Genomic DNA, 72,089 nt, shown 5'->3' on the forward strand with positions numbered 1-72,089 from the left:
TACTTTGCTGCGAAGAAGCTTAATATTGTTAGCTTTCAGAGAAATGCATCAATCCATATCAGGAGATGCAAATCAAAACTACAATGAAATTCCATTCCACCCTTGTTTAAATGGCTGTTTTCAAAACAACAACAAATAACTAAAGCTGGTAAGAATGTAAGAAAAGGGGGAAAAAAAGGAATATTTATACACTGTTGATGGGAAAAGAGTGTGGGCATTCCTAAAAAAAACTTTAACAGAAACAACAATAAAAACTAAAACTAAAATTAGAACTACCATATGATTCAGTTATACTACTTCTAGGTATATATCAGGAGTAATTGAAGTTCACGGAAAAAAGTGAAGCCTCATACCCATGTTTACATTGGCAGTTTTCATAATAGCTAAGATATGGAATCAGTCCACGTGCTAATCAGATTAATGCATACAGAAAATATGGCAATTATGCACAATAGAGTACTATTCTGTCACATATAAGAGTAAAATCCTATCATTTTCAAGAAAACAAAGGTAACTAGAAGGCATCATGTTAAGCGCAATAAATAAGAGAAGACAAGTGTCACATGTTTTCTCTCACATGTAGAAGCTTAAAACACAATGAAATAAAACAAAACCCCCGAAAATATAAAAAAGATAACTAGGGACTCAAACAGGAGGGGAAGGGACTGAGAAACTCTAGAAGAGTGGATGAATATAATCAATGCACGATGTATGTGTGTATGAAAATACCACAGTGAATCGCATTAATTTGTACAATTAATCTGTGTTAATAATTATAATAAAGTGTGTTTTAAAAGATAAGTTCATCAGTCTATTATCATTTCATATAAGAATAAATCATTATAATTACTAGTTGGAATTGTTTTTACTTTTTAGTCTGGGTTCAGACTAAAAATGTTTAATGTTTTTTAAATTTCAGATTTGATGTTCTCTTTCCCTGTATTTCCACAGGGATCTTAAAATTCTAACAAAACATCCACAACTTCAAAAATGGTTGGTTAGCCCATAACTTATGAGAAAATCATTATGAAGCTTAAGTGGGATTCCTCAATATTATTATGTAGAGAATAACGTTACTTGAGTCACTTAATTTTTTTTCAACTTAATTTTTATTAGGCACCGTTTACCTTTATGGGGTTTGATGAACTATCCTATTGATATAAAAATCATTTGTATTATTATTTAAATATGTAATAACAATGTTATGGTTTGGATCTATAATGTCCTCCTAGAAAGCTCAGGTTTTGGTCAATGCAACAATGTTCAGAAGTGAATTGACCCCTCCCTACCTTCTCTCTCTCCCTCCCTCTGTTTCCTGGTTGCCATAAGTTGAGCAGCTTTTCTCTGACTTCCCCTTTGTCTTTTGCCAGAGCAATAGAATTGGTAAACCATTGACTGAGACCATGAACTAAACCTCTAAAACTGTGAAGCCAAAATAAATTTTTTCTCCTATTAGTTGTTCTTGTCAGGTGTTCTGGCTACAGTAACAAAAAGCTGACTAACCTAAGCAATGATCAATGTGTTGTATGAATTTACAATGCAGTAGGTTATATTTTTGTTCAGGCAATAATCTTTTATAATGTATTTTCTTCTTAACTAATCCTCTCATACAGCAAAATGGAAAAAAAAAATGGAAATGAAACAAAACAAAATCTTTGTTTTTCATCATATTCTTTGTTGATTTATGTATTTTTTTCTCTTTAAGTGAGCATATGATCATATGTTTGGAATGCTGCTCAGACTTGCTTATAAAACATTCAGAATTTCTGAAATGATCAACTAAAAAAAATGCAACATGAAATGCTGGGAAAAGAAGTCATTGAGACATTCATACTGAGAATTGCAAAATTTGGCCACAAGATGGTGCACCTAATCTAGTTATCTGCAATTGAATAGTATACAAAATCTTCAATGTTGGTGGGGATGTTCAATCATTTTCTTATCTTGAATAAATTTTACTTTTTATTTACTATAACATTTAATTCAGCATAGTAGCCATTTATTGTTGTGTTTGTTCATCAATTTTGTTCTCACGTAGAAAAGTTTTGATTTATATGCACCCATGATTCAAAAGAAAAGAAAAGATATTTTTTGCCATTTCACTTCATACGGTTCTCTTATTTATCACCTTTGAAATTATACTTAAGATAATTGACAGATTTTTGTTTTTCCTTTGGGCGATATGTACAAGAATAAGAAAATGAACACACATATTTATTAGAAAAACACAACATTTTCATGTTCTTTAGCCTTTTCAAATTTGAACAATTCTCAAGTTGTTGCTGCAACTGAATAAAAACTGCAAGCACAGATATTAAAACCATCAAGCAATACTACTTCACCATGTTGCAAACTTTTTAAAAAAAAGTAGGATAGGTATTTGCAATAATTATTTGTTCTATCTAATTAAGAAACATCCAGCTCATAGGTTTTTACATGTTATATATGTACACATTTCAATGAGTAAATGTCATTCACAAGAATAGTGTGATTACACTTTTTCTGGCACAGTAAGCAATACTTTTCAATGAAATTAAGTCTATTGGCACACACAGTAAAATGTAGTCTTTTTGATTGGCTTATTAGAAGGCTCGTTGTTTGCAAAACCAAATTAATAAAGAAGCATAAATAAAACCCCACTTCTAGATGATAAAGTATATATATATATATATATATATATATATATATATATATATATATATATATATATAGTAGGTAGTTTTGATTTTCTGGGTTTTTAAAAATTTTGATATAACATTGAACTTTGTGTAGACAACAGTAAGAATTGTAACACTGTCTGAAAAAAAATTGGCAGTCTTTTGCTATGTGAATACGAAACTATGAAATTTCCAATCAAGCCAATTGGCTACCATCTATGACACTGGCATAAAAGTGAAGTGTAAATTTTTTTTTATACTGACATGGGAATAAATTCTCAGTAACTTCAGTATTTGATTATACTGAGACAAAAGGGATAATATTTGCATTGTGCTTGCATTTTAGTTACCACAAGGTAAGATTTTTAAAGTTCTTGAAAAAATTTGATGACATTACTACAACACTATTTGGGGATATCTGTTTCAAGATTTGAGAAGATTCACAATACACTGTTCAGATTATATTTAGTCTTTAGAAAAGATCTATTTCATCCAAACAGCAATAGTTGGTAGACGGTAGAGAAAACAAAAGTGTCATTATAATTTTCAATTTTCAGCTTGTTATGTAAGATTTAACCCAAACCACAGGGGGAAAACTACATAATTAGACAGTGAAGCATGAGGTCCAATTTCATTCTCAGCCAATGCTAATCATGCAAATGTAAAACAGAGTCAAATACCAGAGAAACACATAATTTATGACATGAGATTGAAAGTGATTCTGAATCCACAGACTTTTATTTTTCTTTTATCATGGCCCAACTTAGGTTTGAATAAACTTTCTTGGGAAGATTTATTGAGTTGACACAAACACAGAAATATACCAATAAACACATAAAAGTATCAATTCTGAAGTAAGTTAGAAAAGTGCTCAGTGGTGGCCTTCCCATTATAAAAGAAGATTTTGTGTTTACAAGCTTTGCAAGCAGGCGTGGAAACATTTGTTGGTCAGACAAAATGATGATAAAATATGGGCAAAAGTACTGTGCCATTTTTGAAGCTTAAAACATGTTAAGGTTTTTTTTGTCATTGTAGCTTTTCTTAAAGTGTGTTAGTGAGAAATGAGTTGTCCATCATAAAAATAATAACATCATCCTGACAAGAAGTTCAGAGCTCAGCTATGTTTATGCTTTATGCTTTTTTTGACTTTTTATTTTCATCTGTAAATGAAGGCATCGTATTTGTGAAAAATTAAGGTTACTGATTTTGTATCTCACTTTACAATGAGGTTGTGTCACATCAGTCATTACAAAAGTCCTAAAAATCTGTTATAGTTATGATGTCTTTTTGAAGGTCATTGGCACATTAAATGGACACAAAACTTGTCGCTCTCACCCACCTCTTAATGCATGCATGAAATCAAGTAGTGGTTGGAAGATACTTAATGGTTGTGGAGGTTGAGCAGCAGCTATAAAAGATAATTACTTTTCAGTATTCTCCAAATAGCAGTTAGCTACGAAAGAAGGTAGACCTTGATCCTGGTAACTTTCTTTTAAATATATCTGAATATTGCTCTATTATGTTAAAAAAAACATGAATTATTCTTTTCTTGCAGTTATGTAAAGAATGAATCCAGGCAGATCACGTGGTAAAGATACAAGCTGAAATCCTTCATCTAAAAGATCCATCAGTTCAAAGCAGTGTAGGTGTTGTAGGACTTGAACTTTAGTTTAAGATAGTAAAGAATAAAATGGGTAATGGAAGATGCCATTATTTTGAGCCTGTTGCTTTTTCTACCTCTAAATTGGAAACATTTTTCTATGACCCAAATTTATTTCACTTGGATTATATGGTTTGCCATTTATTGTAACCAAATTTAAAATTCATCAGGCTTCCAAAATAGTACTAAATTTTCAACTTTTTCGATGTTTTCTTTAAGTTCTATCAGCCAAATATATTCATACCTAAAATTCATCTATCTTCTCTATGGATCAATCTTTTTGTCTTCTGAGACATAGAAAGACATGCTAGTATGTCACTATTTTCATATTTTTAGAATAAGAAAAATAGGTGAGAATGCAACAGAGAAGGTGAATGGTTCTATTGTGTCATTACATTTATGCTAACTACTTAATGCAAGATAGGTACACTCAGCACCTGAACTAATATTCTCACTCTAAAAGTTCTACCTGATAATATGATAGAATAAAGAGGAACTTCTGATTCATGCATAAGCAATGAAAAACTTAAGTAACCAGAAATAATCAATACAGAAGACAGAAAAGCTGAAATATCTTATGAAGACTAAAATATTTAGACTCTTAAGAAATCATTTTAATTTCTTTATATATGCTAAAAAAATACAAGGTATGGACTCTAAAGTTTGCAAACATTTCATTTTTGAACTTCAGTGTATTTTCCCTTCTTACTTTCTGTCTTATCTCTGTTTCTTTTATTTTGACATTTCTTTTCAAGAGTTCTTGTAATTTAAAACCATGAAATTACATTGGATATGAAAAGGAAAATCCATATTCTGCTTTAGTCTAAAGTTACTTCACTAATTAGATAGAAGGAAAAAATTAACCAAAATTTCATTGAAATAATATCATTAAACTTACTGTTGGTATTAGAATAAATAAGTTGTGTTGTATTTTCTCAGAGCAATCTCTGTCCATCTCTCATTCACTTTAAACATTTCTGATGGCTTTCTGCCTTTTTAAAAAATTTTCTGCTTGCTGAATTTGAGATCAATATTTACTATTTTCTACTAGGTTAACTTTCTTTAAAGTTAACTGATTCAATTCAGGATTAGTTATTTCATAAAACAACTTTTAAAGAAAGTATTGATGCCCTTCATTGAATTTATTAAGTCTTCAGCTTATTAAAAAACTATAATTTGCCTCCACTCCCTTTAGTTCAGAGCTAATATTTCACTCCTTTGTAAAATTTTAAAAATAATATCCTGTTCTCTATCTTGTCATTACATTGTAAAACTGCAAAATTGCTTTTCAAAATGCAAAAGTCACTATATAAAAAATTGCTGCATTAACTACATTGCTTAGGATCTGCTGTTACCAAGATATTGTTTGTTTTGTCACTTCTTTTATTTTTATAATTTTAGTGGTCACAGTATGTCATTAAGTCAATCCCACGCCACCTTAGAAAGGATTCATTAAAAACAAAGACATATTACCATTGGAAGAAATTTTTCTAAAACATCTTTGTCCTATTCCCTCATTATATAGATAAAGGTAGTAAGGACCTAAAAAAAAAAAAAAAGAGTGACATTATCATTAACTGAATCAGAACTAAGATCCAGGACTTCTCATTTTGAGGAAAAAATTGACAAAGAAGGCAGATTCATAATTCCGAATCCTAACTTCACTTCTAAATACTATGCCCTCATTGCTAGAATAAGGATAGCACTACTGCCCACATACATTTGTGGTTTGAATCAAATGAGAGGAATAAATGAGAAATCTAAAACAAGATTTAGCATACAATGAGCTCTTTGCAAATCATTCTATGTTTAGCTTAAGAATTCACACGCAGGATGGACTCTATTATTCTCTACTTGGAAATACCTTTCAAGGTGAGTAACAGAAAAACTATTTTGAAGTCTGTCTTGAAAGAATTAAAAGTATGGACAAGTTTCCATAATTGTTGCTTATTTGGATATGATTTGATTTGTGCAATACCACCAATTCTTATTAAACTAAATTGAAAAAAAAATAATAACTTGAAATGAAAGTCATACATTGAAGAAATTCCCTTCTCATTGTCAAAAGTCATTATCCATCATAAAATTAAAATAATCAGATTGACATCTAGGCCCAATTTAATTCATTTTTTTTTGTGTACCTGAATGAGATGTGCAAACCCCTTGTTGGATTAATACTAAGCCTTTAAATATTTATTTCTAAAATGTACGGCACTTCATTTTATAAAACTACACTTAACTTTAAAGATTATTTTATTCACACACTTTTCCAGAGCCGCATGCATTTTTGAATAAGACAATAAACTTATTACCTATTTAAAGGACAAAGTCGTAGTCCCTTCAATGACTTTCTGAATATAAATTAGAAAACAATATTACTGCTGTAATATAGGTGCCACCAGGGCAAGAATTACAAATTGGGAGCAGGTGAGGAAACGGTTGTTGACTTTCATTAGCATTCCAGTAATGCTTCAGTCGATTTACCAAATGTGACCTATTGTTTCTAACTCCATCATTTTACAATCATTCTTGAGACTGTCAACTCTATGGCATTGTTTAGCAGCCTTGAAACATGGAACTTCTTGTAGCTGTATTGCAGAAAAAAACAAATTAAATGACCAAATAGTATTTTATGGGCTCAGGAATAAAATGTCAAGCAAAAACCTTTAGACATCTCCTTTTTCTCTTATTCCCATTTCAGAAAGTGAGGAAAATTAAAAAAAAGGGGGGGGGATATGTCTGAGGATGGTAGTAATGAGTATAGGATTTTAATTATAATCAAGATATTTATACACATATATAGTTGAGTTTTAATTTCTAAATTGTAGTCAGCCCTCATCGTATAATTCCTCCCATATTCTCTTTTGCTATGTCCTAATATCTTGTGTTTGGCACTATTCTAACTTTATATTAAGGGATTTCTATGTTAGATACAATAAATACTTACTTAAATAGAGTCTTCTGTATTTTTAAATTTATTTTTTTGAGCATAACCTTGTTTATGTGAAAATTCCAATTATATATATGTATGTATGTATATATATATATATATATATATATATATATATAAATTTATACCTGATATATTCATGCCATATATAAATTGATATATACTTTTAATTGATCCTAAGAGAGTAGTTTAACAATTAGAAGACTCAAATTTGGCAGCTATTAAATGCAACCTGAAACCCTAGAATTTCTTTAAGATTCTAAGGTTATTCTGTGATTATGGAGCTCATGAAGTAACACTTGATTACTCATTATGAAAAATCACTGTACATCATCAAATCTGAGTAGTAAGACTGAACACTGTCTGGTTTTATTCATTCTTTTTGTGTACCTCAATGAGACAAGGCAAACAAAAAAAATGGTATACCCATACAGTCTTCCTACAAACTCTTAAAAACTTGACTTTACAAAGGTCTTCTAAAGATGTTCAAAGTTATTTTGAATAAAATGCCATGTCAAAGAGTTGGGTAGGCTCTAATCAGTACCTAAGGAAGAGAACATGGAATTAAACTGTCATCTCCATACCAGTGTCTAACAAACCTTTACCTGTAGTATTATATTATGTTTCCTGTTATGACTATTCTACCATTATCTTTTGTTTCAAGACATGTGGAACAAAATGAGTGTTTGAACTTAAGGACTGCTGCAACCATTTTGATTCAAATACATATTTACAGCCAGGTGCAGTGGTGCATGCCTGTAATCTCAGCAGCTCAGGAGGTGGAGGCAAGAGGGTAGCTAGTTCAAAGGCAACTTCAGGAACTTAGCAAGGCGCTAGACAATTCCCCTGTCTCTAATAAAATAAAAATAGGGCTGGAATGCCCCAGAGTTCAATCCCCGATAACCCCCCCCCCCGCAAAAAAAAATACATATTTACTCTGCCAATAGTATACTCTTCAAAACAGTTTGCAAGGTGCAATAAAGCAAGACTGAAGTGTGTAATTACTTAGGTAATACAATATTAATGATAATTTGAAATTATGACTATTTGCTTTTTGATCCTCACAGAAGTTCAACTTGATATGTATTATTATTAATTTACTTTACAAATCATGTTTTTCAAATAAAACGTGGTTGGATTAAATGATTGAATGAAGGAAAAGTGAAAACTATAACTATATTAAATTCAGAATATACTATTACTTTCATTCATAAAATTATTTATACATCTGTGCCATAGTTATATTTTATGTGATATTAAATAAAGCATTATTAATTTCATTAATCCTAAGAAATTTTATTTCTTCAGAGAACTGAAATAACTTATTCCTTATAAAGTTCTTTATTTTTGCTCAGCCTCTCGAAAAACACTGTTAGGCTACTGCATAATTATCTGAAAATTTAAAACAAGAGGCATAAATATTTAGCTCTTTGTACTACTATTGTAGGGAATTCGTTAATTAAGTTTATTTTTCTTACTTTCAAAAAAGGATTATATTAAAACCAAGTGTTTAATAGCATTAAAACATTGATCCTTTCCAATAACAAAGCATAATAAGGAATGCAAATAATATAAACTTAAATTCATTAAAATAGCTGCCCACTTGCTAAAGTAATATTTATTTTGTATTCTCATTGGAAAAAAATTGTTTTCTTTTCAGGGTTATAAGCAACTTTTACTGTTGTTTGAGTGCTTCTAAAAGATTTTTGGAAGCTATTATAAAAATCACATCCTGAAAATTTTCAGTGGAAGCCAGGTGCAGTGGTGCACACCTTTATTACCAGTGTCTCAGGAGACTGTGGCAGGGGAATCACAAGTCCAAAGGCTCAGCAATTTAGTGAGTCCCTAAATAACTTAGCGAGATCCTGTCTCAAAATAAAAATAAATTAATTAATTAAAGGTGTTGGGAATATGGCTCAGTGGTTAAGGCTTCCCTGGGTTCAATTCCTAGTATATTAAAAAAATAGTGGAAGACTTGTAAGAAATGAGCTTTTGATTCTTTATAATTATTTTTAAAGTGTAGGTTATTCTCTGGCTACATTTTTGCATAAGAAAAAATTTTTGTAATGAGTGGCATATACTCAGTGGTATTAACAATTTTGGGGGCCTAAAGCTTTTGAAAATGTGATGAAAGTATAAATATTCTTAAACATAAAGATACAGATATCTTATAGTTTTAGGAAGTTTAAAGATGTATTGCAGATTATTCTTGGGTTTATTACGATCATAAATACCAGGCCACAGACCTTTTGATTTGATTTTCCACAAATGATCATTTTGGATCATAATCATCAAATCACAGACCTTTTGATTTGATTTTTCACAAATGATCATTCCTGGCATCCATAAATGACTATTCCAGGAAGTGGTTTTCAGTGAAACAGTGTCCATTGAGTAACTTTAAGCAGATATTACTTGAGCCCAGTGTTTAATGTCATAGATCATGAAGGTCATATTGTGATCACTGACCTATTAGGAAAGGCTTTGTTTGAATGTGCAATGTACCGTGTAAGGGGAGTGAGCAATAGAAAAGAGATTAGAAACTAAAAAGTATGTGTTGCAAATTGATGAAATGAATCTGGAAAGCAGAATGGAGATTTCTTAGAAACTTGGAAGGGAACCACCATTTGACCCAGCTATCCCCTCTCCTCGGTCTATACCCAAAGGACTTACAGTGATGCAATCACTTTAATGTTCATAGCTGCACAATTCACAATAGCTGAACTGTGGAACCAACCTAAATGCCCTTCAATAAATAAATGGTTAAAGAAACTGTGGTATATATACAGAATGGAATATTACTTGGCAATAAAAGAGAATAAAATTATCTCATTTGCAGGTAAATAGATGCTAAGTGAAGTAAGCCAATCCCAAAAAACCAAAGGCTGACTGTTCTCTCTGATAAATGGATGCTGATCCATAATGGGGGTGGGGTGTGGGTGGAGGAACTTTGATTGAACCAAGGGGAGGGAGGGAAAAGGAGGGGCATGGGGGTAGGAAAGATGGTAGGATGAGACAAACAACATTACCTTAGGTACATTTATGACTACATATGGTGCAACTCTACATTGTGTACAATCAGAGAAATGAAAAGTTACACTCCACTTTTGTACAATGAATGGAAAAGTTTTCTGCTGTCATGTATAACTGATTAGAACTAATAAAAATAAATTTAAAAAGACCAATACAACAAGTAAATGAAACAAAAGATAATAATAATTATTATTATTATTTTGGGGATGAAATTTGTTTTAAAATATATGAATAAATTTAAATATGAAAGAAAAAACACTAGATATACAGAGTAAAAAAATATAAAATAGACACTAGGCACATAATATGCATAAAAATCACCCCAAAGTAAATTCCCTAAAATACCCGTTTTTGTCTAGTTATCAGATTATAATTAAGACTGTCATTTAGTTAAATCAAACATATAAAAAACAAAACTAGAAGATGAAATTTGAAATACTGCCGCAGTCTCTGGCTGGGCACAAATCACGAGCCACCACACAGCTTGTAGATTCAAACAGCAATTCTTTATTCCCGAACTCACACCGGCAGTCTACAAAAACGTTCTGGGGAAATCCACATTCTCTGCCCAAATCCACACTCTGCCCAAATCCACTACTCTGCCAAAATCCACTCTCATGGGCTTCTGTCTCCCAAAATATACTGTCTGACCCTAAGAACTCAAGAGGAACTCAGCAGCAGGATACGCCCTATTCTAAAGGGGGAACACCCTAATCTCCTATTATGCTAAACTGCCCTATTCTAAAGGGGGAACACCCTAATCTCCTATTATGCTAAACCGCCCTATTCTAAAGGGGGAACACCCTAAACACGGATCCTGCCCTGGTCCTTGAGCAAGGTCACCTTTCAGAAGTCCTTCCACTAGACAGCATGGGAGTAAGCTGGCAAGGAATTTGTCATACCTACTTGGCTGATGGCTCCCAGCAAAATACCATGAAAGAATACTGGTAGTGTGATTGAAAGAAAATTAGCATCAGTATTTATCAAATATACAAAATCTTAAGAAAAAAAATCATAAAACTCCAATTATTAGATTCTGTGATTTGGAGATGCTACATATGATATTGAATAGAAGTGTTATATCACTAACAAAATTCCCCATAATAATTTGCTGATTTCAAAATTAACTCCCAAATATTATTTTCTATTTTATAAAATTGTAAAACAAATATACAATATATTTTCTCTGTGGCTACACAATTATTTAATGCTCATATTACCAAAAGAATATGCAGAATATTAGTTTTGGGGAATGCTTTGGAAATTTTTATATACATAGAATCTTTAAAGCATTCAGTGATTTCTAATAACTGTACTTTAGAACATAAGGGAATCAAGCTGAAGAAAATTGACAAGGTGGAAAAATAAATAAAAACAGAATATTAACTATTTATGAACCCAATATAGTCATCATAAATATAGGCCAGAACTGCTGCTGCGAAAACCATAATTATTTTTTCCCAATATTATTACAATATAATTTAAATCTCCACCTACTGTTTCTTCCAACAGTTCTATGGTACAGGAAAAACTATTATCAGCAGTGTTTGCTTTTTTCCTACAGAGTCTGCCACGTGGATAAGTAGAGTGAGTGGCCATCTAGTTAATATAGTTTGTTATAAGATGATTTGTGAGCTGAATCTTGAAATTCCCATTCACTTTCAGGTAAGGTAGGAATCCCTTAGGAAAGGCAAAAAAAGTATCAATGAACTCCCTTGGGATATTGAGAGTACCTGGAGCCTTTGTCCCATCAAGAATGGAGGTCATGAAACCTTGCTGCCACCTGTGGTGAAAGCTCATGGGATGTGCATTAAGCACAGCAAGAACAAGAAAGTTATTATTAAGAAATGTGCCTTTCATGATGTGAGAAGCTGAATTTTCAATCCTTTGACTTAAGCCTCCCAAATTCCTGGAATTATAAGCATGCACCACCATGACCAGCATCTATTTTGCTAACCTTATGGATGAATGGTAGATATCCTTTTCAAAAGCTGACATGTAATTCTATTATTCTCCCTGTCTATCTGTATATGATTTATCATCTACCTACTTGAAACTTCTGGGGTTCCATAAGAATATGTAGGTATTTAATCAAGTTCTCTTTTTATTATTGTTAGCCAAACCATTAAACTGGGCTATAAAATTTTACTGTGCACATTAACAACAGAACCAAAAATATTTTTCTTACTTATTTGAATATATATATTTTTTAATCCATACACTTGCCATACACATATATATTTTTTAATCCATACACTTGGTAGACAGAATATTAGATCCTCAAGAGAGAACACTCATTTGTGTTTTTGTCCTTGATAGTAAACCTCAGTAAATCCTTGAACAAATTTTGAAAACTTCTAGGGTTGCAGATTCATCATCTATCAATTGAGGATGTTCAACTCCAACTTCTTGAATTTAAATAGTGTTTGCCTTAGAATGAGTTTTATTTCATCTTAAGGAAAACTGTTATTTTCTTAGAATTAATCAATGGAAAGGTTAAAGATAAAATTGATTGTCTAAAGGCTATGAAATTATATGATATCTCTCTATATACATTATGTATGAATATATAAAACCCATAATTCAAGCATAATATCTGACTTTTCAAATAATATTTGCACAGAATACACAAGTAACACAAAATTCTTGAAACTAATATTATGTAGATTAAATCTGAAAAAATCAGCTTGGTGCAAGATAACAATTGACCTCAAATTTTGATTTATGAAGTCTTTTCATTTGAAAACTGTGCTTCATTTTTGCTAGACACTGCAGTAAAAAATTGTGTTTTGAGTAAGACAAAACATCAAAATACTACATTTATTGATCTCAAATTGTGACTACATTTTTAAAAAAGCAACTTTGATTAAATGGAAATGTTTCTCTTTCATCAGATATTTTTGAGAATGTGTGAGTTGGAATTGATATGGAGACTCCTTAGAAATATGTATAAATATGTGAATGTGAATTACATTTTTATGTGTACATCATTTACTAGCATTGCCTTTGTTCTTTTTGATTCAAATAGCCTTCTCTAAGGTTTCTGGCACTTTTGGGGGCATTTATAAATAAATGCTTTATTTCTTTTGTGGGAATATATATCAAGGCCTATATCCAATAACTTCTGAACACCCCGAGTAAGCCAATGTGTTTGCTCTCTGTTTCAGTTACCTGATATTTGAAAACTTGACAAATACATTTTTTAAATTCCCTGTTACTGGAAAAAAGGGAAAACAAATAAATTGGAGATTTGGATTATATTGGCTTTGACTGAATGTAGAAAGACATATGTTCAGACATGTGGAGGATTTATGGGAAAACAAAGTCCACTATGGAAAAGTAGTCATTTATCTCCTTCTTTCTTGACGTGTACTCAACTTTATTGTAAAAGGAAAGTATTCAGCTTACAGACTACAATGGGTTGGAAGCATCACTTTTATATATTATAATTTTAACTAACTAAAAAGATGGCATGATTAGATTTAATGTGTTAAAATGCAGATTTATAGTCTCTAATTAATGAGGTGCATATGTCAAGACTCATTTAAAAAATCACTTATGTAGCTAACAACTAGAATCTTAGATTTAATAGGAAAGCATGCATTTGACCTCTAAAACTTAACAAAGCAATAAAAATTTGACTGAAACTTTTATTTTTTTTTCAGGCCAATTATAATAATAAAATGCCTAAAAAGATGTGAAACAACAAAGGGTAATTACATTGTCTGATTCATCTCCTAATCTATAGCCTTTTCTACTTGGATAAATAAGAAACTTAAGATTTTTACTGTGGTGTAGATCTTTTCTAATGACAGTGGTTTTCAATTCTGGTTGCATACTAGAATTATTTAGGAGAAAGAAAAAAAAAGTGATGCCTAGAAACTTCTCAGTAATTGTTATAGACTTTCTGTGTGGAGATCAGGGACAGGTAAAATCCTTTTTTAATGATAGTAATGAGCAGCTGGACTAAAAAACTAATAATTTAGATAAAAAATGATGGGGAGAATTAATGGTGTTCAGAAAAACTGGGCTCAGGATTTCACAAACGAAGTCTAGATTTTGATGCGTCTCTATTATGTGACCTTGAGCAAATGACTTACCTGTAATCCTGAGATTCCTCATCCATGAAGTGAGGATAATACTCATTTCATACAGTTTTGTGGGTCTAGCTCGTGCAGTGTTTCTGAAAGGAGTTGATGGCCACCTGCATCAGTGTTAACCAAAGTAAATTAAAACTTTCCTGCCCAGATTTGGTAAGAGTCCTATAGTCTGGAATATATGCTTTCAATACATTGTACACACAATTTTTATATTTGTATTTCTGTCCAGTAAATTGATGAGCAGTTTCATTAAGGAATCAATCAAATGGTAATGATTTTGTACAGTAACTTGTGATAACAATTATTTTAATGGTTAAATAGTAAAAATCCTCTTTCTGATTAAATAATTAAAGAAACCCCTTGGGAAAATGTACTATACACACACACACACACACACACACACATCCCTGCGCGTGCACACACACACACACACACACACACACACACACACAAAGTATTCAGCACATGTAAACTATCATCTTATAAATACAACTTTAGAATTTACTGATGCTTTCCAACTTCTCCAAAGTAATAGATGAACTCTGAAAATTCAATGACTCAATAAAAAATGTTGTATACGTATTGCTAAACTAACAACTTTGTAGATTTGGGATTGGTGTTAAGAAAGATGATCATATAATTAATTAATTAAAGTTTACTTTTGGAGTCTTTAAAATACCAGGAATCTATGAATTGTTTTTTTTCCTAGAATAAATGAAATTAGATTATGGATGAAATAAATTGTGGTAGCAAGTATGTTCGATGCACAGGTTTGTAAAAATTAGAAAAAAAATAGTTTCACGTGAAGAAATTATAAATTATTTAAACTAATTTTCATTTTTTATATTACTTTAATACAGTTTTATCTTCCAGAATACTATACCATAGCCATATGGATTTTCAGATTTGCAGAATTAAAACCTATGCTCCTCACCAATATTTTACATTCACTGTTTAAAAGTCCTCTTACACTTCTTAAAAACCTGTGAATGCCTCATTGTTATATTCCATCTGTAACTATCACGTACTTATTGTTCATTTTAAGTCTGCCTGGAAATAATTACTTTCCTTGCAGATGCTCATTTTAATAAATTATCTTTCCTAAACATATTATGAAGAAAGCTAGTATGGTACTAATTAAATGTACTGTGATGTGACTATTCCAAATTCCCACTGTTTTTGTCATTCAGTTTGCTTTGAAACTAATGGAGAAATTTTAAGCATTTTAAAATTTTAAATAAAAATGATCAATGTTTTATATAATAATTTATATGGCAGTATCAATAAATTAACTAATCTGGAATGTTACCATAGTATATAGAGTTGGTTTCCTGACTTTATAAATATGTGCTTTTGTAACTCTTTGTGACTTCTCACACATGGGTGGTTAAAACACCAAATTAATCATATATTTGTGAAATTTAAATAAACTAAAGCAGTAGCTAAGGGACTGTTGTTTTTTTAGCTACTGCTTCATTTGTGACTTATAAAATTTAATATTAATATGTAAATTTCATTGTAATAATTGTTATTAATTGATGCAAATCAGAAGACTGGTGAAAATTTTGTATATTTGTAAGAAATTTTTATAATAACAAAACACTTTTAGAGTAAAAAAAATAAATGTTCCTAAAAATAAAATTGATATTATCAAAATAACAATTGCTATTTTTTCTTATAAAGCAAAATAGTATTTGTGGTAGCTATTTTTAGTATTATGTCAGATCAACACTACTTATTAAGCACCTGCTTATTTGGTGGTATGCTGATTGATAATGGAGAGTTTTATCAATATTAAAAGTTTGGTCAGTTGGGAAACTTGTTAGAAAAAAGAAAGTTACAATATTCACTGTTACTTCCCCCAAAATGATCAATTTAGGTTGTTTTAACTTGAAGGGAACCTATATTTTGTGTCAGACTAGTAACAAATACCTGAATCAGATTCATCAATGCTCTAATCAGTTCAAACAACTTAGTACAATTCATTGTGTGGCATTTAAAGTTTATCCATTTAGTGAGAAGGCAGTAAAATAGAGCTTCAGTTCTACTCTAGAATTTGACTTCTTTAAGAGTAAGCTTGGCATATTTGATCATGGTAGTAAAAACACTAGATTGACTCCTAAATTATTTTTTAACATTCTCACAGAATCGAATATTGATTTGCTTGAATGACAATTTGGAGGATTCTAAAGACTAAAAAGTTGAATCATAGTAATTTGTAATATTGACAAGAAAGGTAACTTGCTCTAGGCAAAATCATGAAGACAAGGTTTACTCTGCACACACGTTCACCTCTATATGTAACAAATCTCCTGTTACTTTTACATTCCCTATATGCTCAGCAAACTCTCCTTACACAAAATTTGAAAGGAGTACATCATCAACAGCCATAGTTAAAGGATCAATAAGTTGTTGGGAATATTTTGAGTAGATTTTTCTTGCCTACTTTGTTTAAGATTGGCTACTGTAAATCAACAGAAAGTTAAGAAGGTAGATGTATGTGTGTGTACATGTATCTACTTAGTCTGGCTTATGGACATGGTTGAACATATCCACTACTCTTACATTATAAATGCTTTCATATATATATCATTAAATCATGGAAATATTTTTGACAATTAATGATAAATTTACCAAAGGTTTCATCAAAAATATTGTTTCATTTAAATGACTTTTAAGGATATTAATGACAATTGACTATCAATATAATGGGTAAAGGTACTACATGAAAAAAAAAGTTTGTGTCAAATTACATGAGATTGGAAGTTTAGGAAATGTTAAATAATCAAAGCTAACACTGAGGAATTAAATAGTATGCTTAATTTATGAATAAGTCCACTGAGAAAGTATTCAAACAGCAAAATGGAAGCTCAGTTGTTCAGCTCATGGTTAACAAGCCTGAGATTCCAGGTCCGATCCCTAACACTAAAAAATTTCAAAAAATAAAAGGAAAGTTAAAAATGCCTTTATATGACAACCCCCCCCCCAAAAAAAAAACAGATTATTTAATGTAATTTTACACTAAGATTACAGATCTTTTCATTTAGGGAAAATGTTTTATTTATATTATCAGCACAGATTCTTTGCCCTTTTGATAATTTCTGAGTGAAGGGAATGACTTTTCAGGGGGTTTATTCCCTGATATGTTATTCCTTTACTTATAATATGATCATTTGTAGAAAAGCATTTATCATTCAAGAATATATGTGATATGAAATAAATTTATAAAATTCAATATCTTTCAGTAATATTTGGTGTTTAAGTGTAGGTTGTAGTTGTATATTATTGAGTTTACTTTCACCACTAATGAGGAACTCTTACCAACTACTGATACCTTCTCATATGGTCCAGTAATGAACAATAGCATAGAATTGTTAGATTACAGGTGTAACCTGTATTCAAAGCAGATTTACTGTAAAGGATGGACTATTATAAAGGACACAAGATAATTAACTTTTTGAAACCATATTTTCACTCATTGGTAAGATAAGTTAAACAGTGTCAAATAATAATATTCAAGTATTTAAGTATATTAGGTATAACAAAAAATGAATACATTTAAAAGTGATCAGAAACTATAGAAGTCTTTATAAAGACGGGAAAATAGTACTTATGTTAAAGAGTTAAGTTGATGTGGTGTATTTTATGGAGAGAGTATGCATTAAATGTTTTTTTAAATATTTGGAGACATTATAGAGAAAATAATAGATTATTCTTCAATGAGAAAATTGACTGAGATGAAGTTATGATAAAAGTATATTTTAAATGTCTGGTTTGTAATAGAGCTCAAAACATGATGATTGAAAATGGAATTGCCATATATCTCTGTGCAGTACGTTAGGTATCTTAATGACAGGTAGTAAAGTGAGTAAAATAGTAGAAGAGGAAAATTCTCTATATCTCTTCCAGCACTTTTATTATACCATAAATTAAATATTTTAAATATTTTTATAGTAGCTTCCAATAATGAGTGATCTCACATTCTATTGCTTCACTTATACCTTGATGTTTTTTTATGATTTTTATAATATCCAAATTATAGTTGCCTGTGAGTAAAATGGTTATAAGCCATACTGGCTATTGTACTTCAATTGGACATAACTTTTTCATGTTCATATATGACTATATTGCCAATGAAATCCCACATCATGTACAACCACAAGAATGGGATCCTAATGAGAAGAAGTTATATTAGTGTATGTATAATATGTCAAAATACACTCTACTGTCATGTATATCTAAAGAGAACAAATAAATAATAGTAGCATAAGATATTAAAATTATTAAATGTTTCTGGATATTCATCCTTCACTGTCATTTTTCAGTCATAAATAATCATGAAATAAAGTGATTCTTTCCTGCATACTACATTAATGAGTGTGTGCTTCATGGAAATTTTCATTTAATAGCAAAAATATTGAGAATCTTATTAGTACATCTTTGGCTTATATATTAAAAAATATGGCTACTAAGTGTATACTTTTCAATCCAATAAGAAATGAAAATCTGCACATTATATTCTTTATGTGGTGTAATTTTCTATGAGCAAGTAAAATGTGCATGTCATTTTCTTAGGTAATGTATTTAACTTATAGGTAAATCTTCTAAGAGAGTATTCAAGCTGCAAAATGTGAAGCTGAAGCAATAATTCAAATAAAAATTACTGTTTTCAAATATGTTTTCAGAATAGATATTCAGATCTAATTATCTAGAAAAAGGTCTCAAATCTATATTTCAATTTCAGTTTTATGAAAACATAAAAATTAAAAAATCTTGGAAGACTTTGGGATTAATGATGTGTTCTCTTCTGGTCCTAGGCAACCATGATGAACAGATTAGTGAAATAGAGGGGACTAGAATTCTGAGAAAATATGAGCTTATTATCTTAATATATTGATAATTTAGAAAGAGAATGCCTTATAACTCATGTTTTGACCTTTGATTTTAAGGAATACACATAAAATAAAAATAAACTTGAAATTCTGAAAGATAAATCCTCTTCTGAGTAAGAAGGGATTCTCTAATAAAAAATGATAATGAGTTTTTAAAGGTTTGACAATAATAAAGGACACAAGACAATTCTTTTAGCTTTTTGAAATATTATTTTTGCTTATTGATAAAGTAAGTAAATAATGTGGAATAATAATATATAAGTAATTATGTATATTAAGTATGGCAGAAAATGAATATATTTAAAAGTGAAATAAAGAAACTAAAAGGTTGCACAAAAGTTTGTAGTGGTTGATTTTCAAAAGATATCACGTGTGAAATACATGAGGACGCATAACCAAAAATGAGTTCAGAATGAGGATCTAAACCAAGAGTGTGATAGAAAAATTAAAGCCAAGAATAAACTAAGGGGTGGGTGCTGATAATAATTCTAAGAATGCACTTCTCTCTTATTTTCTGAGTGTGTGTGCGCATGTATGTATGTGTGTGTGTGTATATACATATATATTTGCATATATACACATAAATGCATATATAAAGTTTACAAATATATGCATAAATGGAAATATATGCCCAAATGCACATATTGCACATATATGTACATACAGAGGAGAACAATGATTTCAGTGTATATAAACAAAGATAATAGATTTTTTTTTTGTTTAGAGTAGATAAAAAATGTTAAAAGCAAACAAAAGCAAAAACAAAATCTTATTAAAGTGTGTTTTTTTACAGCCTTTTCCCTCCTGATGAGAATAATCCCAAAGTTGGCAAAGAAAAAATTTGAAGTGGGAGCTAAATATTGAAACCCAAGGCAGATCAAGAGATAAGCTGCCTGTTTTCAAGTTTGAACATCATTGCCCAGGAAATTTATTAGTTACTACAGTGATAACTTTTGCAATTATTAAAAAAGATGCCAAAAAACAAGAAGTTACACTTTCCTTAAAAAGTGAAATAGTTCTGAAAACTGCATCTCTGTGAACTTAATGATTCTGAGCAAAATTTCAGCAATTAGAGAACACTTTAGTTTTTGAACTAAATGTATTTAGATTTTCATCAAAAGTGATCATTAATATTTAAATGGAAAACTACTGATACATGTGATATTTTTATCATTTCTAAAGTAATAGATCAGAATGATATGAGTAGGATATCTATTGATTTAGGATGGTGTTCAATAATCTCTGGTTGTTTTTCAGAGCCATATCCTTTTACATACACATCACACAGATAAAAGGGAAATATATGCTTATTGTTTGTGCTCAATTTATGGTATCTAATTTCGAGCACCACACAGAGCCACAAGGTAAAATTGCTATCTTTTAAAATCTTATAAGGTTAATTTTTTCCTATTTTACAGAAGTAGGAACTGAGTTTCAAAGAGGTGAAATAGCCTTCCTCTTCATACCTGGAAGCTAGTAATTGCAGAACTGGCTTTTAAGCTCAGGCCTGTAGGAATGGTCAGCTGTATCTCTTATGAAGACCAAAGGCAATGCAGATCAAATTTGGGAAATCACAAAGTTGGGAAGCTCTGACAAGACACTGGATGATGAAATCCAGATCTGGAAAGTGTGGAATCATGGGTTAAAAGAAATATGACAAAATTCTCTTTAAATTAATATTGTCTTAAAAACTTCAATGTCAAAATGAACATGTTCTGAATGGTAAATAATTTTTAATCAGTAAATGATGTAATAAATACCATAAAGTTTGACTGTGGGCCATTACCAAGTATGGTGCTAAAAAACAATATTTTATCATATTAATGGATGTATTGGGAAGGTGACAGAAAGAATTACACTGTCTCATTGGTTAGAGGTAATTGAATATAGTATTTTCAGTATTAATCCTGGTGCCATATTCTAAAGGGAACTGGAAAATATTGAATGAAGTATGCCATGGGTATATAAAACAGTGCTCTCCCTCCCACAGCATATACAATAATTTGCAAATGTTGCTTCATTTATACACCATTATTATATGGTACAATTTTTCTATGACAAACCAGAAAAATCTCAAAGAATTTTGGCCCATAAGGAATTGAGTGTTCATGTTTCATAAGTGCAGCCATATGACATAAATGCATGTAGATGACACATTGGTTTCTGAACTACATTTTTATACATGAAAAATATCTACTTTATAAGTTACCCAAGACTATGATTTTTAACAACAATGTAGAAGTGTTTATATTAACAATTTTAGTGTATGGTTTTATATTCACACTGGTTACTGCTGTTAAAATGTATATTTTTCTAAAAATGCATATTTTTCAAATCTTACTACTGTGCTATTTACCAAATGTTTTACTCTAATGTACATAAATGTTGGAAAGTTTCCCTTCAGGAGAATTTTAAGTGTACATAAGCTTTTGGATCATCAGCTTATCTTCTATAATCTGAGATATTATTTAATGTATATGTATTTTTTTTGTGCTTGAAATCTGCCGGTATCTTATTTTCATGACTCAGCTATTTAGATCTCATCCCAATTCTTTTCAATTGATATTTTGTAATAAAGAAAATAAAGTACATAAATGCAAATATAATATACACTTATACATTTACGTATATAAAACATCTATGTATATATTTTGTATGTATATGTATGTATGTATATGTGTATATATATATAAAAACTGTAAAGAGAGAGATCACATAATATGTTATAACAGATTATTAGGTCTAAACCTAATAATTGTATTTTGGACTCTAAGCCTCTGAGACAAAGTGCCTACAGTCTTATTCAGAGTTTTTAAAAATAGGAAATGCAACATTGGATCATGTAAATAATGTTTTGTCAGAAATGTCAAAAATAAACATTTTTCAAAATTTTTCCTGTTGAAAGAGGGTGGATATCTTTAATGAAGAAGTGATTCTTGTCAACCTCAGTCTTTTCTTCAGGTTATTTCACACACATCAATTTTCAAAGAAAATATAGACAGCTTCAGGTGATGGGACAAGTTATCCAATTTCAGTTTTAGTAATGAAAGTATCTTAGGATGCAATGTGACTTCTTTGGCTCACATTTGCTTTTATAATTCTCTGGTAAACATCTGACTTCCCTACAACCCTCAGAAGTCCTTCCTGAAGTATTTTCCAAAACTTGATATATGCCAATAGCTGGTGTTTGGAAACAAACTCTCAAAAGATTATGTGAAAGTTAGAGTTCATTTCATGAAGTCTGTCTAGGGTTTCATAGTTTATGTAACACAGTTGTGCAAATTTATCACTGAAGTTCAGGAAAAAGTGTTATTTGAAAATTCTGAGAAACATGTAAAATAGTATACGGTTAGTGAGTCAACAAAAGAGAATGAAAAAAAAATCAGGAAAAGAGAATCTTAAGTGTCTGGCAAGTAATCTCCAAATCAAGGTAAAGATAAGTTTAAATAGTTGTGCTAGTATTTTCCTATGAGTTTCAGATTCAGATGTGCCATAACATATTAATATTTACTGTCTTCTTAAAGGATAATGATTTCTCTACCTAACATTATAGTAACTTGGTACAAAGAAAATACACACAGCTAAGATGTGAAGAAAGGAACAAAATTTCTTAATTTTTCAAATGAGTTTCTAATTTAATTGATTTGGATAGAATGAAAAAAAAAATTAAAAATTCTAATCTTTTTTGAAATATATCATACCAGTAAATCCAAGGACTGTATTTCAGGATAGATGGAAGAACAGAAAGATTTTCCCATTTCTTCTTACTATCAGAAGTCTAGTTTTCATATGTACACATGTATACACACATATATAGGCTATACAAACTGGATTTGAATTTTTCCACAAACACATGTGAAGTACCCTGTATTTCTCTTCATAATGAATCTTTCATCTTTATTGTTTATCTAGAAATACGAAGGATGAGACAAGCTCAGGATATTCTGAGAACATTAGGTTTTCAGGATATACTAGGATGTGGGTGTCGTAAGTTGTTTGAAGGAAATGGCAGACACAACTGTCCAGTCCCTACTAGTAAAAATTGAGACATTTGTTTACTATTTGAGTGCAAATACCACAAAATCATCCATTAGGACCCTTCAAGATTATTCCACAGCATAATAGTATGCTTTATTGAACAATTAAACCAGCTGTTTCCAGAAGGCATAGCTTATTATCTGAGAACTACATAGCAGAGAAGAGAAAGCATAACTTGTGAGAAACAATCTCCATACAAGAAACAGAGCATTGTCTGATTATCAGAAGAGCAGATCTCTCATTCTGGCTTTGTTAAGAAATAGCTAACTGAGTATAGAAATATCAGCTAATTTCTGTGGTTCTCACTTTTATCCTTATAAGATAACCATTTAAACTCCCCAAAAATTATATGATACATTACAATAATTTCAGTCACACAAATTTTAATACAAAACATATAAAATCAATTTCAAATATTTTCTGTATATACTGAAAATATATTTTTGAATGAACTATTGGCCTTCTTTCTCTCTTTTTTTTCTATTAAATGCAGGGGCCCAATGTTATCTGAAAATATTGGGTTTAACTGTTCTTTTTAAAATTTTTTGTAAAAGGGAAACTAGAAAAAGACTTTATCCCACAGAAAATTTATTTATAATAAATGTTCAAATAAATGTTTAAACAATGATAAAGGTTCCCTTTCATATAAATAATTAGGGGAAAGATATTTTAAAGTTTTTTTTTTCCCATAGCCCTACTTACAAATAAAAAATAATGTTGTAAAGACACCCCTTCTATGTGAACGTATTCACTGAAGATGCACAGAAGTAAATGAAAACCTAAATTCATAAGAAAAATAAAACAGATTATAATTATAGCCAACTGCATATTCATAGAGATACTTAATAAAAATCTATCTGATACAAGAAATAATCACTTCTTGAATAAGTACATATAGTTGGCAACTATTTTTCAAGAATTATCATCCAACAAACAAAAGTTCTTATTTTATATCTTTCATATGACTCGTTAGACAATTGCAATTGTGAAACTAAGAACATCTAAAAGTATAAATGAAAGTAGAGTCTACCATGGGATGATATTTAACTTCAAAAGTAAAAATAAACACAAATATGTAGAGTAAAATTGTATTGACAATGTGTAAATCAGAACTGATGGACATTTATTTTAACATACACATCCATTGCTTTCCTCCCAAAAGATAAAAGTAACAAAAGAGGAAATTAGCAAAAAAAGAAACAGAAAGAACTATTTCAGCAAGTGAACATACTGATTTAATTGGCTAAGAAGTCCAAATGCTAATGCTTCTAATAATCAGCCACTCCTTTTGTGTTTTGGTAACACATATCCTCATACAGTGTATATCAAATGGAATTTTTTGATTCACATCTGACATTTCAAAGTTTCCATTTTTGAATTCCCCTAGTCTTAAGTAAGAATCACAACGTTTTATTTGTTTGGTAAGTATAACTTTTTCCCCAACATCAAGGACTCCATGATGCAAAATGTCATTTTGCCAATCTTCTGTCCCAGTATTCACTTTAATTTTTTTGATTATAGTTGGATTTTCAAAAACAATAAGAAAGATATCTCCTGTTGAAGGTGGTTTTCCCCAAAAGTACTCATCAACAATACTGTAAGCTTTGCTTGCTTCATAATTTTCAAACACATTCATGTTGGTGTACAGACTTGCAGGGGGGTTATCAGGAATGTCAAATGAGTCCTATTCAAAATCATCATCCTTCAGCTTATTCTCAGTTCCTTTATATGAGGAATAATAACCCATGTGCTAAAAGAGAGATGGTTTAAACCGGATCACATTTTTCTGAGCCAACAGACCTCTAAAATGAGTCAACAGCCAATCACAAGGCATTTCTTGATAAAACATTAATAAAAAATGTGCCAAGCATGGGAGATCATGAGAATGATAAAGTTTACCAATGTAGCCAAGCTTAGAGAACTCAAGAGTTACCCAGTAAGTTCCTTCTAAGGATGCAATGACTTTCTTGATGGCAGTTAAGAAATTTTTGGAACATCGGACATCATCTTCAAGCATTACATAATAATATGAAGTATTGGCACAAAAAATTAAGCAAAAAAGCATAATCTACATTTTGCTTGGAACGAAATTTGACTCTATCTTCTGGATCATTGTAATTTCTTTTAAGACCATCCAAGATTGGGTAATATTCTTCAGGAGCATGTATAACCATTAATCTTCCTGCAATGATATGATGGGCAAACTTTTGTGTAATATCCTGGACCATGACATCACGCCAGGATGAATTAAAGTCCGCCAGATGAACTACTACTGAAATTTCCTTCACCTCTTCATAGCTGGATTGCTCAAAAATTGACTTGATTGTCTCAAGTAAATAGTTGCCTTTTTTTCGTTTCCCTGATGAAAGTCCAATGGTAAGATACCCTAAACAAAAGAATTCAGAAGGAAGACAATGTGAAAAGGGTTCTGAATAACAGAAAAAAAGGAGAAAATATTTGCCTATAGTATTTCTTTGAAATTTTCCACTGAAAATAAATGCATCTTAAGAATAATGATATATGGGCCCTACAGTTTTGATCACTTGTTTATGAAATTCAGAAGAAAGGTTTAAAGTGTTCTAAAGCTTACTGTTCTCATATGTGCCCATTAGAGAAGAGAGAAATGTTTACCTAATATACAAATTATATTTTCAAAAATCTACAAAAAGGAAAGAGAATTCACAATTGAGACTCATAAAGTAGTCTCAAGTAGAAAAGAAAAATAAGAGCAACACATTATTTTAATTGTCTTTAAATTTTTCACAGGGCATGTCACATATTTTCACTTTGATCATTTTCCTACACTAGAAGAATTCATAAGTAAACTTCACAATGTTATTTTGAAATTTACATAGAAGGTTAATTAGAAAATAGGCAATATCGTTGATATATTTGAAAAACTTATCAACGTTCAACTGTATGGCACGTGGTTCCAGGACGTGAACATTATTGTTTTCTTAATTTTGAGACACAAATTATAAAAATTTTGATTAAATAAAGTTATTCAGACATTTAAAATCTAGAAGTAGAGACAGGATATTTTTAGGGATTAAAAAAAAAAAAAACTCCAAGAAAAGACAGTTCACCACTAAGAAGTGTTACATGTCTTTCTATTGAAACATTTTCACTTTTTAAAGAATTCATTCTCACATAACTCAGTGAATAAAATTTTTGAACTACCATTTAGAAAATGAGGAAATGTTAATATGCACCAAAATTATTGATTTCACATAGACACCTACATGATATAATTTGTATAATATTAAAAAAAAACTCTTCCAGGTTAGACCTTTCATATTAGTCTATTATATAAGTTGAGACTTACACATTTTGTGTAATTACGTGGGCTTAAAACTCTGACTTCTACTGAAACACATATATGTCACATGATACCATTATTAAACTTTAAGTCACCACATTTCATTAAGATCCAATACTAGCCAACACTTATGAAAGCTTTTGTACATCAGAGGCAAGAGTCTATGCACTTTTAACTTCATTATGCATCTTCAGTGTTTACAGCAGTCTTTTGGGACAGGATAGTTATTGCCATCATTCTGCTTTACATAAAGGAAAGCAGGACCTGTGTGATGAGGCAGCTCATTCAAACTGTACTTACACTTAGTAAGTGTTGTGATGTCAGGATTCAACTGCCCCTCTCTTACGCTCTGTTATATTGCCTTTTTAGTACAAAGCAGGTGGTATTTGTGCAAACAGTCATTAGTAAATTAAACCGGAAAAGGGGAGTTGGTAAAGCTTAGACAGAGGTGGTGTGACACCTGGGGATAAAAGAATCATGGCAGTCTTGGGCAGTTAAATGAAAGCCGAAGAAGACTAGACATTTGAACTGGAGAATTGAAAAGAAAAGAGATCTAAATTAAACCTAAATTAACTTACCAATTTCTTCAAGTTGATTATCTCAAACTCCCTTGCATAAAAAAGTTCTTAAAAGGGAAACAAAACTTTTTGTGGTCTCCATATAATCTCTTAAAATGTCATGATGTCTCTGTGTTTCATTGATTTTAAATTTGTATTTTTTCATACCAAAACATTTAAATAGTAAGTTGATGGTGTCTCATAATTAAAATTGATAATGCTGGGGCTAGAGTTGTGGCTCAGCAGTAGAGTGCTCACTGAGCATGTGCAAAGTGCTGGGTTTGATCTTCAACACCACATAAAAGTAAATAAATAAAATAAAGGTATTGTGTCTGACTACAACTAACTAACTAACTAAATATATATACATATATATGTATATATATATATATATATATATATATATATATATATATATATATATATGTAATTGATAATGCTTATGTTTACAGGGTCCATTAATCAGATACATTAATGGGACACCATCAGATAAGGTACTTTTTATAAATGATGATGTCTTGGAATCTATGAAATATAGTATACAATTTCTTAATTTCAAATATTTTTTCTCATGTTACAGAGGGATGAAAAGTTTACTCTAAGAATTCATGTCTACATAAAACCTGAGAATGTGACCTTATTGGGAAAAATATATGTGCAGAAATTATTAGTTATAAATCTTAAGATGAAATAAATCTCACATTTAGGGGTATGCCCTGAATTCAGTAAATCGTATCATTATAAGAAGAGGAGAGGATACAGAGAGAATAAAGGAAGGAGGTCAATGATAATGGAGGCAGGAATTATCATTGCCACAAGTAATATAATGCCAGCAGCCACCACAAGATGGAAGAACCTAAGAAGGATTTGAGAAATAATTCAAAATGTCACACACAGAATTCATTAGCACTGGGAAACATGATGCAAGAGATGATAGTCAGGTCGTTCAGACCCAGAGTGGCAAACTTTTGACTCCATAAAAACAATAAATAGCCACAGTGAAAACCTTTTCTTTCTTTTTTTTTTTTTTAATAATTTCTGAGCTGCACTGTTTATTTTGCTGCTTGAAACCTAAGTGACAGTATGCCACTATAATTATGGGGTTTTATCTAAACCTTTACTACACTGCAGGTACAGAAATATACGGACACATTTTTGGAGAATTGACATTTTGCAAAATGCAGCAAACATTTTCATTTATACATGAGAAAAGGAAGTGTTCAAAAGGGTATGCATTTCAAGTTATTGCAGGTTATTTGTGAGAGAATTTCTGCAGGTAAAACATGTTTAAATTTAACCAACAGTAGCGTGTCAGTGTATTTAAAATCATGACAAAAATCTTCTCTCTGGTCATGTTGCCCATGACAAATTACTATGATGTTGTATGTTTAGGGCAAGATGTCAATACAGCATAAATCCCATGGTATTTTGGTTTTCTTCTGGAGATTAAAGCTGTTTTTCTTGGGATAAATGCAGCAGCAAAACACAAACCAGTTGATCAAAAAAGCACTTCTGCCATAACTCCAATAATTTTCAGGACACATCAACCGACAGTAGTTTTGCCATTCCCAGTTCTTTTAAGGATTACATCTCTGCACTGTTGCCTTAAGTACGTCTGTAAAAGCTTGTTCTCTGTTAAGCCAGTTTACTGACTACAGCCTGGTTGAGAGAATTTAGTTGGTTGGTCCATTTATCTAGTGCAGTATATCGTGCTCCACCCCTCTTCTGATGATCCAGTTCAAGAAGTTGGTTGACTTGATCAATTCGGCCATGAATAGTGTTATCCAATATGCACTGCACCAGCAAGCTTTCCACATCAGCTACATCTATGTTTAACTCCTTAGAAATAAAAGGAATATGTATTCTTGAGTAAGGCTTAATTAATTTTATGAGCACTTGTGTTCTGATGTTTCGTAAAAGCTCTTCAATATGTTCTCTTATGAAAGGATCATCCATGATGTTGCTGTGATTTGTTTTCAGAATCTTTTCAAATTCAGTGATGTCATTATTCTGATAGGCACTTACTAAATTCGTCATTGCTAGAATTTCTGGATCATTTTTGTAAGGCTTGGCCTCCTGTGAGTCAAATGGATTTATACCCGATTTCATTAGCATGTTTGCTAAGACCAAATATTTTAAGCAAGTAGTTCGTCTGGGACTTCCTGATTCATCATAATTCTTGAAGGCTTCAAAAAAATCAGTGTGTGCCTTTTCAAATTCACCTTCTCTCAAGTGCATTTTACCACCACATTCTCTGATAACTCCCATGATCAGTGGATGAGGGATGGCAGACTTGATGTGAAGTGACTGTTCATAGAGTGCTTTAAGTTTTTTGTTATTTTTCTGTGCTGTGTACATTTGAATTTCCAAAGCATAAATTTCTAATAAGTGTGTACCTTTTTTCAGGTCATCTTCTCCATCATCAGTCTGGCATGACTGATGTAACTGACGTAAAATCTTTTGAAGCTTTCCATATTCCTCTCGTTCTAAATATAATTTCCCAAGCTTTGTGTTTGTTTTAAACCACAGTCTATCATTCTTAGCATCTTTCAAAGCTTCCAGTGTTGTTTCATAGAATTCCTGCAGTAAATCCATCTGTTTAGAAGTGGATATATAATCAAGAATAGAATTAATGGATTTTTCAAAATAATTTCTTGTGACTGCACTCCGAATATAGGTCAATAGTTGTTTATATCTATTCATCATTTCTGGAAAGTTTGTCAACTTGAAGTTAATCTTAATCATTTGTTTCAGTGCTTTAAATCCCCACTCTCCCTTTTCACCTTCAAGTTCCAAAACCTTTTGGAAGCTGCTTAATGCTGCTTTGGGGTCATCTTCTTTTAACGCTTTGGAATTATAGTATTGATTTTCCAAATCCACATTTGGCTCAGAGTTACTATCTTCAGAGTATTCCCCTACTCCAGCTTTCTCTTTCAAGAACTGAAAAAGTAGTTCAACTTTTTTTTTTCAGCTATCCTTGCTCTGAATTCTTCACTGTACCCCTACTTTTGACCAAAACTGACCCCGGACAAAAGTATTTAAGCTGTTTCCAGGAAGGTAGCAAGCAGCGTTTCGCGTTCGGGGCTGGGCCAGTATCGCCCCCGCCAGTTTTCAGATCTTCTCCGGGTTTTTCGCACCCGCTCAGGTCAGTGTGAAGAAGGGCTCGGAATGCTGGGCCCCAAAGCGGAAAGGTAGGGCCTAGACCGCTGCGCTGTCCCCGAGGCGGCTCGCACGGTGGAGGAGGTAGGAGGCATCGAGAACCGAGAACCGGACGCCGGGCCGGGGCGTCGGTGTAAACCAAGAAGGCGTTTGGACTAGTAGCGTAAAGGCTTGGGACCCCCTACTCGGCCTCCTTTACCCTCCCCTCCCCCATGCTGGAGCCCTTTTCTTTCTTATATGGAATGTATAACATCAGTGACTAATTAACAATCGAAATGTTGTGTTGTTATTGTCAACCATTGTAACAATAACCATCAATGGGGGCTATAACCTCCTCCTTCGTTCTTTTTCATCATTAATATCCCACACCCTTCTCATGCCACTTTAAGTGAACACTTATTTTAGATGGCTATAATTTGTCCGCCTCCCCTGGTGATCATCCTCATATTGATCGTCCTCAAAAATTTCTTTGTTTTTATACACATGAACCTCAGCTGGTAGGTTCATGTAGGTTGATAAGCCATGTAGGTTGGTAGATTTTTCCTTAGAGTGGGCAGAGGGACTGTGGGTCTTCCAGTAAACTGATTTCAACTTCCAGCCTCCAGAACCATGAAATAACAATTTTTTTTTTTTTAGCTACTCAGTTCGTGGTTTAAAAGGCAATTCAAACTGGTGGCAAGTCATAAAACTAAACTATGAAAATTTGAAAATAGAACAACACAGAAATAGTTAAGTTTTAAAGTTAACTTTAAAAATTTAAAGTAAGTCATCTTTTCCTTGTGTCATATACCATCCTGTATCAGACTGCCAAAAAGTTCACATTAAAATTAGACACAATTTTTTCATTATTAGTGGAATTTGGTCAGTGACAAAATTGCAAGTTGTGATACACTGAAGTTCTTATCAAAATATATATTGAATTAATAAATCTCAAACATCTATTGCTATACAAATGAGACATTATTTTTCACAAAGTATTTCATGTATCCTTTAATTTAAAAGTCTAAGGATACTTACATTTTCTTTGTAAAGGTGTGGCAGCTAGGTAGCGATAGGTGACATTTATGGCCCCTGAGAAATTAGATAAATCCTTGAAAGTATGAACATAGCGCTCTGAGTTTAGTTGATGTGTGGATGTTTCCCTTATGAGCTGGTTGTCACTCTCCTAAATGTCAAGGAAGAGGCAAGAAAAATAAATAATACAGAGGGTCATGTATTAAATTTTCTTCTTACACCATGAAGATATGGGTACTATCAACAACATAGAACATTAGATAAATCTCAATCACTGGACTCAGAGGCTGAAGACCACCATCACTCTACTGATTTCCTACTACAGCCTTTGTTTCAGTTTCTCTCTCCTCTATTCCATTCTTTATATTACAGTTCATTTGCTTCTCTATAGTGTACACAAAAATAATGGTATTCTCTTGATAAGCAAGTATCTACATGAAAATTCCCAGTGCCGGGTTGGGGTTGGAGCTCAGTGGTAGAGCACTTGCCTTGCATGTGTGAGGCCCTGGGTTCAGTCCCCAGTACCACATAAGAATTAAAAAATAAAAATAAAGATATTGTATCCATCTACAACTAAAAAATATTTTTAAAAAAGGAAAGAAAATTCCAAGTACCTTTATGTTAGAATTCAAAATTTTTATAATAATCCCCAATCTAAAAATTCAATGGTAATCTATTTTAGTTTCATCTGAGGCCAGTTACCACAGAGTTTCCATATTTGAGCCATAATAAATCGATTTTTTCTTGTCTCCTATATCATCCTGTAAAATATTCTTTCTTAAACAATCTCAAATTAAAGACCACATATAATGCCTATGATTGTAAAACTTTAGGAATAATTAGGAAGATGCAAACATAGACACAACCAATGGATTTTGCATAATTTATTAAGTAAGGAGTTTTAATAAGTTACTTATATGGCCGCTGTAATTAAAAGATGTTGAGAACAGCCCACTGAAGTCCTCATGATATAGTAGTGTGTTTTAATTTTTTTAAATTTTTTCAATTGTCTTTAAGTAACCTCAATAAGAACACATTTTTACCAAGTCAAGAATTTGTGTTCAAACCTTATACTAGTCTTATGATAGTTTTGCTTGTGTGTATGGGAGGGCACATGTGTTTGTTTTTTTTTGTGTGTGTGGTATTCTGTAAGTATACTTTTTCAATATTTAAGATCATTTTTACACATGATAGTGGACTAAATTTTATTAAATCTTCAGAAAGTCTTATGAAAGTGTATGAAAATATTGACTTTCAGTTTAAAATATGTCTTGTTATCCATTAATTGCCTCCATTTCTTTGGTATGAGTTCAATGGCAAATATTGATTATTTAACTCATAGTTGATCAGTCTTTATTGATTAAACATTATTAGCAAAACAATGACTTGTTTGGCTTGGGTATATGGTTTATTAATATATGTTTTGGGGCAACCTAATTAAGGAGAATTTTTTATGGTAAGGTGTGTCATTTTATGGGTCTATTTCTAATATTCAGTACAGGATGTAAGGCCAATTATGTGTAAGTCATCAAGCAGAGAAAGTCGATGCATTAAATAACTTCAGTCTTGATATTACCTGTCTGTGGTCAATAAAACTTTAATTAAACCTCTGTTCTAAAAGATTGGACAAGATTCAAATACAAGTTTTACCTTGATGAGAACATTCAATACTTTGTCTCAAACTGAAATGTGAAAAAGATGATTAGCTCACATTTTAAGTCTGGCCAGACTGGACTTTTCTTGGAATAAAAATAAAAGAGAATAAAGTATGACTAGGGAGTTAAAAGGTCTTTTTATATGGACCTTATTAAATCAATATTAATTCTAAATATATTCTCTGCATATCCAATTATGTTGTGAATCTACATTTGGCCTTTAATACTGCATTTTTATATCTTATATTGCCTTGATAATTTGGATAAAGAAAACACTTGATCTTTAAAAGATTTATAATGGATTTGCCATCTACAAAAGCTTTAGACTTCCAAAATACCTGAAATTAAACCTTACGTGCTAAATATATCAATTCAACATCCATTGATCTATGATCATTTTAAGTTATTTACACATAAATATTTTCACATATCCATAAGCAAACCTATGAAAATCCTTAGACGAAAATAAACAAAATTAAAAGTGGCCAAGAAGTATCTATGGACTCAGTTTAGTATGAACTGCTTTAATAGCAATGTAACAGTGTATATAATCAATAGAGTGTAGAAGAAATTTCTATAAAAATCACAGTAGTCACAGTACCGAATTCACATCATCATTTTGTTCTTATGAGATGTTACATTCTAAAGAAACTGCAGGATTTAATATCTCTTTAAGAATTCTGTCCTGAAAGTGTAAAAATCTCAGCCTTTTCTCTGATAAGATGGAATACATTCATTTTGATTGAAGGACATAACAGAATATAAAATGCAATGGAACTGATATGAAAGTACTTAATTAAATTCTCAAGTACAACCTTCTTTACACTTTTCAGCATAAATAAATAATGCACCTTTCACCTGAGTCAGCCTTGTTGGTTGCTTCCAGAGGCATCTAACTGAACAGCCAGGCTGTCCCTGGATACCTTCTTTCTGTAGTTACTATGCTATAGTGTGTTTCTCAGTAATAAGACAAAGTTTTATGACAATCATTTTCTGGATGGTTATGAAATTCAATGGACTAGCTACAGACTAAATATATACCCTAGTGGCTACTTTGAAGATGCTCACAGCCAAGAGGCTAAGTTGATTGGGCATGCAGCTTCTCTTCTACTTAGCTTCTACTTGTCTCTTCCACTGAGCTCAGCTTCCTTTCCCACTGAAAGTCATATGTCTCTAATACATAAGCTAATATACTAAACTGTTAATATTCCTACTATTTCAGTCCACAGCTGGATTTTCTAGCAAAAAGAGCAGAGTATAATGTGCTGAGTAACTCCAGCAACCTTACTACTTCTAACTCTTCATTTGATTCCTCTGAATTGCAAGAATTATTTTCCAGCAATAAAAGGAGACCATAATAATAATAATAATAATAAAAAGATCTCCTAAAATTTATGGTTAGGAAATGGTATAATTACAGAATCATGAGGTCAAGGCTAGCATTTTAAAAATGAAACTCAGATGAAAAAGTCAAAAGAAAGAAGTATTAAAAAAGAACCACAGTATAATTTTGAAAGTAGTCAGATTTCCATAGATATTATACATTTTCAGAAGACTATCTTAAATGAAATTTAATATTAGTGATTGGATGTTTCAAATATTTATTAAGCGAGCTCAAAATGAAATTTACTTAGAAATCATATGATAAACTAAAAAAATTAAATAACAAAAATGTTATCATTGAATTTATAATAAGGAGGGGTGCTGATATTTAAAGATCACAATTAATTCATTGTTCATTGTTTCTGACTTAACATAAATATTTAAAAATTATCTTTCTGTTTTGTTTTTGATAATCATTTTCAAATCTGAGAAATATATCTCTTCTTTGCACATGGATTAATTTGTAAATATAACTAAATACATACTCAATATAGTCAAAGAAATTGCATTGAAAAAGTACTCTAGTAGAAGAGTTATTTCCATAAATCTTATTTTTCACATTGGCAGGCTAGAATCAATGTTTACAGTAGACTGTAAAAATTCACAAAACAGGGCAATAGCATTTGATTTTTATTATTGATAAATATTATATTATTATTTCTTACATGAAATTATGAGTTTATAGAGATTCTGTTACAAAAAGTGGTATATGTTCCATATTACTGGTCTTATGGAGATGTCAAAATGAAAGATAAGAAATGCACTTGAAATTCTCTTATAAACATAAAAAGTCATTAAATATAGTAAACTCCAATCAATAGCATGTTCTTGATTTATAAAATTTGATATACTTTTAACAGTAGGCAAAAATGCAATTAATTTTCATTAAAAAACTGAATCATTATTAGGAGACACTTTAGTTAATTTATCATCTTAAATTCTATCAAGAAAATATAGCTAGATCACATGAACTTTATTATATTCTCATAAACTTGAGTCAGGTTAAAAAAATTCCCAAATTCACATAACTAGAAAGTTTATTCAATTTTCTATGCTTGTATAAATGATGTCTAGTCAAATTTTTTCAATCTCTGGTGATTTCCACTATATTGTCAATTGATCATGGATAGTTGAATGAAGAGTCTAAAAAATCAGGATCTTTGCTTGATGACAAAAAAATCTGGCCAAATGTCAAGAGCTAGGATTCTGGCAGAATTTCATTATAAAAAATACAGAGTTAAAGGAAATGAGATGTTTTACAGAGAACCTACTAAAAGAATCTGTACTAAGATTTTATGGTGGATTCATAAGATATAGTATACTATCTGGCAAAGAGTACATAATTAATGAATCATGCTCAATACAATAAGACATTTTATTGGGAATGCTTTTTATGATTATTGTTATAATCTTTCTTGCTACAATACTATTTAGTCCCTGTGAGTGCAAAGGACTTGATTTTCTGAAATATGCAAATAGTAATAACAAAATAAAAATTAGGGCAGATATCTTAGGCTTAGTTGAAAAAAATTGAATAAACAACAATGTTCTTATTATTATCAAAAGATATGAAATTATGTGACATTTATAACCATAAGTAAAATAAGAAAAATACAAACTAATTTCTCACTATTAGCCAGAATAAACTCTCTATTTTATATATTTTGCATAAAACAAATTGGTATATTCTTATATACTGACTTTTATTATATATTTTTAACCACTGAATAATTTCCACATAATACGTTCATCACTTGAGATCTTTATATATATAATGGTGGCCATTTAGAGCTATTCAAAATCCAAAAGTAACAAAAATATTATAACAAAATATTACACAAACAAAATAGCACAATTAGATACTATTTTTATCTAGACAATAAAATTTCAATAAGAAAAGTAGAGAAAGTAAGGAATAATACTTGTGAAGCAAACTTTATTTTATATATTTCAAATTATAGTCCTTATTAACTCAGCATAATAATGATAAATAATTCCTTTGTAATTAGATAGACATTTGAAACACAATATATACAGTATTAAATAGATTAATGCAACATAAGTTAAAACAAGTATAATATTGAAAAATTATGATTTATAGAAAAAAAATCTCTAGGTAGTAAATATATATATTATAATTTTGCTTAAGCTAAGTCTACCTATCCAGCAGAGGATTCAATTTAGCTTACAATTATGCCAATTTAGCTTGACATATGCTTTATTTCGAACAAAAAATAATCAACCTCTATAACTTACCAGAACATAGCTATCTTCAATGTACAAATTCATAAATAGGAGGAAAATGACAAGAACTCCCAAGAATGACACTGTAGAACGTTTTCGCAAGCATCTCATTTTATCCAGTATTTGAAAAGTCTGTTTCATCTGATAAAATTTAAACATTCTCTCCTATAGAAAAGAGGCACAGATTACTAACATTTACTTTTGGATATAAATATTGCATATATATATATATATATATATATATATATATATATATATATATAATATATATAAAAATACATACACATGTATATTTATTTATTTCATATCTGTATGAAATAAAGTCTTTACAGAGTCTCACTCTTCACATATTTGAACTAAAGTTTCATTTAAAGTTTTATGCATAGTGCTGACATATACCATTATATGGATTATATATTGTGACACAGATACCTTAAGGTCAGTGCACTGATTTATATTTATGTAGAATAATTCAAAATGAAAAAAAATCTTAAAATTATTGATTGAAAAATGAATTTTGGCAGTAATAATGTTAGATAAAACAGGCCCTTCAATGAGAAACAAAACAAAAAATAAAAGAGAGAAAAACATGTCAATTGTTATCAATGAGGTATAGAATTAAGGTAAAATCTAACTCCTAACTTACATTGTAATGAAAATGGAAGAAATCATAAATATGGGTCTCAGAATAAGAGGCACTAAAAATTCTCAGTGGGAATCTGAACAAAGAGAAGCCACAAGTTAGGGACAGGTCCATATACGTATTGAGAACTTCTGAGTTAAAATTTTTGTGTTTTTCAAAAGTTTCTCCTTAAATAATTATAAATCCTGGAATAGGATATCTACCTTGCTTTGTTTGATCTAACTGGCAGGTTGACTATTTGGAATAATTCATGGACTTTACAAAAGCAAAATGAGATTACAAAACTATTGGAAAGCTAATATTTTTTTGCATTTCATTCCTAAATTTTGTGATAGACTATAAAAATTATTCATTAGATTATTGACTGTGGATTTTAAAAGAACAAACACATCTGGAAGGATCTACAGACTAGTGGAAGTACATTTAAGCAACATACAATATTGGTATTTTTGATGGTGTACAATATTATAATACAATGCATGTATACAACATGGAATGATCCTGTCATGTCAGCAGAATTGTATTTTGTCTAAAATCAACAGAAAGATAATCTGTAAATGGTGCTATGTGGCTATGTAGTCTATCTGGGTTCATTTTTAAGATGAAGTACTTATGTATAAGAAGGACTTCAGGAAAAAAAAGAGGCCAGATCCTAGATCCTTAGATCTAAACCTAGAAGACAACAGGCAAATAACATCTCTTTGATGAACTGATCAAGAAAGAATTTATGAATTTCTTATAAAGTAAAAAATATTAGGAATTGGAATAAAGGCTTAACGAACATGAAGAATGGAATTCTGAAAAGGAAATGTTATATGTATTAACCATTCCTTTCCTTCATTTGTATTTTTCTCAAGGGTTACTTCTTTTACGTTGTGTGTGTGTGTGTGTGTGTGTGTGTGTGTGTGTATGTGGGGAGAGAGAGAGAGAGAGAGAGAGAGAGAGAGAGAAGAAAAGTGAGAGAGAAAGACAAGGGGGGAGAGAGATGTGTACAGATATATACACAAGCACACAAAAAATATGAGTAATTGAGTGATAGATGATATTCCAGTCTCAGAAGTATTAAAAATGATGCTTTGTGGGGAGAGTCTTCATTTTTGTCCCCCAGAATGCAAAATACAACAAAACAACAACAAATCTCAAAGATGTAATTCTAGATTACAAAGAAAAATTCCTAAAGTGCTTAGAGAATCATGGCAGCCACTTAATAGCCCTATACTCCAAAATCAGCTTACAGCAACATAAAGCACATCTAAACCTTCCATAGTCACACTCTCAGGATAACTAGAAGACAGTAGCATGAGCTTCAATTCATATAAAAGCAAAAATATTAACACCCAGGACAAGCAGAATGGGATTAGAAGCCCAAAAAGCAAGAAAAACATCAGAAGACAGACCAAAATATGTATCACACATTAAACAAACCACACTGGATTACATCATAGTAAAAAAAAAAATCAAGGAAGCTAATAAGCATATCTAAACCCTTCCTTTAGGTCATCTTTTAGTTGTGCCACAAAGCAAGGATGCTCTTAGGGGAGGTGGAATGTATCTTGAGGACATAGAAAACAAATGTGAAGACACTTCCATTGAGAAAATTTGGGAACAATGATGATTAAAAATATGACTATGATTGATAGTAAAATACTGATAAATATAAATTCATGATGAAATGGTGATAATGCTAAAAAGAGAAATGAAAAATAGGAAACTGAATTTGCCACAGTGAAGGTAATATCTGCCCGTCTTCTGACCTTCAAAATTGGAAATTAAAAATATTAATGTTCTACCCTGCATTTCTAAGAGAACAATGTTTATCCCTAATGATGGTGGATATTTTCAAATATTGACCAATGATCAACACAGGGCATTATACCTGAAAGAAAGGAAAGCAAACACATAAGCAAGCTGCTTGATTTCTCTAGTGTAGTGCAAGGAGGCAGTTTCCAAAAGGTAGGTTAGGGAGAGTAATCCAAACAGAAGCCAGAGATCCTGCTGACTTGAGACAGAGATGAGTTTAGGGAGAGAATGGTATTTAGAATGTGAAGGGCAGAATATTTAGTGGGAGGAACTTAAATAAAAGAGGCAGAATTCTGCAGAAGGCCTCTTTATCCTCAACACTGTCATGTGTGTGGTGAAATTACATAAGGCTAGAGACAGAACCATGAAAAAGCAGCAGGCCTCAGAAGTTCTTGAAGCCTAAAAAGGGTTGGCAATAATATGGTTAACCTATCAGCCAAGTTCACTAGCTGCACAGATCTGAGGAATAGTGGGACATTAAGAATAGTCCAGATGCTTATCATTCTAATATTGGGGCGGAATTAGTTGTTTCAGGACTATTCTAACATATGCTTAAAAGCTAACATCAGGGCTGGGGATGTAGCTCAGTTGGTAGAGTGCTTGCCTTGCATGCACAAGGTCCTGGGTTCAATCCCCAGCACCACAGAGGGAAAAAAAGCTAGCATCAGATGATCCAGTAAGACTCAGTCCATGTCACTAGAAAGTATAGTACTGTTGCCAGCCTGGTGGTGCACACCTGTAACTCCAGTGACTGAGAAGGCTGAGGTAGGAGGATCCTAAGTTTGAGGTCAGCAACCAAACAGGTCCCTGTCTCAAAATTTAAAAAATGAAAAAATAAAAATGAACTGGGCATGTAGCTTAGTGGTAAAACTCCTCTGGGTTCAATCCTCAGTACAAAAATAAAAAACAAACAAACAAACAAAAATTACAGCACTCTTTACACTATATAAAATCATTGGAACTTAAGAATATAAATTCAAAATATTTAGAATTCACCCAGGGGTTGTAAATTACCAGGTATGTAAAGGACAATATATATAATCCATAGCTACAATAAAACCATTAAAAAAAAATCAACAAATGACAGAATTAAAATTAAATGGTAGAATTAAAATTAAAAGAAGATAGTATTAAAACTATTATCATTATCATGTCCTTAATCCCCTAGGAGTAAGATGTAGTAAAACAAAAATTGTAGAATCATGAGCCATCCATGGGCTGTGTGTGTGAACTATGCACATAGTAGCCATGTGAGGGGACAGGCCTGGCGATAGCTGGGCTGTGTGATGCAAGTGTGCCTTCTCTTTAGCTCTGCCTGTGATCCCACACAGCACCTGAGATGGGTGTGACTTGCCAAGATGTCAATCAATCTGCTGACCACAAGACATTAGGAAGCAGGACTTCACCCTTGAAACTTTATCCCCTGCCTTATTTGGTGAAGAACATTCTATCTAAACTCCTTTGTGAGTTCCCATATAAAAATAAAGAGATTCTGGGTGCAGGCTCTCTTTTCCAGAGCTCTTTCCTGTGTGAAAGCTGACCCTTAAAGTCACTGAGCTGTCCCTCCCTAGGTATAAAAATTACTTCTGTGCCCTGTGCTTTTTCGCTGCTTTCTTAGCTTAATGTCAGAGCCAGCTCTTTTAAATCCAGTTTATCTCATCAGTGTGGGTTGTTGGCAAGAATTGAGAAATGAAGGATATTAAAAACTTGAGCTTATTAAATGAAAAACACATAATATCTAAAAAGCCAATATACTTGCTAGTATTAAGTACAAATAAGGAAGAGCGGGTGTAAAGATGAACTATTGAAGATACAGTGGTGGAAATAAGACAAAATTAAGCAAAGAGAGAGAGAGAGGAAAAAAAATCCCATCAAAGAGCTCCAAAATTCCTGATCCACAAAACCAATGAGACAATAAATGTTTTCAGCCACTCAAGTTTTAATGTAGTTTCTTAGGCAATAATAGATAACTTTATATGGCTGTCTATGGCAAATTTGCTTTAAGTATAAAGATGCCAGGTAAGTTAATAATAGAGGAAAAGGAAAAGATAAAGTATGCAAGCATTAATCAAACAAAGCCGGAGTGAGATATTAATAACATCAACAGTAAACATTTAATAATAGATGAAGGCATCAATTGTCAAAAAGACCATAACTATCCTAAACGTGCAAGAACCAAACATGAGTTTCAGAATAAATGAAGCAAAAATTGTTAAGTGAAAGGAGAAATACACTCAAATTTGATTGAGAGATTTCAGTATTTAACCCTCAGTAACTGACTGAATATTAGTAAATAGAATATCAGTAACTATAGATGATACCTACAACACTGTCAAATAAATTGATCAAATTGACCTTCATAGAACATTCTACCCAGCAAGAGCAGAATACAAATTCTTTTCAGATGCATGGAGAACATCTGTCAAGACAGAACAGTTTGGGCCATAAAGACATGGCATTGAAATTGTATACAAAATATGTTCACTGACAACCAAGAGAAGTTTATTAGAAAGATGCAGACAAATTCCAAGTTCTTGAAAAGTAAACAACACACTATTGAACATCCCACATGTCCAAGAATATTTCAAAGAAGATATTAGAAAAATATATTGAACCAAATAAAATTGAAACACATAACATAAAATGTATGCGAGGCAGGCAGCAAAAGGCTTGAAGAGAAATTTATAACATTAAATGCTTTCATAGAGAAGAAGAAATGTCTAAGGTAACTTTTCTGGCTTACCAGAATTTCTCATTTCTCAAGAAATGTGAAAAACAAGTGCAAACTAATCCCAATGTAAGCTTTCGAAAAAGGAAATTAGGCCAAAGGTAAGCAGAAAAGAAGATAAAATTTAAAGTCAAAGACTAAGACAAGAGACAATAAAACTAGAGGAATCAATTACTAATATCAGGAATAAAACAATTATCATCAAAAATTCTACAGATATCAAACAATACAGGAGTATTTTGAAAAATAAAAATGGTAGCATAGGTAATATCCTTGAAATACAGATATCATCAGAGTTCATTGAAGAAATATAATAATCCTATATCTATTCAATAAATTGTAATTGTAGTAAAAAAACACCTCCAAAACTCCATGTCCATAAGGTTTCATGAGTAAATTCTCCCATATATTTTTAAGGAAAAACAATGATACAAATATTACACAAAATCTTACAGATAATAGAAGAGGAATAAATAATTCCTTCTCTATGGATCTAACAAAGCATTTTTATTTTATGATATTTTAGGTCATTTTATGAATAATTTATTCAAATAGAAAATGATAGTGAAAACTTTATTAGAAATATTAGTAAGAATTTAAAGATAGCTAACACAAACATTATTGAAATTTTCCAGTCGGTTCTTGTTTACCATTTCCCTGGATTCTTCTTACACTTATTATACTCAACACAATAAGAATTTGATGGCTCTTAATTTTGTTGAAGAGAAGACAACCTTATCTGACTCATAATTGCTATACGTTTCATTATTAGGTTTGGATACAGTAAGTTCATTTTTATATCATCTACTTCCCTCCAGTCCTTTTTGTTTACATACCTGCTGCAGCATTGTGTGCTAACAATCTTATCAAGCAAATTTTGGTGCATAAAAGATGAATGAATACTGTTCCATATCTTTTAGCAAAATAGGGAAGTTAGATTCTTTTCACAGAACAGTGAGATGAATTTTTCCCTGTTAAATGATATTATAAGTGAAAATATTTTATTTTTTTCTTAAACATATATTGTTCACTCAACTGTTAATCTAAGATATTGTTATACTGATGCATTTTCATTATTTTTTTAGAGTGCTGCTATCTCTTTGTGTTAAAGGTTTTCTTTTTAGCCAACTTTAGTCAGATGTCTCTATCCCTACTAGCTTCATTCTTTGTCATGTCTGCCAGGGGTAAGTTTAGCAAGAATCTTGTCTAGTCAGTTTATCCAAAATGCCCCCATCCCTGCCTCCATATCTGATGGTAATCACTATTTAATTAAGTTCATCATCCACCATCAGCCTCCAGGCATTATCTGATCATTCCAGCCTGTCTTCAGAATTTGTTAGGTTCCTTTATCAATTGCCTTTTTAGTCATCTTCCATCCATTGATTCAATCCTGATCCTGATCCTTGGTGATAAATTCATACTTTCCCTTGTTATGTTCAGACTCTCTCAGAAGCCACAATGGAAGTTGAAATTCTAAAGTCCAAGTGACAGAGGGGCTAGAGTAGAAAGGAAAAGGTTCTGGCAGAATAGAGGAATGGGGCAGTGAGGGGCTTGAACAAATTAATATCAAATGATTTAAAGGAGCTGAAGGGAAGTTTAGAAAGGTTAAATGGAGAAATGGAAGTACCAGGAGTTATGTTCAGAGTTTTTCTCCTGGACCGCAAAATCCCAAGCCCTTGAATAGTGTACCCTAACATATTGAAATTCATGGCAACTATCATAAATACTGTTTTCTTAAACAATTTTGGTGCTGTGACTTAAATAGGATCTGTCATTGGATCCCTGGACTTCTCACACAGGACCCCAAGTACAAACTTTAGATCCTTTACCTTTACTCCTGGCTGATTGATGGGGGATCCATTGATGGTTTCAACTTCTGAGCCAGTTCTTCTTCCGATGACTGTCTGTTAAGGAACAGTAAAGAACAGATTTTGATTCTTAAGATTCAGAGTATTCTATATGAGCTATGTTAGAGCCACAGACAAACCAGGTTGTTATACTGCTGGGGTTCTCAGTTATAAGAAGTTGGGTTGGAGTCCATTAGTTTGAAAAGTACCTGCTGGTTGGAAGTTTGTCTTCCTGGCTCTTTTCTTTGAAGTGGCAAGTTGCTTCCTCATTTCCCAGCCTAGAAAATTGCCCATCTCTCTATGGGGTCTCTCTGTTCTCTCTATTTGATCTTCTTTCTCCTGTGGTAACTTCTCAGTCAACTAAAACCCCTTTCTCAAACCCCTGCTGACTACATACTCCACCGACTCTGTTCACTCCTTTCTTCTCGAAATGATTTTTCTGAGGATAAAGGGGAACTTCAGCTGTTCTTGGGGAACAGAAAGTCTCCCCAAACTGGATCCTCTAAGCTCTCCTCCTTCTTACTGCCTCTACTACTTCTTCCTCATTTTAACTCCTTTAATTTACCTTCAGTTCCTTGAATTATTTGATACTTTTCTCTTCAAACCTCTTTTTCCTCCATTCCTCTGTCCTGCCAGAACTTTTTTCTTCTTATTTCAGGCCTTAATCACTTGAACTTTAGAATTTCTATTCCCATTGTGCCTCTGAGAGACTCAAGGACCCTTGAAAGCAATTGTATGAGGCTGAGAAAGAAAAATAAAGATAATTGAAAATTAAATAAATATTTAATCCAGATATAGTCATATCCTCCCAAAGATAACCTATCTGGGCAAAGAAGGTCTTAGTTCTCCTCCACAAAAATTGGTACAAAGCTTTTACCCTCATATAGAGGAAGTAATCTTAATTTGTTACAGCTCTTAGACAAACAAATTGGGTAAAATATAATGTGAGCAATGAGAAGAGTTTATTATGGTATTGTCTGACTCAAGGCTAAATTTTATAACAAAATTTGGAAATTTTCTGTTTACAATTGTCTTTACAATTGTATGGCTCCCCCAGCTTCTGTGGCTTGTAGCTGAATCTTTGCAGGCTCTGCTTCTGGTACCATCTGTCTATTACATTACACACATGATATATATATATATATATATATATATATATATATATATATATATATATATATATATATATATATATAGATAGATAGATAGATGGTATTACCAAGTTACTGTATAAAATCCCATAAAGGATTACTGTTCCAATTGGCTAAAGATAGATGAGGGCTTATTTAAGCTAAATATTTCAAGAACTCCTAGACATATAGAAACTAACTCAAATGCTTTTCAAGTTCAATGAGTCAACAATATCTTTGGTAATTAAGACTATTTTAATGTTGTTAGTTTAATCAAAGGAGCCATGCTTTTTGTGTTATCAGCATAACATGAACATTTCTTTTACTTAAGTTTACTTGTTGAATAAGATGATATTATGTCTATTAGATGTTCATGATTATAAAAATTATAAAATCAAACTTACAAGATGCAGTAAAAAAGAATTGTTTGATGTCAGTGATTTATGTAAAAAATAAGTATATCAAGGACATCAATAAAACCCAAACAAATTGTTTACCTTTTCAGCTTTTGCTTTTGGAATCCTTGATAACACGCTTGTAATTTTAAAACAGTTAACAGGGAAATAACTTGAGATAATGGATAGCTTTGTTTGATGTTTGATGTTTGCTGAAAAACAGCTTCCAAAATCTTTTTGGTAATTTGCATTTTAAAAGTTATGCTAAGCTAAATTAAGCAACAGATATTCATTAAATATCTAGACTATTTTAAGCAAGAGAAGTTATTGAAACATCCATTTAAAAGTTTAAATTTATATAGTTTTGGCCTCTTCTTTTTACAGAGAGATTAAAAGTGTTTGGGTCTGTTCATAAACATGTTATTTTTGACACATGAAAAAATTATAGTATAAGGGAGAATAACTTAATCAGAAATAGAGAAATAGTATATTCATAAAATTTGCTAGTGTGCTGAAGAATGGTAATGAAAAAAACCCAATTCACAATCAACTACTCCCTAATTTGCTGTTAAAATAAAAATTACTAATGGCTAAAAATTATGTTCAAATCAAGCAATGAAAACTACTAGAAGTAATAAAGATAAAAATCCTTTTTTGTAGAGTGTGCAAGAAAAGTTCAAAATATACAATAAAGAAAAGTACACAAGGAATATAGAATGTATTTTTGTTAAGGGAAAAAGAGAATAAACTATTTCTAAAATAAAATGGGTGTTTCAGAATGAGAAAAAGGAAAACAGTAGGACAAAGAAAATGGCTAAAGAAGTTACAAGAAGTTTGCAGAAAAATAATTTTATTTGTGGTCAACTAGGTAAAATTGACTGAATTTGCCCATAATGTTGTTATTTCTTATTTTATTTCTTCTTTTAAGAATCACAATACTGTATTAATGCAAAACTAGAATTTGTTTTAGGGGTTGTTTTTCTCTATGCAAAAATGAAAAGGTTTTCTTGAATTATCATCCTGTTGTTATAAATTTTTTTCCCTAGTACCTAGAATTGAACCCAGGGGTGCTTTACCACTGACCTACATCCTCAGCATCCCCAGCCCTCTTTCTTTTCATTTTGTATTCTGAGACAGTATCTCGCCAAGTTGTTTAGGGCCTTGCTTAAATTGCTGAGGCTGGCCCTGAACTTGTGATCCTTCTGCCTCAATTGCTGAGCTTACAGGTTTGTGCTATAGGCCAGGCAATCTTTCTCTTAAGAAAAATTTGTAGAAGTTTTTCTTTACCTTTTAAGTAATCTTCCTAAGACAATAGAATTTGGGGTCCCCTAGAATAACTTCCTTTACATTAATGTTTTTCATATCCTTGATTCCTTAAGAGAACTGAAATTTTTCACTTCTAAAAGCACAAAAATATTTTACACTTTTGACAACATTCCCTTCTCAAATCAAGTCTTAAATAAAATCTTATTCTCAAACTGATCTTGAGCCTTCCCAGAAGGTCAGGGAAAAATTAAAGGATTGTTATTTCATAGTATGAAAGAACATTAAATTTTTTTTTTTTTTTTTTTGGTTTGCGTTGCATAAGAAAACACTGCCAAATAAAAAGAGATACTTTTGAAAATTTCCTAGGTAACATTTGTATAAATATTATTACAAAAGAAATTTAGAAACTGTATGAAATTCCAAGTAATGTGTCAATATCCTGGATGTCTACTATATATCCTGTTGTAATGTCACCAGTCATAATTTCAATTATTATTTAGTGTTGTATGTAAACAAGTGAATAAATTTGTTAAGCAAATTCCTTTATTGATTATATTATAATGATAATTTTAAGGCTTGGTCATTCAGATATAGTTATTGTTTGACTCTTTTCCTTCTCAAAAAATATTTTCAATTTGTTACAGGCCAGAATGCTTCATGATGGCCTTGTGATTAACTTTAAGACCATACCCCTGAACTGAGTAAGGATTTCCAGAACCAAATAGAGAAACCTATCGGTTTGTAAAATTACTAAATAAGTGGAAAAAGATTTACTTGGGACTGTGGTTTAGTTTGAAACTTAACTGGTTCTTTAATGTTGTATTTTCTGAATTTAAGGAACTCCTTTCCTTGTACTTATAACAATTAGTAGATTATACTTTTGTGAATATAAATGAAATAGCCTTTCTCACTGACTGATCCCTCTACAAGGGAAAATAGTAAGCATTCTTACTTTCATGACAATATGGCTATTTGTATAAGTTCAATAGAAATCTTTTCTCCTTATAACAGGATAAAATTGGAAATAATGATTATATTTTTGAGGCTTTGATTATGATGTCATATTTGAGAATGATTTGCATAGGACTTGATATAAAGAATGAAAGTTGACTTCATGGGGCCAAATTTTACAAGGTTCTCTTGGAAAGATTGGCCAATAAGAGGCATAGATTTTCCCCAGCCTTATAGGTGAGTAAGGAAATTCTCTGCTGTGCAAGTTGGGAACCCTACGATATTTTGGGGAACCTAAGAAGAGAGTTACTGCAAATTAAATCTGATGGTAAGTTTTTGATTTGTCCTCCTAGCTTCAAAAGCTATGTGTTTATTTTAATTAGAGAATTATAGTTATACATAGTAGTTGTGTTCATCCCTACAAAATCCTATGTGTGTGGAATTTCATTTCAATACCTGTCCTCTCCTCTGACCCTCTCCATTCTCTTTCCTTTACTGATGTTTCTTTTGCTCATGTATTATTTTTGATTGGGACTTTCTGCTCATACATAAAGGTGAAATTCTCTGTGATATATTTATTTTTGCACATAGAATGATTTTTTTTAAATTACAAATTTCCTCTTTCTCATCCATCCTTCCTCCCTCTCAACCTTCTTCTAGTCTAGAAACCATTCACTTGGAGTCCCTATTAAATAAAAAACTGTGTTTTCTATATTAATTTTTTAATTTTCACCAAAATTTCCCTTATGAAATTTATAACTACACACACTCAACAGCAAATATCTCTACTAACAAAGTCTCAAAAGATGGTTCAGTTGGTCTTTAGTGAAGAGAAGGCAACCCAACAAGAATGGACTTAGGTTGTTCAAAGGAAAGAAAAATATCTCCTCTTTTCACAATCAAGACAAGGGATTGACAAATATTGTGATGATGAACTTTAAGTGTCAACTTTAATATATTGCTAGATTCTTAGACAATTGATAAAGAGTTATTTTGATGCATCTGTGAGGGTATCTGTATCAGCTTATGTGTTGACAGACTCAGCGAGGAAGCTTCACTCTCAGTGTGAGTCAGTACCACCCAGTCAGCTCAAGGCCCAGAGTGAACAAACCAGCAGAGGAAAAGTGAATTCATCCTTTCTTTCTTGTGTGGCTAAGACACCCTTCTTCTCCTTCCCCTTGGCATCAGAATTCTAGGCTTTTTGGCTTTTGGACTTTTAGAATTGTACCAGTGTCTTCTCAGGTTCTGAGGCTTTCTGATTTGGATTATTCCACACTATGGATTCTCTAGTGCTTTCAGATGGCCCACTGTGGGACTTCTCAGCCTTCATAATTGCCCTAGTAAATCCCTTCTCATATCCCTGTCAATAATCACCTATTTGTAGATCCATATGTGGATCTAGATCATCTTTCTCTTATAGGTTCTGTCTCTGGAGACCCCTGACATAGAGTTTCATACGAGAAGGAGTTAAGCCTTAAACAAGCTAAGTGTGTGTTCTACTTCAAATAATACAGAGAAAACTGACAGTCCATTCTTAAATTGTTTATAGAGCTATGCAAAATGGAGCCATCTCCCTGTATTGGGTAGTCCTAATCAAACAAATTAAGAGGCAACCATGTTAGTGACTATGTTTAGGATACTTTTGAATATTGTGGGTAACTGAGAATGTAATAATGTTGGTTGCTGTTAATGTCACTGGACAAAGGATGAGCCCAGGGATTCAAATTCCCAGATCCAGTTTGATATAAGTAGCTCACATCTTCTGAATGTGTCCTAAGGGAAAATCTTTTCTACCAGCTGCAGGGTTGAAAGCAAAAATAAGTTCTCATCATAGGACTGGCTGAACTACAATGGAAGTTGCACTCTCATCCTCAAAGAATGTGTACTATATTAAAATGGATTGAGAGAGAATGTGATTCAGTAAGTTAGGATGGAGATGATTGGGAATATCACAATGATGCTGGAAACATTGAACTCCTAAATTTTTGAGATTTATTATTTATTTATTTTTTAAGCAGTAGAAGTGGCCTCTTTATCCCCAGCTGCAGCTGTTCTCTTTCCTTCAGTGTTATTGACTTTTCCACCTCTGCTCAAGGGGATTAGTTGTGTATTGGTTATGGAAACATAATGGCTTCCCAGGAGGCAGCTGTCAGGTAGAGCGGTTTGCTATTCTCATGACCCACTCTCACTACTCATAGTTACTTCCAGACCTATAACTAGACTCAAGTCCCAGAAGGCCTTTAAAGATTTGGTATAGAGTGTGACCCAGGATGAAGTGCGCTACACTCCAAAAGAACTACTTGAATTTTCTATTTTACACAAGCAGAAATCCAGGGACACGTGTTTGTATATAGATATCAAGGATGTGGAAAAACAGTGCAATGGACATAACGTTGGATCAGACTGGACTTAGATGGGCCATCTAAGCAGAGATTCTACATTTAATACTGCAGCACAGTGAGTTAGAAAGGTGGCTAACAGTTTGGTTGACAGCAACAAGGATCAAAGCACACCATAAATGTGATAGAGATGACTAATCTCCCTTGGTTTATTAAAGTACTCAGAAGTTTATAGAGATTGAAATATTAAAGTGAATTTGCTACATAAAAATCATCTGCACAGGGAGGATTCATAAGGTATACCTTTCACTAATACTCTGAGAAACAGATTTATGAAGGGGACAGGCAGTATCCTTCAGGAACTTTATTTTTGCTCTTCTTCATAGTCCAGAGGTTATAGTGGGAATTAGTCACTAAACTGTAAGTTTTACATGCAATGGGGATAATTGAATCCAAAGGTAGCAGGGACCACGTAGTGACACTCAATCACCAAAGGTAAGGTATACACAGTTACCATAATGAACAACAGAAATAAAGCAACAATTATACCAATCTGACACATCTAGACCTGCAATATTGACTAGTTCATCGTGGTATTTCTAGAAAGGAAATAGAAAGATTATCAAATGTTTACTTGATCTGTATAACCAAAAAGTTTCCAGGACAATTAAACAAGCTTCTAATTCTTTCTAATCATAAAAAAATAGAGCCTCATGGCCTTTCAATTTCTAGACTTGAGCCAGTTTAAAAAACCCAGACTCCCTTAAATGAAAGGGAGGCTAAGTCCCTCTGAGAAGCAACTCCAGTACTGAACCAAAATATGTATACTGTCATCTCTTCCCAAGCCTTCCCCAAAGAAACCTATGGCCTTTTACTAGGTTAACTTTGCACTGGGACAAAATAATCAGATCTTTCAGGGACTACTAATACTGACTTGAATGGGTACTGATTCTAGGAGACAGCAGACATCACCTTGGCTCACCAATCATAGTAGGTTCTTTATAAAAGGAAGGTGATAAATGGGGTTTGTTACAGTTTAGATCTGAGATGTGTTCTAAAAGCTCATGTGTGAGACAATGCAAGAATGTTTGGAAGTGAAATGATTGGTTTTAAAGCCTTAACCTAATCAGTACATTAACAACTTAAATGAATTAGTTGTGTGGTGGTTACTATAGGTAGGTAGGTATGGCTGGAGGAGGTCAGTCACTGAGGATATGTCTTTGGGGTTTATATTTTGCACCTGTTGAGCAGAGGTCTCTTCCTGCTTCCCGTGTCTTTAGGTGCTTTCTTCCACCACTTCTTTTCACCATAAAATTGTACTATGCACTGAGACATCTGAAACCATGGGCTTCAAATGAACTTTTCTTCCTCCAAAAATTATTCTTGTCAGGTATTTTGGTCACTGAAGCAAAAAGCTGACTAACAGAATTTTAGGTCAAGTCTGAATTACAGTTCATCACATGAGTCCTGGAATACACACTGGGATTATTTCCCCAGTTGTTGAATGTACAACTGAAATATAAACAGCTGGAAAGATTGCCATGTTGGTTGCCCAATCTGTGGAATGAGGATATTGTAGTGAGAAATGACAAATAGATGCATTAGAACTGCCTGGGTCCAGGAAAAGAATATCTCAAAAGGAAATATCAATTTTCCAGAGAGATGTCATAGATTAGTACAACCAACAAGGACTTGAAAAATACAAGGGTAGTGATACCAAAATTTCATTTAATGCTCCTATCTGGCCTATAGAAAAACCCAAAACAAAACCACAGACAGATGGATCCAGGAGAACAACAGTGGATTTTTTTTTAAAGTAATCAAATGCATGACCCCAACTCCAGTTGTTGAACCAGTTATGGTTTCAGTGCTTGAGAAAATTAACATATCCCTTGGTACCTGGTATGAAGGTATTGAGAGGGCAAATGCCTTATTCTCCTTACTTACCCATGAAGTAGTTTGCTCTGAGCCAGCAAAGTAAGCAATACATTTGCCCTGTCCTACCTACAATAATTCTTAGCAATATGTCATAAAGTACGGCGCAGTGATCTTGATCATCTTTTCACTTACACAATATCACATTGGCCCATTACACTGATGATATTGAAGCCAGAATTAGACAGGTAGTCAGGGTAGATAGGTAAATCAAGTCAGGTCTGATCAAGAGGGAAAATTTTAAGTCTGTCTGGGAAGTTGAGGACTGTCTTCTGAGACAAGTTAATGCCTTCAGAGCCCTTCCTCCACCCTTATCAAGAGCCTGCCCCTGCTCCAATCTGTTACCAACGTAACCTGTCCCAGGAATTGCTGCTCCCTGTAGGGAGCTATAAGGTTGTTAATGTGTCCTTGGCTACTGCATCCTGCCCTTCCCCCTTCAGCCCACCTGTTTCCCACCTTTTGGCCATCCCTCCAAGCTCCTGGGCTTAGTCACTTATGCAAGAAGGAGAAAGATAAGGGGGAAAAGGCAGGAGAAACAAGGAAGCCTAGGACACACAAAAAGGGCAGAACACCTTGCTTCTCCTGATACCAGGATACCAGCTCTGGCCCCCTTCTCCCTCCAGGGAGAAGTCTAGGTTACCCCTTGTAAAATAAATCCTGCTTTATATGCTTGCCTCGGTGTGCTTCTCTAATGTTCAAACTTCAACATGTGGGGAAGCAGGACTCATCACCAATAACTGGTGGTATCAATATTATGCTAACTGGATAGGATAACCTGGAACTTGTATCAGGTTTTCCTGGTCCTGAGGCTGTTACAATTGCACTAATCAAACTATAGAAACCTGAATTATTCCTGTTTACATTCTAGAAACTGTTCCAGCAATTTCTTTCTAGTGATTCTTTACCAGTTTTATTTTATTTTTTGTGTAAGATTTTACTCACACACACATGAAGTGATAAATGTTCAGTTGAGGAAAGGAAGGACCTTTGGAGATCTTTGAAGCTTTCCCTCTGTGTGCTCCTCTCTGCAGTTGTATTCTCCATATAGCTTTCTTCTCTCTGGCATCTGCCTGTGAATTCCAGCCACCAATGAATACCCAAATTTCAACTATTTTTCCTCAACTCAGGCACATTGCCATTTGGGCTCCCTTTCCTTGAGTCACAACCTAGACACTCTAGGCATGAAGCTGTTCACAATCACCGTATTGTTTGTCCTTCAGCAAAAATGGTTGTCTGATTTGCTGAAAACTATTGTTTCATATATTTAGTCTAGTTTTTTAGTTGTTTAAAGAGAGAGGCAAACCTGGTACTTGTTTCTCAATCATGATCAGCAGCACTTTCATATATATATATATATATATATATATATATATATATATATATATATTTTTTTTTTTTTTTTTTTTTTTTTGCCGAACCTTATTTTCTTAAAAAATATTGCTCCATTATTGTCTTGCTTTTTACTTTGAGGCATGAATTCTACCTGCTTTTCTTTCCACAATAAGTAACTTGAAAATATAAATAAATGAGTTGTATTATGCTATGGTTTGGAAATGTGGTGTCCCCAAAACTCCTATATGAGACAATGCAAGAAGTGAAGTGAGTAGGTTCCGAAAGCCTTAACTTAATCAGTGGGTTAGCCCACTGATATGGATTAACTAGGTGCTGACTGTAGTCAGAATAGTTGTAGCTGAAGAAGTAGGTCACAAGGGGTGTGTCTTTAGGGTTTATATTCTATCTCTGGTCAGTGAAGCTCTTCTCTGCTTCCTGGTATCCCTGGCCTGAGCTCCTTTCCTCTGCTATCGTGAGAAACCAACTGGTCTAGAAGCAGTAAGCAGCACTCGGAGAGAAGAAATCCAAACTTTATTTTACTTTATTTTATGCCATTGGGCCTAGAGGAGAACAAACTCCAAATTCTGAGCTCTTATCCACACTTTTTCACAATATTTATATTGGTTATTTGGTGTCATTTGGTTATTTAGACCCATCCTAGCATTTTTTTTCCTCTTTAAAAAAATCCTAAATTACATGACTGAAAGCCTTGTGTGTATGTGGGTGTGTGTGTGTGTGTGTGTGTGTGTGTGTGTGTGTGTATGTGTGTTTGTGTGTGTATGGGGGGTGTCTCTAACATAAAGCATGTCTATAGAAAGATAAGAAGAAACTCTTTTCATAGGCATCTGTTAACTCTCTAGCCTTGAAAGCCTGGCACAGGGGTGTTTACATTTCAAGAGGGAGTAGTCAGATTCCTAGAGACAGTTATTTACAATCCAAAAGGTAGGGACTCTTGGTTATTTAGGAGTCCTAAAGAAAGGCTGGTAAAAGAAGAGGAGAATTAACCCTTCCCCAGGCATTGGTTTCTCATCATAAAGTTCTTATAATTTATTTAATAATCAGGTCTAGTTGTGCCATCACACTGTTCCACAAGGATGTTCTGCCTTGCCTCAGGCCCAAAGCTGGGGTCAGCCAACCAGGAACTAAGCCCTGAAACCAGGAGCCAAAATTACATTGTTCTTGTCAGGTCTTTTGATCACAGCAACAAAAAAGATAACTAAATCATGTAGCCTAGAGGCTTGTTAAATAGTTATTTAACTTTAGGGTTAAAGAATCAGGTATGTCTTGAACTTCACCATTCTTGATTAAAAATACTGAAGAAAGTTTAGCAACAGACCACCCCCAATTTAATTTTAGATCTGTTTTTTAAAGAGAAGTATGAAAAAATAGTGTAAGAATAGAAAGTAACTATTCTGTGTTCTGAAAATAGAAAAGTATAAACAATCGAAAATGAGTAGATACTAAAGGGGAAGGTAGAATAAATTCATATACACTGTAGAGTATAGGTACAAGTCAAAGACTACTACTTAAAAGAGACAAAGCACGGGTCAGATACAAAAGTTAAGAATATGAGACTAATAGTATAATTAAAAGTATTAGTAAAAGTAGCTACTGAAGCAAAAATACAAAATTTCCAAAATACTAAAAGAAGTAAAACAAAAATACTTGCAAAACTTCTGTGCTAGTCAGAATTTTGCTGCTGTGACCAAAAGACCTGAAAAGAAAATTTTGGAGGAGGAAAAGTTTACTTTGGCTCACAGTTTCAAAGGTTCAGTCCATGATTAGCTAACTCCTTAGTTCTGGGTCCTAGGTGACATACAGCATCATGGCAGAAAGGCAGTGACAGAGGAAAACTGCTCACTCAGTTCATCCCAGCCAGGAAGCAGAGAGAGAGAGAGGAAGAGAGCAAGGAGACAGAGATAATATATCCCCAAGGGTATGCCCCTAATGACCTGCTTTCTCTTGCCATGTCCTACCACCCTATATTTACCATATAATCCATTTAAATTATTAATCCATCAAGTGGATTAATCTACTGATTAGGATAGATTACAACCATAATCCGATCCTCTCATTTCTAGTTGTTCCAGCATTGTTTCATACATGAGGTTTTGGAGGATACCTCCTATTCAAACCATAACAACTACTGACAGAGAAATATATTAAACATTCCATAATATGCAAAGCATACCATTGATAACAGAATTGAGACAAAACACATCAGTAATTATCAATGAATGCAAATGGTTCTAGCTCACTTAAAAAAAAAGATTTTGTGTATACAAAAACACACATAAAGCCTAACTCTAAACTGTATAAATGAAACATACCTAAAAGAAAGTGATTCATAAAAACTAGCAACCAAGGGATGAACAAAAGTATCAAGCAAGTAAAATGAGAGATTATGATTTGCATTCCTGATTTAAAATGTAGGTAACTATGGATGATAAAAGCATAAAACTACTCTTTATAATGCTAAATGCCACAATTCTAAATAAAATGCATCCAAACAACACACAAGCCACTTTTTAAATCAGAAACCATTTTAAAAAATGCAGGAAGTAAAAACTAATGAGAGCAGTCTTTTGTATTCGCAGCCCAACACAGGTCAAAACAAGAGGTCAAAAATTGCTCAATATAACAGAAGACAAATGCACAAATTAAGACCATAAGCAAAAACACAATGAGGATATTAGTATCCTTTTCTCAGAATCAATAATTTGGGTAAATAAAAATTACCACAAACAAAAAGAATCTAAAAATTCAAATTTAAAAATTTTTGTGTTTTGATCAACCAAGTATATATGATATATAGAGAGTTTAAGGATTTTTCCTATATGACCATAAACTACTATGATTCAAAATATTCCAACAAAGGAAGAGAGAAGCACATTCTATGAGATGTTGGAAGCTTATGATAGTACAGTGGAAATGAGAAGGGACAGAGTGGAGAGATTCTAAAATAAGCGAAATCTGGATTGCAGGATAAAGTTACAGAGTAGTCATTGATGCCATCTGAATGGAGATTTTAAATCTATAGACACTGTAAAACATTAATCATCCAGGATCATAATGTAAAAAAGAAAAAAAATTTTCAATACAATCTGTTAATAATACTTATGAGCATGGGAAAACTGCTACATGGAATATGACAGATATAAGCCCACCATCCTTTACAAGCTGAAAGTTTTAAAAATAAAATTTGACTCTCAAAACTGTAAACAGGTACTAAATATTCTGTATCCACATACAATTAAAATTTTTATAACGTGACATATATTCGTATGTCATCATATACTCACAAATATACAAATGTAAATGAAACTATATCCACTAGCAATGATAAATACATCAGTAACATAGTAATATTCTATTTTCCATATTTAATACTGGTCTTACCTGAATTCTGCCTCCTAAATTGACAAACCACCATCTAAGAAGACCTTCTTAATAAATTTTTCTTTCTCCTATTCCTATAAAATTGTTCTTTCCCACTGTTTCTGCCATTCAACTTTCTCTTTGTTTTCATCTTTACAACCCGTTGACATTACAGGACCTAACCCTCAACAACTTTTTGAAAAAAAATCTAAATTTGACCTGTAGCAAGGACTTCTTCCTGCATGCTATTCCCTATTTTTGAATAGTGACTATTGTCCCTTCCTAGTTTTTCTGCTAAACACTCAAACACGATGTACATAAAACCTTAGTGTGATTTTTCCCTTCCAGCCTGCTTTTTCCAGCGTCTCCTTTTTGGCAGGCTCGGTTTTCTAGTCCCCTCCTCAAATTACTTCCCCAAACACATGACAGCTTCTGCTCCCAGAGAAGCAGCGTGGCCTCTCTCCCCCATCTCTCACCTGACACAAAGTCTTCCATATAGTTCGCATTCCCAAAATCAAAGGTCAGGTTGATGCTTCCTTTAACTTTGACTAGAGTAATAAATACCCATGGTATTCTCTACAAGTTCATTCTTTATCATTTTGTTTCCTTAGTATTGGGCCCTTAAGCCAGAAAAGGGAAGCTAGTTTTGGAAGCTCCACTCCCAAAAGGGAAGTGGGAAGATTGGCTATTAAGGGGAGTTTAGGACATGTGCTCCCGCCTGGGGGTTGCCAGCAGATGCCTGTTTGGCTGTGTTAATGGAGAAAACGTAACTATCAATCTCTGCTATGTCTCAGGGATTCAAACTAGGAGGTCGCCTCTCAATGGGCTCAGTTCACAATGACAAACCAACATGGCGGCACTACCTGTGAGCAGAAAGCTCAGCCCTGTAAAAAGTACCAGGGTGCGGGCCTTTCACCCGGGGCCTTTTCTGCTGGCTGAACCCCAAGATTTGTTCAAACTGTATTGAGGTCATACCTAGTAGATCCCTTTTAGTCATGCTCTTTGCAAAAAGGGGATGGGGAACCAAATGTCTTTTAATGTGTGTGTGTGTGTGTGTGTGTGTGTGTGTGTGTATGTATGTGTGTTTTCAAATTCTTGAATTAATTGCATTTTTATTTGTACTTTATAATTAATGAGAAAGTGACTCTGAAAAGAGTTGAGGAGCATTTGGGAAGGGAAAGAAGCAAAATGCCTGAACCTTTTTTTTTTTTTTGATGGAAACTATAGTGGTCTATAGTGGTCTCATCCTAGGTCTTACTTCTACTTCCCCTTTGGCAAAATATCCAAAGCTTGTGCTGCTTTGTAATTGTGAAAGTAGTTTTATATTTCATAATAATAATAACAATAGTAAAAATAAAACTTCTCCAGGAAATTAAGAAGAGGAGAAGGACAACTGAGGCAACAATTGAGGCTCATTGTGGCAAAGGCAGTAGCCTTAGAGAGCCATTTATTCTTTTGACACTGTTCTTCCAGCTGCTGTGGCTGTGGCATGCACTCAACTGGACCCTGAGGAGCTGAAGGATCAGCAGAAAAAGCACTGTGATCCAGTATCTCTTCTTGTTTGTACGGAAGGTGGAGACCTGACCCTGTTTTCTTCCTTCCTTCCTTCCTTCCTTTCTTCCTTCCTTCCTTCCTTCCTTCCTTCCTTCCTTCCTTCTTTTCTTTCTTTCTTCCTTTCCTTCCCTTTCCTTCCTTCCTTCCTTCCTTCTTTTCTTTCTTTCTATCTTTCTTTCCTCCCTCCCTCCCTCCTTCCTTCCTTCCTTTCTTTCTTCCCTCCCTCCCTCCCTCCCTCCCTCCTTCCTTCCTTCCTTTCTTTCATTCTTTTCTTTCTGACAATATTGAAATTATACAGGTCATGTAATTTTTCCCAAACCCATCTAGAATGAAGAAGCACACTGCAAATTTGCCACCATAGTGAGACTTGGATTGCTGAGACAGAAGCTTTAGCAATTGGTGCAATGTGAAGGAAGAAATATGAAACTTTCTCTGCTTCATCAGAGAATTTCAAATGGTTACTCAGTGTATCCTAGCTTCCAACTTCAATGGCCTTCCTCTATTTTTTAATGACATAGAATTATTTCTCTTAGGGTTTTGCTTGTGAATAATTCCACATTTTTGTAAATGCAAACCATACCATCATAGTCAAAGACTTTGGTCAAACTAATTTCATTCCCTTGAAACTTTGCAAGATTGACCATCTGTGTTTTCAAAACTCCAGACTGTGGGTGGTAGCAAGCATAAATTTCACAGCAATGAACTCCATCCCTTCCTTATACATGCAGCCCTTAAACTACTGTAACTTCACATTGAACACAGTGGAAGGATTGACAATCTTCCAGACAGTTCAGATAAAATACTCAAGGGATTAAATGTGCTTGGAGGATGGATCGGTGAAGAAGGGAAGGGAAGGGAAGGGAAGGAAAAGTAAGGGAGATTAGAATGGGGTCCAAAATGTTTGATGAGCTGTAATCCACAAATCTACTAAATATGGGACACCCAGCCAAGCAAGACAATCCTTGTTTAGAAACAAACATTTATACAGTTTTTTTTTTTTTTAAATTCTCTATCATGTAAGACAAAAAAACTTTTTCCTTGTGTCAAGTTTCATCACAGGGTTGAAATCACCTACCACTGAGCCATTTCAGGACCAGAAGATTCTGAATAATCAGGTTAAATAACAGGAAAAAGGAACTTGCAAGACTTTGACTTGTTAGGTAAAAGTCCTGGTAGAAGATAAGTCCACGCACTGGAAACAAACGTATAAAGACTGTATACTTCCAAGGCACCTGGGCCATTTCCTGTCACCAACATCCTCGAGCCCAAAGCTATCTCCTGGAGTAAAGCAATTCTCCAAAAAAAGCTCTGTTACAACTCTATTTGAAATTGAACATTGAGTAATATCAGCCCTACATTAGAGGTAAACAAGTAACATGGAGGTGAAATTCAATTTGTGTGCTAGTTAGAAAAATTTAGAGATTTGTAGAGGAGTTTAGGGATTAAATTATTTAGAAATGCACAAAACCAAGAAGGATGTTTTTGGTGTAACAGTTTATTTCTTAAAGGCCTTCTTACCCTTTGCTTTGCATGCACTCATTTTTTTCCTACACTACTCCTTTCCGAGTTAGGTCTGCTACTTTCTGTGCATTGGTTGAAGAAAATTATCTTCTCCACATTTGCCTCACATTGTAATCTCCATGGATTTGTTGTCCTCTGTTACCAATTCTCTTATTTTAAAAATGAATTTTCAAGTCTCCAAAATGTTACATTCTTGCTGAAGATGTCTTGCTGATGAATCTCAAGTTGTTGTTTAACTCTCTTACAAATTTGATGCTTTCTTTTGTTTCCTTAATACTTTCTACTTAATATTGCTGTCTATATGTATTTTATTTATTTAGTTATTTGTTTATTTATTTATTTATTTTGTTATTATTTAGTATTATTTTGTTAGTATTATTTAATACTTTTACAAATCTTTTTATCAAATAACTTGAGTAATTAGTGGAATGTTTAAAATAAAAGCAGACTATTAATGCCCTGATTTGAGTGTGTATATGTGCACATTTGTGTCTATGTGTGTTTGATGTTTTATATCACAGAAATATTGGATTTGGAGTTGCAGATAAAATACAAGACCTTTAGATTTGCATTTATTTCCAGCATTCTTAAAACTTCCTTAAGAGGTTCTCCATCATGACCTAGACCTAATATGTCATCTTTGGGTGCTTTACTTACAAAAATGCAAGCAAACAAATAAAATTTAATATAGTCTACAAACAAATCCTAAAAGCCTTTTTTAAAAATTTATTTATAATTTATTGAGGACACATGTCATGATAATGCCACTTGTTAGTTTCATTGTCAATTAAAATATTTTATTATAATCAAAATATTTTAGGATATTTAAGAAATGCACTCACATACAAGTAATATAGACATTTTGGATATTCAGAACTGGGTCATTGGTATATGCTAGGAGTGTCTTTCCTTCTTTCTTTTTTCTTTTAGTGCTGGGGAATGAACCCAGGTGTACTGAACTACATCCACTGAACTATATCCCCATTGTCTATTAGAAACACAAGGTCTAAATTGCTTAGAGCTTCACTTAATTGCTGAGGCTGGCCTCCAACTTGGGATTCTCCTGTCTTAGCTCCCTAAGCCATTGGAATTATAGGCACATACCACATCCAGCAATATGAGAATTCAGAAATAGTACAAAGTTTTACTAAGCAGACTATTTAGGTAGACTATTTAGAATCCACTAAGCCATCAACTTATTTTCACTATGTATATAAATGCACATGCATGCATACAGATATGTACATAGATATATTCTACGGGAACACTATAAATATCTATTATTTTGCTTAAATCATTCATTGTTTATGGAGGCAAATTATGTATTAGGTATACAAACTTCATTGCATATTTTTCTTTGGGAAGACACTGTGTGGAAATTTGTGTGCTAGTTTTCATCAACTCAAGAAAAATCTCAGTTATTAAAGAATTGATGCTAATATGAAGTGGCAAGTGAATTATTACACTATAGAGCTGTCTGCTTAGGATGCATATGTGTATGTATGTAATCAAAAAGTCTTCATGTAACTGGGTGCAGTGGCTCACACCTGTAATCGCAACAGCTCAGGATACTAAGGCAGGAGGATCTCAAGTTCAAAGCCAGCCTCAACAAAAGCAAGGTGCTAGGCAACTCAGTGAGACCCTGTTTCTAAATACAATATAAAATAGGACTAGGGATGTGGCTACTGAGTTCAGTCCCCAGTACCAAAAAAAAAAAAAAAAACTTCATGTTTTTGGACCATATGCAACAAACTACCAAATATTAATGAGCGCAGTTCTATCCCTGTAGCTTTTCAGGTTAAAAAAAAAAATCACACTTCTCTAAAGAAAACTATAGTATGGGCAAATAAGGATGTTGAATAAAAAGAAAAGCAAATTTCTACCCATCTAAAACAATGTGTCTACATTAATATACTTTAAGCCATTAAATTGTATTTTATATGTTATTTGTGTTAAAAGTAACACAATGCAAAAGTAAATTTTATTCCTCAAATTACATGGAATTGTATGCGACTTAGCCCACATCAAGGAAAACATGAAATAAGTGTTGTAGTTAACATTTATCTATCTGACATGTGCCACTGTGTTTATCGGACTTGCTTGGCTTGCTTTTTTTTTAATGCATGCCCAATTTGTTTCTCTACTTTACTTTGTGGAAGGCTGAACATGCCTTAAGGGCAGTATTCAATACTTTCTGATGAATAGAAAGAAAGTTGCTGACATAGCAAAGCTTCAGAAAGGTTTTTCAAAACATGATTATCATTGTATTTTGTACAAAGGTCTCAGATATTGATAGGAACAAATGTAATTGTTTTTCTATTTTATGTTTTTATTTTCAGTCCCAAATTTTACTGTCCATTTATAGCTATAGGTGGTAGTGAAGTGAAAAATTATGGAAGTAAGAGTCTTCCATAGGGTTCACAGCAATGCTGAACAAGATTTATTTTCTGGTTTACTTTAATTTTCAACATAGAGAATGTGTAGCATCGGCATGATGGAAGTTTCCTTGTCATTCACTATAATATAGTAAAATGTGAGATGAGAATTGGAAAGAAATGGCAACCTTTTTCAATATTGAAGCTAAATATGAAAATCAATGTTATACCTTACTTTAGAATAATTTCCCTTTTAGAATATCTATTCCATATAAATTTCAGGTTTTGATTACTGAGCTGAAAAAGGGCCTGACTAGAGTGGAACCCATACTATAAATATTGAAATACGTTAACAAAATGTCAGACTTCATGTTAAGAAACATTACATCAGTGAATGCTGTTTTTAGTTATGTTGATGAAGAAACAATACTGCTGATGATAACACCTAAATATTTCAATGGGCAAAAAAAAAATCTTTTTTAATAAGCCCTGCACAAAACTCATGAGGTACATAGAATATATTTGTATTACTCTATTTTCTGTTGCTATAACTAAATATCTAAGCTGGCATGCTTTATAAAGAAAAAAAAAGGGTTTATTTAACTCCTTTTTTAGAGGTTGAAAGTTTAAGATCAAGCAGCCACATCTGTCTGATCTCTGGCAGAGCGCTCTTGGTGAATGGCATTACAAGGGCAAGAACTTGTATAGGAGTATATTTGAGAATGATCACGTGGCAAGGTCAGAGAGGGATTCAGGGGCTAGGCTGGCTTTTATAACAACTCTCTCTTTAGATAACTAATTCCACAAGACCAACTTTAATCCTTTCTGACAGATGCTTCCAATAACCAAAAGATCTCTCACAAAGTTCCAACATCTCTACAACAACACAGTAGAGACTACATTTCCAACATAAAAACCCTTGGGGGACAACTACATTCAAATTACTGGATTATTTATGAACATTCTTGATTCATCACAAATAAGAAAACTATGTGCTCTATAAGAATAGTTAAGTAGCAATGAGGATTTCAATTCAGGTCTTCATTCCAAATCTCTGACTTCTTACATATCCCCATTCAACACAAAGAACTTATCTAACAGAAATAAAAATTAAGTGCTTCCAAATCAGGGTAAAATTTGTTTAAAGCAATAATTATGAATAACTTTAGCAATCATGTTTCTACCATTAATATAAAAAGATAATATACAAGATTATTTTTTGTCCAAAGCAATGTTATTAGTATTTATGCATAATTTCTGTTATGCTATAAAAGAAAAATATTGTATTATCTCAATAACATCTTCACATAACATATACCATATATTTATTTCAAATGGGGTATGAATTTTTATTATTCCCCCGTGTACAGATTGCAGGATCACATTGATTATACAGCCATGTTTATACATACTGCCAAACAAGTGTCTGTTGTATTCTGCTGCCCTTTCTATCCCCTTCTTATCCCCCCTCCCCTTCACTCCCCTCCCCTCCTCTTCCCTTCCCTCCTTTTACCCCATCTACCATAACTCATTTCTCTCACTCTCTCTTATTTATTTATTTTTTTCCTCCACTTCGCCTCACATCCTCTTATATGTATTTTTGTATAACAATGAGGGTCTCCTTCCCTCTTCTGTGCAATTCCCCCTCTCTATCCCTTTCCCTCCCACCTCTTGTCCCTCTTTGATAGTAATCTTTTTCTCATGCTCTTCCTCCCTGCTGTGTTTTAAGTCGCCCCCCTTATATTAAAGAAGACATTTGGCATTTGTTTTTAAGGGATTGGCTGACTTCACTTAGTATAATCTGCTCTAATGCCATCCATTTCCCTGCAAATGCCATGATTTTGTTGTTTTTTATTGCTGAGTAATATTCCATTGTGTATATATGCCACATTTTTTAAATCCATTCATCTATTGAATGGCATCTAGGTTGGTTCCACAGTCTAGCTGTTGTGAATTGTGCTGCTATGAAGATTGATTACACTGTATCCCTGTAGTATGCTCTTTTTAGGTTTTTTGGGAATAGTCCGAGAAGGGGAATAGCTGGGTCAAATGGTGGTTCCATTTCCAGCTTTCCATTCTCAGTATCAGAATATTTTAAAGTAAGCATTGTTATTGCTAAGCTTGTTATTAAATTTAAAAAAAAGAATAAGGGGTCTGGGGTTGTAGCTCAATGGTAGAGCAATTGCCTTGCATGTGTGAAGCACTGGGCTGAATTCTTAGCACTACATATAAATAAATAAAATAAAGGTCCATAAACAACTAAAAAAATTTTTTTAAAAAACAATAAGACTATTATAGATACTTAATAACTATTATTTATTCTTTCATTCAAGCATATATTGAGTTTATACTAGGTATCAGGTAACTGTAGGAGGCACCATGATTGCAATCTCATATTAGGTTAACTAAAACAGAAAAAAAAAAAAAGTTACAGAGGAAGAACAACAGAAACATATGTTTCAGTTGAAAATAGTTGTTATTTCCATTGTCCTTAAAACAAAGATCATGACTAAACAGCCTGGTTTCCAGCTTCTAGTCTGTGATAATTTTATTAAAAAGACACATAAGGAGAAAATATCTTGAAACTTTTGAAGGGAACTATTGTAGTTCAAAAAAAATTATTATTTTTCAGGGGCAAAATAAAATATTATATTCGAATATGTAACCTCTTGTGAAACAAAACAGTTTTTTAAAAAAGGATTTCTGCAGCTGTGCACGGTTGTGCATGCTTGTAATCCCAGTGGCTCCAGAAGGGGAGGCAGGAGGATTTCAAGTTCAAAGTCAGCCTCAGCAATTGAGGGAGGTACTAAATAACTCAGTGAGACCATGTTACTAATAAAATAAAAAATAGAGCTAAGGATGTGGTTCAGTGATCGAGTGCCCCTGATTTCAATCCTTGGTATAAAAAGAAAGAAGAAAGGATTTCTGTAAAGTCATTTCAGAGATGACTTATGAACCAAAAATGGACAGAAAGACCTGGTGAAAAATGGCTGCAATTCTTCCTTTACTTAGTTTTGCTTCCGAATTTAAAATATCTGAGAATTTTGTGTTATGTTGATTTTTTAATCTCAGCAGAGAGGCTGGAGTTTGTGTGAAGTACTTGAAAGCTTAGTTCCTCTTTATATTTTTGAACTTTCCAGAATCAAGAAATACGTTACTACAACTGTATCCAAAATTCAATTAGACTACATTATTAAGCTTGAAGCAGTAACTAGATTTCTTCTATCTATGAATTTACTGACAACAGGAATAATATTTACATATTTGGGAATTTATAATAATAATTGCCATAATTGTTCTTTTAGGCAGAATGAATTGAATTGGGTAACTGAATGTTACTTCAAGTTCAAGAAAGTTGAGAAATATTATTTTTTTCTGTATTTTTAAAAATCTTCAAGAACACATACAATATGTATCAATAAAAAACCTACACATGCTACCTTTTATCTAATACCTGTAAATATTTAGTATTATTCAATTGATACAAAATTTTAACTATATGAAAATGAATAGAGATTACAATGACAAATTAACAGTGATAGTATTTGTTTAATAAAATAAATAGAAATGATTTTTGGTTTTTTTACACTTTTATATATTTCCTATCTGCTGAAATATGCAAGCATGTAACATATTTAGAACAATATATTTGAGAAGAACCTGAATATCTGCATATACTACATTGTCAAAATTTTGCAAAAAAAAAATGGAATAAAGATAGCTTCTTCAACAAATAGTGCTGGGGAAACTGGAAATCCATATGTAGCAAAGTGAAATTAAACCACTATCTCTCACCCTGCATAATACTCAACTCAAAGTAGATCAAAGGCTTAGGCACTAGAAAAGAGATTCTGCATCTAATAGAAGAAAAAGTAGGCCCAAATCTCCATCATCTCAGCTTAGGACCTGATTTCCTTAACAAGACTTCTAAAGAACAAGAAGTAAAATCAAGAATCAATAAACGGAATGGATTCACACTAAAAAGCTTCTCAGCAAAGGAAACAATCCATAACATGCCGCAGTCTCTGGATGGGCACAAATCACGAGCCTCCACACAGCTTGTAGATTCAAACAGCAATTCTTTATTACCGAACTCACACCGGCCGTCTACAAACACATTCTCGGGAAATCCACATTCTCTGCCCAAATCCACTACTCTGCCCAAATCCTCACACTGCCCAAATCCTCACTCTGCCCAAATCCACTCCACATGGGCTTCTGTCTCCCGAAATATACTGTCTGACCCTAAGAACTCAAGAGGAACTCAGCGGCAGGATACGCCCTATTCTAAAGGGGGAACACCCTAATCTCCTATTATGCTAAACTGCCCTATTCTAAAGGGGGAACACCCTAATCTCCTATTATGCTAAACTGCCCTATTCTAAAGGGGGAACACCCTAATCTCCTATTATGCTAAACCGCCTGGTCCTTGAGCAAGGTCACCTTTCAGAAGTCCTTCCACTAGACAGCATGGGAGTAAGCTGGCAAGGAGATTGTCATACCTACTTGGCTGATGGCTCCCAGCACTCTGCATGATCCTCACTGCTCCCAAACTCTACTGCCTTGTCTGGACCCTGGTAAGAGCTGCAACTTCTCCATAGGACCCTCTCCTCAACCAATTGTCCACCCCACACCAAGAAAAGCCTGCCTTGGTTCCGGACCTGATCAATACGGTCTGAGTATGCATCTGTCAGACATAAAGCCTAAGGCTTGAGACTTTTGAATTTAGCACGCAGAGGGAATGTCTGTCATTAGTCTGTCATGATTAAGTGTGTTTGCAGTGCTTAGCATTAATCTAGAATTGTTTTCAGTAAATTAATTAATCTAGAATTGTTTGCTGTGAATGGATATGTCTATTGCAGTGCCTAGCATTAAGGATTATAGTTTTCTTGATTAAGAACCTATAGATTGAAATTGTATTGAGTAATTTGAGTGAATAAAGCATTGAACAGGGGCAGAAGCACATGCACATTCTTTATTTCTCCCCCCCCCCCACTGCATATGTCACAATTTTGTTCCCTCGAAACACAGAGGAATAAGAAATTCTGCTCCATTTGTGTATAATGTGTCAAAATGCTCTGCTTCCATGTATAACTAAATAAATAAAAGTTTGATAAACTTCTCATTGGATTGATCAAAAAAAATGGAGTGAAAATAATAGGAAGGAGTATTTCTAAGATAAAAATTGATTGTGTTCTGAGATTAAGAGTATTTCAATTATTCTTTTTCTTTTCATATTTTGTAACATTATTGCTCATATATTAGCCTTATGGGAAATATAATATTTGTTTATAAAAAACTTACAATTATATTATGATATTTGAATAGACAAATCAGGCCACAAAAATGTATCTTATAGAACATTAATGAGAAGCAATTTCTGATTGACTAGCAGTGGTTTTTTAGATATAAGAAGAAAAATGTCATTAACCATTCTACTACCTGAGTCTATTAAAATTGAAATGGACATTTCCATAGTTCATTGGTCAAATGAGAAAACATAAACATCTGAGGCCTAGAGATATTTATAAAAATGACATAATTCACATTTTTAAAAATGTATTTTAAAGTCTCAATTCCCATCCTTTTAAGGTTTTTAAGAAACCTTAAAAAATTCTAATAAATGAATCTATTTTTTTTTCAATTTCCAGACCCAAGAATTAAATCTAGCTACATTAAAAACTAAATAAGAGTCATGATTCATTTGGTTTATCCTCACATAGAAACAGAATTGAAATTTTGCTTGTCCTCCTAGTTATAATTTTTTAAAAGTAGATTATCAAATAGTTTCTAATTAAAAAAATGAATTTTAAAATTGACATATTAACCTGCATTCGTTACCAGTTCCTTAAACATGATTTTTATAGCAAACTTCCAGTCTCTCCTCTTTTTCATTCCCCATGATATGAATTATTTTATTGATTAGGAAACTATGGTGTAAGTTTATAATGAAAATCTGTAATAAAAACTCATCTTAGAATAATATTAATATTTTCACCACTGAAAAACAATTTTTCTACATTAATTTGTAATCTGTTTTGCATTATTTCCCATGTATAACCAAAATATCACTGATTCAGGACATTATGTAGACAATCAATTAGAATGAGAGAATTATATAAAGTACATCTCCCCATGGCAAATTTTTGGTGTTCTCATACTAAAATGCTTGTAATTCTACTTTCAGTAGCTAAAGATATCTCTAGAGAATTAAAGTGGTTTGCAAAAATGTCCAGTGTTGCGAGGTTTACAGAACAATATTTCCAATATGTTTGAAGAATTATATAATTTATGAGAAAAACAGGCTAATTAACAAAGGCTGTGAAATAAATACTAAATCACCTAAATCTTATGGAAGCTTCTTGTATGAAGATGCTATGTGGTGGGTTATTCTAATGCTTTATCTATTTTAGTTCCTAGAACTCCAATATGTGATATTATATCTATTTTTTTATTATATCTATTTTTATACCTATTTTATATAAGAAGAACATGAAGTGTTAAGGGGTTAAGTGTTAGTGTGGGAAGCCACCCATGAACTATGTGAGGGGTCTTTCCTCAGTACCCAACGATGGAAACTTAGGTTTTTCCTTGGGAAATATCCCAGCTTTCCCATGTGTATCACACTGCCCAAGGTATGAGATCTCTATCTTCACTGTTCTAGTGAGACAGCTCTCCTAGCTCTGGAATTGGGCACAACCCACTGGGAACTAGACAGCCCACCACTGACCTTATTTGGCAAAGAATATTCCATGGAAAACCATTGATGTTGCCCCTATATAAGTAAAATAAGCCCAGACTCCATCTCTCTTTCCAGTGTGGAGGCTTGATCCTTGAGATCGGAGAACCATCCTACCTGTGCTTTAAAAAATTACTCCCTGTCTACTGTGTGTTTTTTTTTTTTTTTTTTTTTTTTTGCGGTTTTCTCTTTCTTAGCTTTTATTCCACAGCCACCTCCACTCCATGAAGAGGGACCCTAATTCCATCACCTGTGCAGGACGAGGGCAAATCATAGCTTTTGGAATGTAAACCTAAGGCTTATCTGACTCTAAAAATTGTGGTCTTAGGTATTATGCTAAGTTTTCTTTTCAAATAGTAAAATGAATTCATTATCAACTAAATCCCAATGTTTTGGATTCCTCTTATCTTTCTCCTCCTTTCTCCATATTTATTTATCAAACTTTTTCATTATATCCAATGTACAATTCTAAATTAGGAAGGATCCTGTTCATAATACTATTGTTAACCTTGGCAGTTGTGATAGCATGTTATGCCATCAATCTTGATCTCTTATAATTTTGCAAATATAAAATAACAACACATAATGTAACAAGCAAAGAGAGTTTCCAAAATGTATTTACAAGGAGTTGAGACAGAAAATAGGAACCATTATGCTTAATTGCACAAGCAATGCAATAATTATAAAAAATAAAAGGGGTGACTATCACTCTTCACTCCTATTTCTATAGATTCTACTAGAGATAAACCATCTTTAACATAATGTAAAATTTTAGGACTTTTTATACACACATGTAATACCCACACATCTGTCTAAATAGAACACATATAAATTGTACTACATCATATCTTTTAATATATTTTGGATATCTTTTTTCATGTTAGCACAGGTACATATACTTCATTATTTAAAATTGTGAAACAGTTAAAATATGTATTTATTCAAAACTTTTCCTATAATTGCATGTAATTTTGTTCTAGCTATTCTCTATTACAAAAATGTGGCAATTAAAATTCTTTAAATACACCTTTATGCATATTTTGATATATAATCCCATAAGTAAAACTGTCGAGTCAAAGGTTAGGCACATTCATGCTAGATACTGCCAGCTCTCTTTAATCTTGTGATTTATCCTCATGCATTGAAAGTAACATTATTATAAGTGCTTCTGTGTTTATTGTCAGCATTTAATGATCTCCCCCAAATAAATTTAAGCAGATCTGAGTTATTGCTGCTGACATCTTAGTTAAATAAGCTTTCTTAGCTTTTCCAATCTGTGTATTTATAATTCCTCCAGAGTCTAGAAACATTACCAAAAGGGGTCCTTCCTAATTAAACAGCAACAGCTAGGCATTTGTGTCTGGAGTCACTTATTAAGTATAAGGAAATCCTCACAGAAAATACACATGCTTCAATCTGCATTGGATTTGGCTCCTGAAATCATTTTTAACCAGTCCTCAGAATATTATAAATACATCCACATTTTTGAAGGAGAAATAGTAAAAAACAAAGCTATAATGGGTCATTATTAGGAAATTTTCAGGACATGAAGGATCTTTTACTTCAATAGCATACCTTGCTTCATACGCAAACGGAACATAGAGCAACATAAATAGAAGATAAAGGGGTTTCAGGGAAACCTGTAGGCAGCATATTTATTGGTATTTTCCTGGATATTGGCTCTTCTGATACAGAATATCAAAAGATTTATCCTACATTCCTTATATCTCAAAAACCCTCCAGTGATTAAGTTGAAATATCCACACATAAAATTTTATTGCACTTTCATTTTTAAAATTATATTTTTAAAAATATCTGGTTACTCATTCATGCTCCATTTTCTATTCTAATAGTAAATGTTAAATTAATTAATTAGATCAAATCATATAGTGTACCTTTCTATGTTTCTGCCCCAGACAATGGAATAGGAAATTTTCTTAAATATTTTAAATATACATAGTTTGTCCACAATTTCATGTAATGAAAAGCATTAGCATAGATTATACGTTGTTACACATGTATAGTTTAACTCTTTACTATCCACTTAGAACTTATAGTCCAATTAAAATATTCCTTTTAATGGGAAATTAACTATTTTAACTATTAATCAAATTTCAGAATTTATGTAAATACATGTATGGCTGAAACTATGTTAAGCATAATTTAATATTTCATGATTCATAAAAGAGTTCTTTCATTGCCCTATGGCCATCATTACAGCTTTCACTATCATTTTCCAGAGATCTGAATAATTTTAAAATTCACTTCACGTTGCAAAACTCATCTCTTATGTGACAGTGGTAAATTATTATGAGTTTTTTCATTTTTTCTAGAAAAATAACATATGTAGCAATTATTTATCAACATAAAATATTATACTAATAGCTTATAATAAATATAATATTGGGTTTTATACATTTTTTCACTGACCTAAGGTATTTAATTTTCCCTGCATTTACAAGCAAATATATCTAGTCAAGGAAGTATCATACACATTTTTCTAAAATTGTTCCATCGACTACTGTCTCTAAATGATAATTGCATCTTTCACATTTCTTTGCTACACTACTTTTCAAAATTTTCTTTAAACAAATCTGACCATGTCACTCCCAAGCCCGAGACATTCCATAATTCCACCTGCTGATAGCACTAATGTCAAAATTTGTGCATGTCATTACAAGCACCTGTCACCTTGTCTTTCCAAAATACTTGACAGCACTCCACACCCAATATCATTCTGAGTAAAATGTCTGCTGACATACTCCAAACTCTTCATCTTAGCAGCTCAAGTAATGCTCCTACTATGAAACATTGCCAGATTTGATCCTTTTGTATTAGAATTGATCAATATTTGGAGGCAAGATTTCAGAAAGCAACTTGTAATGTGTCCATCATATCACCTTTAACCATCTCTGACTCTTATTTCTTTATCACATTCTTTTATTCTTTAAATTTTTTTAATTGTAAATGGATCTTTCATTTTATTTATTTATATGAAATGCTGAAGATTGAACCCAGGGTCTCACACATGCCAGATAAGTGCTCTACCACTAAGCCACAACTCCCTCCCCATTCTTTTATTCTTGATAAACTATGGACCCATTGAAGGCAAGGAGTTAGGATTTTGTATACATCAGAGACATTTCCCAGCAATTTTCAATAGATTTTCAGTGGTCGGATTTCACACGTGAAAACACAGACAAAAGCATTCTTTAATCAAGACTCGAGAAATCTTTAGTAGAATTTCTAAAAAAATGTTTCAAACTATAAGATGCTATTTTGCTCTTCTGTTTGCTATATTGTATGGAAAAGTGTGGGTGAAATATTGATCCTAGTGCCTGGAGATTGTGGAGGTTGTGGATCATTCTACTAACAAAAACCTTTCAAGAAGGAAATAAGAGGAGAAAATGTGTATTGTAACAGCAACATCAATAAAGGCCTACAATCACTTATTACAAGTTCTCATTTATCTATATTTTCACTTTACATGTAATT

At 32.7% G+C, this 72,089-nt stretch overlaps 1 non-coding gene and 2 pseudogenes across 1 annotated transcript; 1 reads left to right on the plus strand and 2 right to left on the minus strand.

The window, feature by feature from the left end:
• Positions 1-24,573: 24,573 nt before the first annotated feature.
• LOC143388870 (alpha-1,3-mannosyl-glycoprotein 4-beta-N-acetylglucosaminyltransferase C-like) lies at positions 24,574-43,712 on the minus strand (annotated as a pseudogene).
• Positions 28,298-30,036, minus strand: LOC143388819 (COP9 signalosome complex subunit 2 pseudogene; annotated as a pseudogene).
• On the plus strand, positions 39,677-39,750 carry Trnaa-ugc (transfer RNA alanine (anticodon UGC)). Its single transcript has one exon. It is a non-coding gene; the product is annotated as a tRNA-Ala (tRNA).
• Positions 43,713-72,089: the final 28,377 nt, after the last annotated feature.

The sequence above is a fragment of the Callospermophilus lateralis genome, unplaced genomic scaffold (genome assembly GCF_048772815.1).
Source record: "Callospermophilus lateralis isolate mCalLat2 unplaced genomic scaffold, mCalLat2.hap1 Scaffold_45, whole genome shotgun sequence".
Classification (NCBI taxonomy): domain Eukaryota; kingdom Metazoa; phylum Chordata; class Mammalia; order Rodentia; family Sciuridae; genus Callospermophilus; species Callospermophilus lateralis.